Source organism: Scomber japonicus, chromosome 16 (genome assembly GCF_027409825.1).
Source record: "Scomber japonicus isolate fScoJap1 chromosome 16, fScoJap1.pri, whole genome shotgun sequence".
NCBI classification, from domain to species: Eukaryota; Metazoa; Chordata; class Actinopteri; order Scombriformes; family Scombridae; genus Scomber; species Scomber japonicus.
In genome coordinates this window covers 17,379,648-17,436,645 of record NC_070593.1, presented here as the reverse complement: position 1 = coordinate 17,436,645, position 56,998 = coordinate 17,379,648, and the positions used below count along the sequence as shown (strand labels likewise).

Here is a 56,998-nt window from a genome sequence, read left to right as displayed (position 1 = left end):
TGTGAGGTATTTGACCTTGGGCCTGGATAAAGAAAGGTGGACCCATCTTAATGCCAAATAACAGTTTAATGTATATAATTGATAAGAAATTCTCCTCAACAAATAGTGACTAACTGCACAAGACAGAAATAGTGAGGAATTAACTGCAGCGTCCAATATGTGCTATCGTGCCATGGCAGTCCAATTTGCCTGAAGATAAAGAAATCTGCCAAGTTAAAAACCAGGGAGACAAATGCGTCTTGTGTTTGCTTCCGAGGGTTGTATGTGTTGTTACTTAATTTACGCGAGGGGGAAGAGCACTATCTCTTATTTACAGATGATGATCTGCATATAATTTGCCTCAGTTGCACACTGGGTAATTGAGGTAAATATCACAGCCTTCAACTTGCCAGCTAAGGTGTCCTGCTGATAGCTTGGCGCACGGCCCGCAGCCACCTGTGGCATTTCACATCTTAGGTCTCAGGGCACATAGGATGCAAAGAAACATGAAACAAGGCTCAACCCTTTAAATGCAGCTACTTAAAGGTGTCAAGTGCTATGTGACAGCTTGTGAACATTATATTTCAGCCTTGCTTGTTGTCAAGTGAAAAACTCCAATCTAATTCAACTTCTGAGTGACTTAGTGACATTTGACAGACCATCTAAATAGTATTTGGGGGGTTTCATGCTGAATTTTCTCAGCTCATAAATCAGACTGTGATCCTCCAAATGACATTCCTTAACTTATATGTTACTCCAATATTCTCACTATATAGGTCACTGCTTATCACAATGTCCAGCTCACCTTTCTTATACTTATAATTTGTGAAAGACATATCCTTAAATAAAAAGTAACCCTAGCAAATTATTCATATCAGCAGTTTACACTATGTGACAAAATTATGTCTCAACACTAACATTGTTCTATAAGCAAATATTGAGGCCAAAGGTCAAAGGTAAGCATTTTGTCCACCCTTTTCTGTTCCCTCCCAAATTAAAAAGGTGTAGTTTTGAGAAAGATGGACAGTTTAGGATGCCCTTTTTGTTTCTGGTTGTGTTTCTCCAGTGTTGCTTTGATGCTGTAGGTAGGGTGTTGAGGTTGCCTGAGAACCGTATATCATCTCCATAAACATGAGGAATTTCATAGAGGGTACAGCCTCACCTACATGGCAATAAATCTCACACGTAAGAATCTTAGTACAATTGTAACGCAGTTGATGCAGCTGAAAATATGATCTCATAAAATTGAGTTTCATGGCTGTGAAAAGGCCTTGAAAAGCATCTGGTATAGGTTAATTGGGATCAAAAAAGGTGATGATAGGAGTGCTATTATCACCTGCGTCAATTTATTACAGAGACCAGCATCAGTACAGCTCATGAACCTCACTTTTTCATCCAGGCTGGTTCAAGAGAAGAAAATATTGTATCATTCCACTTTATTTGCATAACCCTGCCCTGCTTAAGGCAGGGGAGCCACCAAGTGATCTCAAAATTAGCATGCTGTCACCTTCAGTGTCTCTTCTGTCATTCAGAAAAACAGGCAAGTGTGCAGACATATGAACCCATCTCACATCTACTGCGGAAATGTTAATTAGGAAGCATGGCATCCCACAGCTCCATTCCTCACTAAATGCCTAACTGACATGTTATGTATTTAAATCCCTTTCATGTGCCCTTATTATAGCGGAGATGAAGTCACATGCCAATGATGGAAAATGTCATTATTATCGTGCAATATATATATATATATATAATATATATTTTATATATTATATATATTTATATTTTACTTACATACATATATATATATATATATATATATATATATATGTATGTATGTACATAATGTATATATATGTATACACACACACACACACACATATATAAATATATATACAGTACTGTGCATATTTGTCAAACCAGTTTTATTATGGTGCAGGATTTTAATCTGAAATAAATCTGAGAACCGTATAATTAATTTGAAAAAGTACAAAGGCAAACACATATTGAGGAATGTAGATTAATCAGTGTCTGTCCAACTATATAGCCTACATACATCTTTTCTGGAAGCATAATTGCACATACAGAGGATTTTCAGGCATCCATAGGCGTGCTTATTTAGTTAATTCAATTTCTGTAGTGTCATAAGTGTTTGTGATGTATTTCCACTGAGTCTTCCTCATAACAAACATCAAACTTGTATTTCTTTGCTCTGTGTTTTTGGCTACTGGAAGCTGCAGGCTCACTGGTGTGTTGGGTATATTGCCAACATCTCTATTGTTGAGGAGGTAGTGCCCTCCTGTGGCTTAAGGAGGAAACTACACACCCTACTGAACACCCTCTTACATTCATTTTCTATGGTAAATATTAAGATGTGGCTGATAGCATATAATATGAAATGTGAATAAAAGACTTCAAGAAAAATGTTGGGACCTTATCTTGAAAATGCTCTTTGATAGAGCGATCAAAATCCAGAGCCATTTTGGCTACTGAGATAGCTTGTACAGAGGAATGATGAAACACATATGTAACTGTGTGATTACTGCTATGTTGTGTGAACACAGCTGAGACATCTGGAGTTCAAAGGCAGTATCCACAATACAAGGAACAAATCTTCATCCCCTAAGCGTACCTTTTTAAAATCACTGAATCGCTCTGGGTGATGCAGTGCTTTATCTATGACAAGTAGAAAATGTTATTCGACAGTCAGGCCTACAATCTGAAACACCACCACCTCACTCTGAGTTATTTTTAAAAAATATTTTATTCTTTGCAAAGGAGGCATTGGGATCATCAGTGCGTTCTATGGCTTGTGTACAGAGTTCCTGTTGGAGACAAAATCATAGAACAAGCCCTTGGGTGAACTGAGGGCCCCACCCATGTTTACCAAGGAGGAATGTTTGAGGCAGCTACTCTGCAGCTGTTAACAGAACACGGTCTTTAGCAACGGGCACAGTGTTTGAGCTGAAAGTGTTAGAGAGGAATGCTACTGTACGGTATGTGGTTTAGTACTTGACCCCGTGCTGTTACATAAAATCTGAAGAAATAAAGAGATTCAGAAACGCTCTGACCTGTGAGCTGAGTGTAATGCTGCTGATACTTTTAAGAATGTTAAGTATGTTTCTCTTAGGAAGGAACCAAAAAGGAAACACAATTGTTGTTGAGATGATATCTTTCTTTTAGAGCCCCTCAGCAACACTTCTAAATTGCAAAATGAAAATTTGTATACTATTAATAGAAATTACTCTCAACATCTCATAAGTTTAATGCTCAGTTTTTTTGATAAACTAGTGGCAGAATTAATGCCTTTGACTACACTCTAGCTACATATGGGCACAGTCTGATGAGCGAACATCAACAGAAGAATGTACTGATTTGTCACAGATTCTTTAGTTTTCGATTCATCTGCAAGTTTTCTTCCCAACTTGACTCATCCACACACAATAGAACTTACCAAATTTGGCATTGTGTGTGATAATATCATTATTCCCATGAAGCTGGTGCGTGCAACTGAGCAGCCTTGACTGTAATCCAGAGCTGTCAACATTCCACCAGAGCAGCAGTTTGGGTTTAGGGATTGTTTAGAGAAACACTTTGGGCTGGAGAGAGTGGTCGTTACATCTTGCAAGTAGAGAGACAAACAGCTCCTCCTTATATTTGGTATAATCTCTGGATGCTGCTGAGACTGTGCCCAGGTTTGACGGCGTACAAATCATTGGATCAGACCCAGCATGGGATAAAGCTAACAACAGTGCAGATTGAATACAGTACATGTGTGTGGGACAGAGACACAGGTGTGATTGATGCAAATGGTTGTGCAGTTCCAATATTGTCTTTAACTGCGAATAGGCCTTATCTATACCTTTAAAACAGCACAGTCATTGAGAAAGTGAATGTTATAATAGAAGGGTAAAGCACCACCAGTGAGTTGATGTATTTCAGTACATTCATTGTCAAACCCTGCAAGGTTGGTTTAATTAATGTGTTCTCTCTGGTAGTGTTTTGGGGTGGTGGGTGGAGATCTTAGCATAGGGAATTGGGGGGGGGGGGTGAAATGATGCAGGGCGATTTAAACAAAAGCCCAAGGGCACCCACACAGTCCAACCCACACACACACACACACGCACACAAACACACAATCACACATACACGCACAGCCACACTCAAAACATTCTCACACACATTATTTATGCAGGAGAAAAATATATTAACATTTGCATTACAAAACAGTACAAGGGCCTCAGTGTAGTAAAATATGTCTTCTGTCAGATAAAAACGTGGAGACGAATCCATGTGGGTTGTCATTTCCTTACATCTGTATGCAAAACTATCTCTCCCTTTGCCTTCAACAAAATATCTTTCATCTATTAAAAATAATCCCAAAATTGAATGGGATTTGAGGCACTGGATTATATCTCTGTACACAAAAAAAAAAGTATTTTTCCCCCTCGATCAAGATTTGTTCAGCAAATGGAAGCCCCCCCTGGATGATCTTGATGTCATTAGGGGTTAAGGGGCCGAAAGGCCAATGGGGAGCACTTAACTAGTTTAGGCATTAGACGCCAAGTTTCTCCTGGCTTTTCTCCCAGCCAACAGTCCAGCTGTCTGGCTCTGTAAAAACTCTCAGATCCACCAGGAACTAGACTATAAACCGTCCCCCTCTCTTTCCTTCCCAAAAGACTCAACTACACCTGCTCATTGTTACCTGGTTCAGTCTGATTCATGAGAGTAAAAACAATTCATTCTTTCTACAACCTTAATCTTACAGCCCTCTGAAAACCAGCAGCTATTGTGGTTAAAACAGCTCAGCGCTGGAATCTTGTTTAAAGCGGTTGGTTGGCAGGACAGCTGAAACAGTATTTCATTCTGGAAGAGCCAGGCATCTGTGGTCCAGTGTGCTGCACATCTCTGTATCCCACTGTTGCCATCCAGACAGCTAAGGTCCTCAACAATCTGTAATGGCTCTCTGTTGTGTGGAATCCAAAGTATATGACCAGAGTTTGAGAAGACTGACTCCTTCTCACAGCTGGCGTACATGAACAAAAGAAAGCACAAAATAATCTGAACAGTTTCACAGCATATTGGCATTCTGGTCTAATCTCTCCGCCAGAGCAGGACCCTTCAGCTCAGTCTACTGGGCCCTGGAAGATTAGCTTGGAACAGCCCTGAGTGAGGCTGAGCTGGGTGGCACAGAAGGGACAGGCGGCGTGAAAGGCGTGGGTGCCATGGGGCAGAGGGATCTCCGCCCAGTATTTGACTGACTTCTCAGAGCACACGTGTCCACATGGAACAAAGGCATGCGTCGGTGCACCTGTGTCCACGTAGAAGGCCGGTTCACAGCCCAGCCAGAGTGGCACGTAGGGCCCAACCACCCGGCACATGGGACACTCTCGCTGAGCGTTATGCTCCTGCTCTGCACGATGGCCCCAGTTGTGGTAGCCGTGCACATGGCCACACGCTAAGTAAACCCAAGGTTGCTTGTCCTCCAGAGAGGAGAGGGCGCGGCTGCGCTGCATGCTGGGGAAGGCGAGTGTGTTGAGGCCTACAGGACACTGGGGCCGTGCCGCATTGATCTCCTGCCTGAGAGCCTCCAGATGCTTTTGGGTGGGAGTGTGAAAGAGGCCTTCTGCAGTGCGCCACAGCAAAGTGGCTCCACATAGATCCACCAGGGAGCCGTCCTGCAGTATATTACTCTCAATCTCCACCTGAAGAGGACGTAACAGACATTAACTTCACTCTGTGCATGTAACCATCACAACCACATTGTATTTGTGACTTGAGAAACATCTGCTTAATAATCTGCAATTCTTCAATGACATCACAGTGTCACTACAGTATGTGTAGAGCTACTGACCAGTTTGCCTGGGGTCTGTGCTGAGCGGGTCTCTCTCAGAGTATAAACATCCCCACAAACCGAGATCTCTCTCCATACGCCAGGCTTGGACTCCTCCGTGAACCCGCCCCTAGGATGCATTACCAGTACGCCATTGGTTGTCAGGCCATCCATGTGACCGTCAGGGTTCTTCCATTTTGCAGCTTTTTCCTGTAGGCGAAACAGAGCAGATGATGATGCAAACTGATGTGCTGTTTGGCTTTTTTACATACTTTCATACACTGCCAATGACAGAAATGACTTATGTTTATCTGATTACAAGTTATACATTTAAAGTAACAAACTAGAAAGAGAGCAGAATAAATAGAGATACTGTACATCTATCGTGGTAAACAAACTAGTAATTACCCCGAGGAATATGTTCTTGGAAGAGTCAAACCCGGCTGCATAGATACGAGCAGTGAAGGGCGGGTTGCGCTCACAGACAACTCGGCAGGCAAAACGGGAGATGGTGCTCTGTGTGATGGGAGTCTCCTCTCCCTCCTGACCTCCTGCTATTGTGTCGGTCACCACAAAGTCTATGGGACTCTCAGTGGAACGCCCAATCTAAAAAAGAAACACAGTAATTACATTGTTTTCGACAAATGCAACAAATAATTGATATGCTGAATCAGTGCACGGTTTCTTGTCTCCTCTTGTCAATACACAGGCGTGGATGCAGAGGTGTTTATTTTCTTCTTTGCAAGCGTATGAACTTTTCAGCTTTCTGGCCATTTTGTGGTGGTTTGACATTCGAATGATGGCACACCAGTTCTTATTTCTGTGTGTGTGTGTGTGTGTGTGTGTGTGTGTGTGTGTGTGTGTGTGTGTGTGTTTGTGTGGTAAAAAAAAAAGAAAAAGACTTAGACGTTACACATTTTGGTACACCGCATTTCAGACAGAAGCAAGTTGGATTATCTTCAACGATGCACTGATAAAACAAGTTTCTGTTTTTACAAAAAAGAATATTTCAGGCTTATTTTAAGCAGATTGCATGTACAAACAGTTATCAAGCTGAACAAACAGAGGTAAAAATAAGCGTTTCCCCCTTTTATTTCCTCTTTTTTTTCCCCGTCTCAAATGGTCCTGAAAATTCCTTTTTTTTTTGAAAGGTCTCCCCCTTCTCTGCTGTGCCTGTGTTTCTATTTATTCTGTGCTGTTCATAGACACATGGTCACAATAAAAGAGCTGAATGTGAAGCACGTGTCTGCAGTGTTAACTTCCCTCCAGTCATCATCTCCTTGCTGTACATTCAGATTAACGCTACGGGCAGAACAGTTGACAGCACACATAAAAGTAAAGTTTAGGAAGGGGGTGAAAAAACACAACTGGCTTTTACCTGAAACATGTCCGTGTCTTTGTCATGGCTGTACTCCACCACTACCGTGTGGTTCCTGGATAGTGTGTACGAGATGCTGTGCTGGCCTTTACAGTTCACAGCCTGAAATATAACAAATTAGCAACTTAATACACACACACGCTACATGTTCTATTATCATATGAAACAAACACACACATAAAAAAAACACAGACTTTTAACGGTTAAGTATAAGCCCACCAACAACAAAAGAGTGTTTTTTATCGTTTTGCGTCACGGTGAAGTCAGGAGAAAGCCTTTTGATATCGGGGGTTTGTGGCTTTAACACCGGATCTGAGAGTGCTAAAGGTTCACAAACAGGAACTCCTCAACCAAATGCCTTATGCAATCATTGCATCGGTTTGCTGAGATTAAATTACACACCAGGGTAAAAGCAACCCCACTATTAAAATGCACAGCATTCAATTCCTCAGATACAACAAGTACTGTGCTAGTTGGAAGAAAATGTTTATTTGTCCTCCTTTTCACCCTTTTATTTACAACTTATTTTTTCTCAGGCAAAATACTTCATTATACTAAGTGACAGTAAAGATCTGGGTGCAGGAGTTTCTGGAAGAGGAACAATAAAGAGGCCTCAGCTAACACAACCTCGCCTATCAGCTGATCTCCCTCAGTGCAGTGAGGGAGGGGTGGTGGGTTAAAGCCACTCAGGCCCAGCTCCCATCAATACTTTACCACATGCCACTATCATCCTGCTTTAATCTGCGAATTCTATTTCCCAAACACCCAACCCCCCTACCCCCTCGCCTTTTGTCACGTGCAGGAGGGAAAGAGGGAGAGAGAGAGAGAGAAAGTGGGTCATCAGTGCTGCCACACTGTAACATCAGAGACAGACGGGAACAAATGTCATCATCACATGCAGTCTTGTCTCGACTGCGCCGCTACAAACAAATGGTGCTCCACCTGTTCCGACGGCTAAAACAAGTTCCTACACACTCCAAAACAGAAAGATATATTTTTACAAGCACAACACCCCCTTAAAAATGTCACACACATACACGCCCTCCCCGCCATTGAAGGAGTAAAAATAAAAATGGAGCCACGGGTCATCCAACCCCCGAAAGGAAAGCCAGTGCAAACAATCAGAAATGCATAAATGCAGTAATTGAGATCAAGTAGGGAGATTAGAGAGCAGGGGCAGGATTTCAATAGGAGGCTGGCAGTGGCATCACGGGAGCTCCTCATTATCTGTCATGAACACCAGAGTGTGCACAGACACGTGAGCTTTCCCTCTCTGCATTCTCGGTTTATTTGTATGAGACTGCTACACTGTGAGGGAACAAAAACAAAGTGGGCTAGGGGACTGCTGTAGAAAATAAAAATAAATATATATATATGTAAAAGGGTAGATGACTTTGTTCACTTTACTGCTTACGCAAAAGGAAGGCCTTCCTCTAATTAAGCTCACCGCCCTCCTTGTTTCTTAAGGAATGGCTATTTTTGACCATGTGTACAGCTGGGAGTGGAGGGTCAGCCAACTGCAGCAACTTCCTCCTCAGCTCACCCTCCTTATCCTGGGGCTTGGTAACATGGTGGCAGAGAGGAACAGTGGCGAAAGGGGAAGAAGGTCAGAACGGTTCCCATCTTTGAAACGGACATGTTGTGCAAAAAAAGGCTTTGCTTTGTTGTGCTGTGCAGTGCAAAAAAACTGTGTGTGGCAGTAGAAACATTTAGCTGTAGCTTGATAGAGCCCCGCAGCTCAAACTGAAGTGATGCACAGTCGCTCCAATGAAAAAGCCTCAGTTACAGAAGAAAGAAAAACTAAAAAAAACATCTATGCTGAAATCAAGAGTCAAGTTCCACAAGGTGAGAGTAACCTGAACCAGGGGGAGGCTTTGGCCACAAGGAGCTAAACTGCTAGCAAATGTCTGGAATATTGGCCTCTAAGAGCTGCAGAGGTAAGCAGGTCCTCTGGCTTGTTTAGCAGTTTAGCTTGGGAACCACAGGCAGGAATGCAGACATGTTATACTGGATGGGGCAGTTTCTGGCAGGCACGCTGGTGCAAAGAAAAGCTATGAGGCCCGGCTAAGAACTACAGTTATTGTACTGGAAATGTCAACAATAGGGTCTGCCAACAATAATGTAAAGGGGGTTTACAGCGAGTTCCACGAGCTACTGAAATCATTGAGTAAACAGTCTGCTGCTTTGAAAAAGTTCGTTTTATGTTGGTTTTTTTCCTCTGGATTCTTCTTCCACTGAGGCACCGCTATCTTCAGTCACAATATCAACCCCGCTGACTACAGTCCAAAACGACACATTTAGAAAAATGAGTCGTCAATTCATGTGCATACGTATAATGAATATTTGAACTAAAATATACACATCAAAAGACAAGAAGGCAATTGTTTGTCCCAGCTGAGTCTGTTCAGTAATCATTCATTCATCCTCTGATCTGCTCTGTACCTTGCTGGCCTGGGGTGTGTTGAGGATGTGCACAGTGCTTGGCTTCACACCATTGGCTTTGGTCCTCTTGTATAGCGCAAATCTGCTTTTCCGTCTACCCCGATCTCCATTGGGCAGGGAGCCATTATACCTGTCACAGAGGGGGGTACAAGGGTAGGGAGGGGGGGGGGGGGGGGACAGCAAATTCACAGTTGAATTTTTTTTTTTTGGTAAAGAAAAGGCAAACGATTTTTTTGTAGAAGCAACAGGATGTGTCTAATGAGATTTACAGGCAAAATTATTGTAATCATACAACAAGTAAACATGGAGAATTAGAAACATTCATGTGTTTGAAAAGGAGCTTTGCCATGCATTACATCACTGGCAATCTAATGCACCCTATTAGCAATCTAAGCGTTACCTTGGATAATGTCTATTATTACATAATACACTCTGGTACTTGTGATTTCAGTGAGCCAGCTCTGAGTAAACTGCAGCTGTTCTTTTTTGCCCCGTGTCTCAGGCAGGAGCGGCTTTTAAGATGCACGTCAGGTTTTGCTACCTCTCTGGGAAAGCAGAGTCTGGCTGGAGAAGTGACTCGCATGACTAAAACAGATTCTCTCGTAGCTGTGTGTTTTTTACGCCGACGTGGAAAGCTTTAACCTACTCAATTTAAAAAGCCTCAGCATGACCGGAGGAGCTTCTGACAGTGTGCTCTTTTCACTTCTCAATACCAGATTTCACTTTTTGCCCTTCAGTCTGCTGCGAGGCGCCTAGCCTAGGCTGCTCCTTGTGAATGAAGAAGCTGCTTCCGGTAAGACTGCTCCTCTCCCCACCCACCAGCTGGTTCCTACAGCTGGGACACCCCATGCTCTACTCCCATCCAACACACAGACCTTCTGTCGCACACTCCCACATAACCACAGTGTGCTGAACAGACACTTTGCTCACAGGAAATATCTGTATTAAAAGCCTCAAAATTTGCATCAACTCTACCTACAACCTACAATTTCTCCTCTTTGTTTCCACACAAACAGTAGAAAACAAGAGCCTCCTTCTACTCCTTCCAACCTCCCCTCCCAAGCTAGCCCACCTGTCCCATGTCTCCACACGGCTGGCCAGGCTTGGAAACACATGGTCCCAGTCAGCATAGTGCATAAAGCTGGCCTGTAGGACAAGCCACCCACAGAGAGCTTGAAAGGCACTGTGGACCTAACTACAACCAATGCTCTGACGGCAGGAGGACAAAATGACAAAATGGATATAGATAGATTGTGCTAGTATTGTAAAAATGAGGATCCAGCTATTCAATGTTTTATATGTTACTCTCAAAAAACATCAGGTGCAGGACAGAGGGCACATCAGAATTAAAAAGCATTTGCTTTGATACTTTTGATACTGATGTAGATGTGAGATGCGTATGGGATAAATATATAATGTCACATTAATGGAGCTATTACAGTGTGCTGACTCTATACTCCAATTTCAACAAACTTGTCCTAGAAACTTTCCACCTAAATAAAGCGCAGTGAGGCCGATATATTTGCCACATTTCTACCTACTTTAGAAGGCCAATCTGCTGGATACAAGTGTATTTATGGTGCCTGTGCATGGATGTCCCACATATAGCACACAAACAGATGATACGCTCTCTGCAGCTCAGCATTTACGCCATGATGAATTCTAAATGCAGACTACAACCCTGAATCGGTGAAGAAATGACACACATGCCTTCTTTTATTCATCATTACAGAGAGAAACAATATTCTGTCACTTAGGAACCGGCACCGTCACATCGGCTTGGACAGGCTCTTTAATGCTGCGCTCCCACTAATTGTGTTAGCTTTCCCTTTTGACCTGTGCCAGGCAGACAGCGGATTTACCTTCCAATATTTAGGAGCAGGGATTAGAGACTCTGGCGTATCACCTATCCGCCAGGGTTGCACTAATGAGCCAACAGCACCTCCTACCTCTTACGCTAACATGAAAGGCTGGTGTTCACAGAATGAGGAGGAGATATGTTTAGTAGTTTTAACTCTCATCGCCGTGTCAGAGAGGCAAGGTGAGGCTTTAAAGGGTCACAGAGGTCAGATTATGCTGCACTGAAGACTGCAGCCTGTGCAAGTACATTAGAGCTGCAACCATCAGCTGATTATTCAACAGACAATTAATCAGCAGCTATATTTATAATAGATAAAAATGCTAAATATTTGTTTATTGCAGCTTCTCAAATGAAAGTATTCTAAGCATTTCTGTGTCTTAATTAAAAAAAAGTGAATTAACTGAATATCTTTGGATTTTGGATTGTTGAACAGACAAAACGAGACATTTGAAGACATCACCATAAAATTAGATTAATTTCCCACTATTATCTGACATTTTATAGGCCAAACTATTCACAGATTAATCAAGAAAATTAGGGCTGCAAACTAAAGAATATTTTCATCATCATTTAATCTGTTTGTTCCATAAAATGTCAGAGAAAGTCAGAAATAATGAAAAATGTTGAAGCCCAACATGACATCCTCAAAATGTTATGTTTTGTTCACAAATCAAAGATCAGAATCAGAAACAGATTTACTGCCACATAAAAGGAATTAGCCTTGATGCTGTGGCCCATCATAATGAAAAAATAGAAAGTAAGAGAGATTATAAATAACTCCACGAAGTAAGAGCAAATACAACTACCTCAAAAGACAACATTTATAATTACAAAATTAAGATATAGTAAACAATGTCCTCATGAGAGAAGCTGTAATGAAGGAATTTGAACTTTTTTTTTTAATGACTCAAATACATTAATCGATTTTCAAAATAGTTGGTGATTCAGTCTAAAGTTGATATTTAATTGAAAAATAGACTAATTGTTGCAGCTCAGGAGAAAATAATTGGCAGATGAATCAATAATTCAACTAACAGTAAGTGCAACCCTCAAGGACATCTCTGGGATATTATCACTACATGGGAGGCAGCCAAATGGCACGGTGAGTGAGATGAGCAACAATCAAATGACTCAGATTCAAGCTGCCATAGCTCCAAGTATCTGTCTGACTGATACGACCGCACACAATACACTGACACAGCAGCAGCTCCTCCTACACTCTGACCTTGTTGTGGAGGCCAGAAAGGCGACTCTTCACTTTCTTGGATGAATAGAGTTACCATTAAAAAAACATCTCAACAATCGGTGTCAGTCACCAAAGATGTCCCCAAGTTGATTTGTACACTTTCTATCAAGCAGTTCTTTAAGGAGAAATGTACAAAGTTCAATCAATAGGCCCAGTCTCCAAGCCACAATGAACAGAGGAAGCTGAGGAGAAGCAAAGGCCGGGTCCTGATCAATCCATCCTTTCATTTCCAGGATACCCATGCAGCCGCCACCCGCCCCTCCCCTCCCATCCCCTCCCCTCCCCTCCCTCCTAACTGACCAGCAACAAGCCAATCTGTCCAGGCAGAGATGGGGTGCAGCCATGCAAGTAATAAAAGCCACCATGGTCATGGCAGCAAACCAGTGAGGGGACTGCTGCTCCAACCAGCTTTGTTCCATGCTGTCAGCTATCTTGTCTACCATCAGTTTTATCAATGGGATGTGATGTCACAGCAGTGATTATACACCCTGTCACATGTGTCTTTTTGCCAAGACAGAGAACAAAAGTATCGACTTCAAACATGCCACATGTTCAGCTCGGGGTAATAAGCAGTCAGCATTTCTTGTCCCTTGTAATAAGCAGTATGACTGTGAGTGTATGGGTGGAGGGCAAGGGACAAAAACCACAGTCTTCCATGGCTCTGTGTGCAGCCTTCATAAGCATCTCATTTCAAGTGCTTCAAACAAATACTGTATCCTCACAGCACAAACATCTCAACATGCTCATTACAAGTTTGCTGCACTGTTGGCCAAACTCTAATCACGGATGACACAACAGGTGTTTTCCATCATCTGTTGTGGTCATTGCTCATGACTGCTTATCAGTATAAACATGATTATTTTTAAATGATAACTGGCTGCGGTTCCTGCTAAATAAATCTAGCAAAACAAACAAACAAACAAACAAAAAAAACTAGTGACTTTGAAAAAGTTCTGACTGAAACGAAGAAAAAAACTGCAGTTTTTCCTGATGTGACAGTATACTAATGTGACTAATATGTTTGTGTTAATCATGAACAGATTAAGGATGGGTATCACTTGGATTTTTGATACTACTGCCAATATCATACCACTTTCAGTATTGATACCTAAATCTAATCAATACCTTTTTAAATTTTAACAAAAACACACCTGTCTAAACACAAGCTGTTCCTAAATTAAATTAAATCTAGAACTCGCAAAAGTTAGATGAGGATCTGTCAATCAAAATATACATCATTAATCTGACCTGACAATTGCTGCCAAGATGTGGTATTCCACTGATTCTGTGTGCTACTGTTGTACGTACCAAAAAAAGAAAACTCTGGTGGTAGCATAACATAAAATATTAAAACCTGTGACAAAAAGACAAGATGTAAATGTCACCACAGGGCCTTATGGTCACTACTTTACAGGAAAAAGTACCTTGACAAAAAGTATATGAAAGAAAACTGCCCTCACAGTGCGTAAGATGATATAAAATGTGTCAAAGTTTGAGATAGTTACTTAAACTTATTGTGACCAATAAGCCAATGGACAGGTTTGTTTAATAGCAACATTTTATATGTTTTTGAACCTATGTGATGAATTGGCTAGCTGGCTGTGAAAACACAACATTTTCACAAATTAATTCTCCATATCACCATAAACACTGATATTACAAAAACACATATATGCTGTGACTAAGAATTTTATTGATATCCCCTTCATGTACTACTAGGTTGATGTTCCTCTTTGGTGGTCCCAAAGCTTGGCAGCAACAGATCATGAGTCATACTTTAAAAGACATCTGAGGAAATTGACCATATGTTTTGGGATTTGTAGGGCTGATCTACAAATTCAGCATCTTTAAATGTGCAGAGGCCCTTGTAAGACCTGTATCTCACAGATGTAAAGTTGAGCTACAGATAGCTTCTTCTTTTTTTTAAGAAAAAAAAAGGAAGAACCCTGGGGGCTCGGGGTTGAGGGCTGGGGGGAGGGGACCATCTACACTTCCGAATTCCTAAAACCCCATGAATCCAACTTTAAGGTAGGACAGGGCGCCCTAGTCAGAGCTGCTGAGTGTGAGATTCATTTTCAGCAGGGTTGCTAAAGTTATCCTGAACATGTCTATTTGGTGAGACGTCGGTATGTTCACTTGTAGCAAGCCTGCTGAGCTTTCATCAGAGGTTATCAGTGAAGGAAACATCGCCACCAACTCTGGAAACGAAAACGTACACATTTCTGATTGCGCACGTGTCCCATTGGTGGAGTAACGTGAGCGCGTGAATTTCCCCACTGGGCTTTACGTTTTTTCTTCACAAAATACAAAGTGTCGTCTATAAATGTCGTCTTCCACCTTTGAGTAACAACCAACATTTCTGAAAATGTACAAGTCATTTCGAAAACTTGTGTGCTATGCGAGTGTCCCCCCTTGTGAAACTTCCTCAAGATAAATACTCGCTTTAACCGTACGTACACACACACACACACATAGCAGCCTACAAAAGTAATATCATCCCAAAATATAGGCAAAAAAAAAAAAAAAAAGAAGCTCAACTCACCCTAGGACCACCAGCTCCCCGTATTTAACTGGGTCTTTAGACGGGGCGCAGTGCTCCTCTTGGCTTAACGAAAACATGAGGCTTCTGGCTTCACTGTGTAAACGTTAGCTATACAGTAATAACAGCAGCTGAAAAATAAATCAAGGAACTGCCTTTAAAAAACACAACAACATACGAACACGCTGTCAGTTCATATCACAGATCCAGCGGCATATATCTACGTGCCCACATAAATCCAGTTTTCTGTAGATAAACTGCTCTCAAACTTCTTTAGCGTGACATTGCAAAATGTAACTTAGTTGGCGGTTGAATCCGCTCTGATGCAGATACAAAAACAGCGAGCAGCAGGGCCGGGACGTACCACTCCGTTGTTCTTCACTTGGTACACGGGGGTGTCTCTTTACCAAGTATGTTTTTAAATAACTGTTTTTCGCTTTTTTGTGTTGCTTATAGTAATTTAAAGTTATTCAATAAACCAGGTGAACATATTTTGAGGTTAATTTCCTCTTGGGGAAACAAATAATTCAGATTTTAGATAACATTCTCCCTCTTTTACCACCTCACATGGTTCATGGATCGCACCTTGTGTTATGTAAACAAAGAGTACAATCTGGGAATTCTTAAAGGGATCATACTTTTACTGATATGTTTTTAAAGTGTCCAGTTTCCCAAACATGACGAGAATAATAACTCTTATTTCGTCCTGGTATTCCTCTGAATGTGCACACAACAGGGATCACCTCTATTTCAGCAACACTGTTTTAAAAAAAAAACACCTCATTTTCTTACATATGACTACTTTGTATAAAGTTACACAAGCTCCAGCTGAGTTTACTGAAGGTGGGGCAGTAATAGTGGGAAACACATGATGAACACAATCATCCTGATACATTTCCTGACTGAGATAACTCGCAGAGTGAAAGCAAATCGGATTGGTTTATTTTCTGGGTGACCCCAGGGGCCCTTTCAAGGACTTTATTTGATTATGCTTTATTGCAGTTGGCTAATGCATGTGATTGATTATGCAACCTAATGAGTGCACCTTTTATCTGTATGCTGGGAGGTTTTATTTTCACTTTACCATTGCTTGTTTTGATCATTTTCATTCTGTTGTCTAGTTTCTTATTCCCAACTTTGCTTTTGTTGCTTGCAGGCTCACAAGTAGATGATTATTTCTGTCTGTAATACCCTAATAGTCACGTTGCTGGTGATTAGCACAATTGCTTCTTCTGAGAATGACTCACAGAGTCTCTATTGTCAATCAAATGTCCACACCTTAAGTGAGAATGTAAGTATGCCAAGAACTTCTCAAACCTGAACTCAAAGTCTCAAATGTCACCCCTTTCAGTCTCTCACATGTCCAGTTGTTCTCACGCCTTGCTGATGAATGTGCCACTTCACTTTTGTCTGGTGGTCTCATCAACACTTTACTGCCTCTGTCTTGTTTTCACAAGAATATGTATGGCTGGAGGTGCCCTCACTGCCTTAGACCCCTTCATTGGTTCTATTGCCTCTGTAATTATGGCCTTCTGTTTGAACTGGTGTTCAGTTTCAAAGTGCAATAACATTCAACACAAAAACAAAAGGTAGTAGGGGGTCACTGGGTCCCATGAAGCTTTAACTCTTCCATGGTACAACAAGACACAACACTGATGTACTTTTTTCATTTGGAAGCAACACTGTCTCAGATTAAACCTTGGCATTTGTTGGTTCACTCATAGCTGCAAATATTTGTCCATTAATAGTACAGAGGAGTGATCTTCTTCAGCAGTTGTGCACAAGGATCAAGGTGGTTTAGGCCTTTAACTACAGGCCTAGGGGCAGGGCCTTAAAGCTGTGGGTATAATGAATGTTTACTGCTCTCTTGTGTCACTGTCTCTTTCCGCTTGCTTTCATCCACTGGGCATTGTCTGTGTAAAAGAGCACTACAGTCTTTTCTGTGTCTGTCTGACTCACCCTCCCGCACACACACACACACACACAAACACACACACAGAGGGTAGAGTTGTGGGGGTGGGGGGGATCAAAGGCTCTCTAGCACATACCACACTGATGGAGAGCAGATGCAGGGAGTGGGCTGCTTTGCTGAATTTGTGCTGGCGTAGTGTGAGTGCAAATCTATGTTTAGGAGGAGGAGTCAAATGTTACCAGGCAAGAAGCATGCATAGCAGAGGCCTACTGCAACCAGTGAAATTGCGCAATTGTGACTAACAGCACGAGCAATGATGACATAGGAAAGACAAAGCCTCTATTTCCTCACTGCTCTTTGGCAGGCCTCACACTCTATACTCCCTATGGAAGTCATGAGACTATCTGTAAGTGTCTGACACAGTGTATCCCCAAGCAAATTTATTGCTGGTTGTCTCCCACATGTCTAATCCTTTTCTTTTAAAATAACTAAGCGCCTGACATCTAAATATGTCAGTTTAAGAGATTAAACAATAAAATGTAATGTAAATAACATTTTATGCAGAGGAAACAGGACCTTTAAATACATTGCTGTGAATTGAGAATTAGCCACTTTACAGGAATGGCCTCCAGCTGCAGGATGTGAAAGGAGCTCTGTGTGATCCAGTTAACGATGAGTGATGTTATGTTGAAGATGCAGTGGCGCCTGTGTCTTCGCGTGTTTTCCATGAAGGTAAAAGCCAGTTCTCCAATCAGCTGACTGCAGCATGACAATGTGGGAGAATGTGAGGAATGTGCTGATCCCATGTTGCTTGCGCCCCTGACCTGACCCCCATACATCCAACACAACAGTACTGTTGTTGGAAAGGGACTTAAAACATGCAAAAGATGAGGGCAAGAGATTTCTGTGTAGATATGTCATGTTGGGTCCAGCCACACTGAACATTCCTTCAATAAACTAGACATCTGCAAGTGGTTAAGATACATTTAAATATTAAAGTAACACCCACAGGACATATTTCCTCCTTTCTTACATGTCCTGATGTACTACAAACTTACATTTTCACACACAGCATATACAAGTGACCACAACAGAGTGATGTTTCCAATATTACAGCTAAAGCAGCAGATGTCCTTTGTAAGCTTTAAATTATTTCAGCTACCACCAGCATACTCCATTTCACATCCTCTTAATGATGTAAATGTTTGTGTAAAACCTTATGCTGGTGCTGAGAATAGAATCTCCTGTCCCGAGAGATTATACAGTATGTTACCATCCCAGGAAAGTGGTCACACCCCAAATGTTCCATAATTGAGGCTGCAGACAGTGTCAGCCTCTCTCCAGTTATACTAAACACTTACCGACAATACCACCACTCCATGACAAACATGTTTATTGTGTACTGGGACTTCAGATAAATATTTTGCTTGGTAAAATATACCTGCTGGCAAAAGCTACATAACCAGTAGCTCTTTCTTGTGCACATTCCGGTTTTTATTCAAGGTTATGTCGCCCCACAGTGCCAAAGAGAAAGAAGTGCAGTGAAAAAAAAGAAGCAACACAGAAAGCTGGGCAGATTTATCAAGCATCCCTTTTATTAACATCACCTGTTACAAAAAGAACAAAATCTTCAGTGTTAATGAACTTAGCAACATTATAGCGAGTGTTGATTACAGATGATATGGGACACTTAATCCTAGAGTAGTTGCAGTAGGATTAAAAAACTCTACACTGCTGACCTGGCCCTCTCCTTCCACCGCCAGGGTCACAGACTCCCTTCTCTTTGGAGCTGCAGTACAGACTTAGGTACAATATGTCCACGCATCTCCATAGTTACAGTCACGTAGTGACCCATCTGATATGATGAGACCCCTTCTGATCTCCCTTCTCCCACCCTATACTGAGCCAAAGTATGCATGGAGCTATGTATTCATGAATGCACAATGATACACAGGAGGTGCTGGTTGGGAGGCAAACAGATCAACAACATGGTGTATTTCAGCAGGTCCTAACTGGTACATTTAAACAATACATATTTTTTTAAGTTAAGAAAAAAAGGATTGAAAACCCAAAAGTTTATTTAGTTGAGTTGGAAATTTGTATCACTGCCCTCTTGAGACAAGAAACAACAAAAACTACTGCAGTATTCAAAAGGATTTCATTGAAAAATACAGGTGTTCTAAACAGAGGAATGGTTGCCACGCAGTTTGAATTATGCTGAATGTCATTTTTAAGATTATAATAAAAATTAACTGGTGATGCTGCTGAAGAAGAGGAATGTGGTGGGGGTGGAGAAGTGTTTCTTTTGGTACAGTGTCTGGAGTGTTTTAGAATTAATGGTAACCTCTGCCTGCTCCCTTGTGGCCAACAGTGAGTCTGGGAGTGGTTGGCCGGTGCCTTGGCTAGAGTCAGTTTGAGGCTGCCTATGGCACAGGTGAGGTGACAGAGACTGGAAGGGAAGTGGCTGGGTGTGACAGTATGGTGTGATGGTGGTAGTGAAGAGACCGAAGGTCAAGGGTGGTCTTTGTAGTGCAGTCCAAGTGGCTGCGTGGGCGCCTGTCCTCCTCTCACTATACCTTGGGCAGATCTTTGTCAGCCTCCTGGAAGAAAGCACAAATGCAGATGGATCAGACTCCACAGTCAAATACAACAGCAGAGAAAAGGTAAACAGTACAGAAACTGATCATACCCCCTCCTGTCCCTTGGTGAGTTGCCGGCTGACACCTTGTAGCAGCTGCTGTAGTTCTCTGACTGTTTGGTTTAGTCCTGCAGTCATCTTCTCCTTTCTGTCAATCTCCTCCTGCCAGAGACAGAATAACAGGTTTACACCTCATAAATGCCACACATACTAAAACATACTGCACACATCCAACTGTTTTAACTCTCCCAACTCCCCAAGACTCTTACTCTCTGTGACGACAGACTGCTATTCTCTATCAGGCCATCTGCGTTGTCGGTCACTTGTGAGAGCTCTCCCTGGATCAGATCAAGAGACTGCTGGGCCTGGGTGGTTCAGGATTAGAAAGATCCATTTTTAACAGAGTGGCAACATAATGGACGCTTATCAGCAATACATATATGTGAGTCATTAGAGAATTCGTACCTTATACAGGTCACCAGCCACCCTTTGCCTCTCATTCTCTTCTGTCTCCAGCTTGGACAGAGTCACAGTGAGCTGGGTTTTCAGCTGGAATCAAAACACACAGTCAGCACATGTAAAACCAACAGCTTCGTAATAACACCAATGAGTCACATTTATAATTTGGTATGGCATGTTTAAAAAAAAAAAAAAAAAAAACTTTAAGTGCTCAACATTTGCACAGATTAAACTGCTTTTACTTGTCCTACTTAGCTCAAAAATAGCACAGCTACACAAAAAGAAAATAAAACAAATCAAGGGACTGTATTGTGACGAATTGAATCACTATATGGAAAGTCTATTTTGACATATTCCTGTATCCATATTTAAGCCTTATCAGATGTCCTAATACTACACTGAGGTTCGTGATGCTTTGAAACAGGATATGACAACTTTGGAACCCTCATCACCACTGCAGTCATTTTTCCCCACCTCTGTCTCAGAGATTGGAAGATAAACAGTATAATTACACTATTCACTTTACACAGCTTACATATTATGCAATATGCCGGCTGTATGCAGACTGACAACACTTGATGAAGACAACAGAAAGATCCCCAGTGTTACTAAGGCAAGGCAAGGCAAGACAAAGACAACAAGGCAGACGAACAAAAAGACAAGATTTATATTAAGCCTGAAGACAGAAAGGTGTGGCACTGACGTTAGAGAAACTGAGCATAGTTCTGCCCGCTGCCGAAGTCGACTAGTAAGCCATTGGTTAGACACCAGACCAAGAAAGAGTTAGTCTTGTAAGTATCACCGATTGTGAATGTGAGTCATCATTCGCAGCCTCTGACTCTTGATACACTTCAAAGTAACATTTATGTGTAAAATATGCTTTCCGGTACAAGTAATCATGTTTAGTGAGGTGATGAATGATGACCAACAGTTCTGCAGGAAGTAAAGAACCCCATTCTGTAGCAGTCAGTGTAGAGCCAGTGCTGAATGCAATGGGAAAAGATTTTAAAAAAGCAGCTCTAGCTAGGAGGGTGAGTAACGCTTACCAAATTCAGCTCCTCATTCTGTCTGATAGCCTCTGTATATGAGCCATCAAGTCTGGTCTGCAATTCAGTCAACAGATCTTTGAGCTGAAATTAAGTTTGAGATGCTGTGTTTAATGGGAGTCTGTGGGAGTCGATCCAGGTCAGCACGACTAAAACAGAATCTACGTAGCGATATCAGCTGATCAGACCAACACAGAGTGAATGGCCTCACTATTCCACCATCACCAAAGTCAGTCTAGTAGAAGTTAGTCCGGTGAGTGTACTTTCCGTTCAACAATATTCAAACGTTTGTGTTTTGTGGATTTTATAAGCCCCAAATAAAAAGCGTACAGGGTGTAACACAGAAAAAACAAAAAACAAAAAAAACAACCACACACACCATGAACATGAAAAGAACACACAACAGAGCTTCTCCTTTTGCCACAGAATGCTGTGAAATGACGATGAGGATCACAGGCAACTCTGGGTGAAGAAGCCCAGATTCTGCTCACCTCTCTGACCTCCGTCACATAGGTGGCACTCTCCCGCTCCGCTCTCTCCAACTCAGACTCCAAGTGCTGCTTTTCTCTTCTCAGCTACAAAAGGGTCAGAGAAACATTTGATTGAGACAAACACAAGTGAAAATGGCAGTGTGAAGTCCAAAAGAATGTAACTTTAAATGTGCTTTAAAAAGGACTGACATTTTCCAACTCTGCTCCATCAGTTAGTCTCTCAATCTCTTGCTCCAGAGCTGTGACTTTCTGGCTCATCTAAGGTAACAGAAAGAAGAATGGGTTCAATGGGTTCAATGAAAAGAACAAACTGTGCAATAATATATCTGGGTTTCATTTCTGGCTAAACCTGAACACATACCTCTTTCAGCTCTCCCTGCGATAGCTCCACCTTCACCCTCCAGCGAGACTCTTCCTGCTCCACGCTGTTCTGAAGGCGCTGCAGGATGCCCTCCTGTGGACACAACAGGAGTGACAGCTCAGTTTTTGCAAGATACATACAAGTGTGTCCAAACTTTTCAATGGCACTGTATATTCCATTGATCGTGTAACCATGACTATGAACACAAAAAAAATGTATCTCACCGTCTCTGCCAACACCTTCTTGTATGTCTCACAGTCTTTCTGTAGAATCCTTTGGGTTTCCTCTGCTTCCTTCAGCTTCTCAGCCAGTCCCTGGTAATAGAAAAGTATGTAGTGTTGGTGTTGTCTCAGTGTAAGGAATAATGTTCAACTGCAAATTCCTGATTTTTATTTACCTGTGAGTCCCCTGATGCAGGGGTGGATTGTGCAGCTGAGCTTTCAGCTACTGCTCTCTCAAAACTGTGGAGCCACTCCTGATGGTTCTAGTAGAAAGAGGAGGTGAAGAGAAAAGAGGCAGGAGTGAACATATGGGACAAGAAAGCTGTTGCCGAGTAAACACAGGGTGCATAGTTCAGTATTATTCATACCTGCTCATTGGGTAGAGGCACATGGGGCAGAAGTCTGTGCAGAACATCTCGACACTCAGCCTGATACGATGCCAGTGCCACCTGGTTCTCCTACAAGGTGATTTGAGGGAGCACATGGAGATGGAGGGGGGAAAAAAAGGGGGGGATTGAGCTCTCACTGTATAAATGATTTCATTGCAGCGAGGATGAGGTTCAGTAGTCATCTGATCAGATAAGACCACAACCTTTTTTCTTCTTCCTCACAATAGTCTCCATTATCTTGTTTTAAACCACGTCATCAAGTCATCCATCAGGCCGCTCTAGTCAATGACACAGGAGTGATTCTTTTAAGATCATCCTCAATTATACCTTAAGGGAATTAGGATAAACACTGTCTCACTCCCACTTCCAATTACCCTAAGCCTACATCATCTCCTCTCAACAGGCCACACCTACGGCAAGTCCCAGATTCAGAGCACCTCACACGCTTCATTTCAACTTATGAAATCTACAAACAAACAAAAAACAAAACAAAACACTTCAATCCGCCTTCCTGACATTTTAAAAACCATGAGTCTCTTTAATAAATAGAAAAGGTAGCTATCAGTCCTCCCACAATAGGCCAGCATTGTGCACTGTCACTCTGAGGCCTGAAGGGAGAACGTATGCCAAGCACTAGCCAGCTGGCACTCTTAACCACTATTCACATTAATGCACTTTGTCACAAGGCAGCTCTGACACAAGTGTAGAGTTGAATACAACCGGCGTGCGTTGACGGTACACAACAGCTGCCAAGGAACTCCCTGGCTGAGCCCTGAGAAGGTGCTTTCTACTGTACTCAGATGGCAGAAGAGCAGCTGCTGTGCTGATAGTTCAGCATGTACCCTTCCCTGCTGTAAGGGGGGGTGGGGAGGACGGCAAAAATATGCACACATCACTGCAACTGTTAATAGAACAGCTTAAGTCTACATGAAGGGACCTGCAGCTATATCAAATACAGGTTCTGCTTTACATGTTCTTCATATTGGGGAACAAAAACATTTCCGTAGTGATCACAGAGCATTGAGAAACAGGGACAATATTGCATGTTCAGTAACAGTTTTCAAACTTCCTTTGAGAATCAACTGTATTACAATCAAAGTGAGTTAAAATATTTTTTTGACTGATTATTTGGTGTTATTTGACAGTACGGTTGTCACAAAGCAGAATGAGGGGGGAAAAAAACATGCTAGAAATGAGTAACATGACAGAAAGACAGGAAGCTGCAAAACAATTACCATGAATCTCAATCTAATGACAACTAGTGACATAATTTCTAGATCACTGCACACTCATTTCCAAGCATCAGCCTGAGCTTTGGGCAGGAGAGAAAAAATGTCATATTTCTAATCTTCAAGGTAAAGTATATCCACTAAATAAACAAATAATTGTTGGGTTAATAAATTCTGAGATTCCCAGGAAGCGTAGCACAGTTTCACCAGCTCAACACACAGCCAATTGAAAACTTGAGGCCATACAACAGAGGGGAGGGGCGAGAGTCAGGTAAATGAGTATGCAGCTTACTTATGGATGATGGTGGAAAAAAAGAAATCTCATTGGATCAATTATGGCAAAACAACTGCATTTTGGGGGGATGCATCAGATTGGAACTAGAGTAGAGCAGACTGAGGTGGGGTGTCGAACCTTGACGGCTTTGCTGAGTTTCCCTTGAAGCATGGACTCGGTGGCTGACAGAGCTTCCATTGCACTCCAGTTTTTCTCCCGAAGCTCCTGTTTTGGTCAGTTCCAGAGAGATACTACTTTCAGTTCAGCCCCAGGGAAAATGCATTCAGTGACCCTCAAATACAGACTGATAAGAGTAACAGAACAAACCGGACAAATTTCTCATTTTAAAAATAACTGCACCCTGCTTTTCACCCATGCTCCAACCGCTAAAAATAAGTATGAACAAATAGCCTCAAGAGTCCCAGTCTCACGCCTCATGTGGGTAAAAGCAACATGCACAATACGCAAGATATATATATAGTAACAATGTTTTGTGATTACTTTCTATTCAAATTAAGGTAATGCTGTCCAGAACTGCATAGATATGAAAATGAAAAAAAATAAAATAAAAAAATAAAGTCCACATAAATATGCTTTTCAAATCAAATATGTCCCTCTAGAAAATAAAAAGGTAGGCGAGTTTCTAATGCTCTGAATCACCCACAAGCACAGACAAGCTTGCTGAAACACAATCGTGGCCAACAGCGAACATAACAAGAGTAGGCTGGAAGCCCTGTTATGCAACGCTCAGCTTAAGCAATCCAAATCAAAACAGACATCTGTACTGATGTGTATAATCATGATGCAAACAATGTTAGCTAAAGAAAGCTTTCTTTTTAGTTCAAAACAACAAATAATTGCGATTAACCAAAAAAAAAAGAAAAAAAGAAGAAGAAGAAAAGAACAAAAAAAAAAAACAAACAAGTGGAACTATGTGGTAGTGGACAACAGGAAATATGGATGTATGTAGTGTAACACCTGCACTGTGAGGGGAGTGTTTTGGGGTACCACACAAGGAGGGATGAGTTCTCGCAGGGCTAGACCAGAGCTGGTAGATGTATTTATTATATAATTCGGGTCATATCTGGAGGAAACCTACGTTGTTCTTCTTCCTATGAAGCTCCATGGAGTCCCTCAGCTCCGCCAGCTCACCCTGCAGATCTGAGACCTGCTTCTCTTTCTCTGACAACCTGATAGATGACAACAGAACCACCCAATATGAACATCATTATCTTCATCATACATAGTAAAGGCTCCTTTAAAATGAACAAAAGTATGTGACAAATATAAAGAGTGATGCTTTAGCATGCAACTTTACTCACGCTGTAAGAAGTTCTGGGCTTGGCACTGCTGTGTGGGACTGAGGAGGGGAAAATTACCTTATTACTTGATACTGAATGAGAACTTTATCCCCTATACCCCTTATGAGAGACACAAATACATAACATTTTTTTAAAAAAGAAGAAAAAAGAGAACATGAATACGTCTGATTGTCATTAACAATTCCTGAGTCAAGAGATCCACCCCCTGCAGCTTCATTTGTTCTCTCGTGGTAAAATGACCATCCTCACCTGTTGAAGTACCTGCTCCATTTTCTCACTCAGCTCCTTTGTCTTTTCCTCCAACTCAGCCTGCAGCATCTGGATCTCCTGGTCCTTCGCTGCTACCCTGCAGGTCAGATGTACCCTTATTAGCCTGGTTTGTAAAGGGCTACACAGAGAGACTGCATTGTGATAACTCGGAAGGTTAACTTACTGAGCCTGGAGGTCTTGGAGCTGGGTACCAGAACTGGTCAGGTCTTCTTGCATCTCCTTCTGTCTCAGCTGCTCCATCTCTGCCTGCAGGGCGGCCAACTGCTGCTCCAGAGCCTGGAAGACAAAAACTGCTTCAGACAAGAGCTCAAACTAGGACAATGGGACGCCATTTCCAGTCTCCTGAAACCTGTATACAAACTATTTCATTAATAAAGAGGAAACAAAGAAATTAACATCATATCATTAAAGCCCACACCTCAATTGTCTTCTCTCTGGATGTGCTGATGTCTTGTGCTGCCTGTAGACTCTCCTCCATTGATTTTAGCGTCACATCTTTCTCTTGGATCCTATAAAAGTACAATGAAATGCTCATTACACATGACAAGACATGTGTTAAGTCTATAAAACTAAAAGATCTACTGATATATGTTTATAATAATATGCATCTATAGTATATAAGACTGGCATGGCATCAGTTCTGTTCCCAAATGAGCTAGCTTTTTCTTTCACTCGTGTTGGTAGAGCTGATGGGTATTGAATCTTAGAGGGCTATGTCTATACTCAGCATATGGGGTTACAAAACATAACTAACAGTCTATAAAATATAGACCTCCATCTTCACTCTCTGGGATAAGTGAAACTGGATGTAGTCAATGTCCCACTGGACCACCAGAGTCCACAAGCATTAACACAGACCTGTTTACAAGCACCATGAGCACAGTGCACAATAAAGATACAATTACATAAGCTGTAACATGGCTCTCTCTCCTGTTCCTGGCCCTGTGTGAATGGTCAGAGTGAAAGCAAGACACATCATTCACGCAACACACCTGCTACTGTGAGAGAGCAGGGATGATAATTACTCACTATCCCATGTCCGAAATGCAAGCAGAGCAGGAACATGGAGGCAAATTAACTCGCTAATACACAATGATGCGAGTAGAGGAGGATACCACATGGCACTCACAGGAGCGCACAGCGAACACACGCAGCGAACACACACAGTAAACTTAAGTTGGGAGAGCAGGCAGGGATGGTCATTACGCACTGTGGCCACACTAGAGACTTGTACAAGTAAGTGAAAAGAGAGCTTGAGTATATGACAGCTTGCAGTGAATATAATGGCTCTCCACCAAGATGACTGTAAGTGCATAACGTGCCCAGAGCTGACAGTGTGTCGTTGGATGCCAAGGACGTTCCACACGGAGTTAGAGAAAACTATCACGCAAATAGAAGCGTATAAAAAGGACACAGTGAAGCCCGTGATGCAACTGCACAAATGTCTGCCACTGAGATTCCTCTGAGGAGAGCTGTGGAGGAGGACAAAACCCTTGTAGAGGTTGCATGAATACCCAGCGGGGGTCTTCCCCTGCTGCGACACATGCATGGTGTTACAGCTTCACAGAGCCAGTGGGCCAAGCGCTGTTTCATCAGGGGCTTACCCTGAGAATGTTCTCTGTAATGCACAAGCAGCTGCTATGACTGAGGCCTGATCTGTGTGTCACATAATGAGACAACACATGTACTGGGCAAAGGCAGTGTGATGTTTCCTCTCCCTCATTCCTACAACAATGAGGAAAGAACCCTTTTAGAGAATTAACTCTTTAACGAAAAGCGCTGGTTATGACTTTGGGCATGAATGTGGGATTCGGCCTCTGAGTGAGCTCCCATCATCTCGGATAATGAGGCAAGAAGAAGAGCACACATAGATCACTTACTTTTTTGCGCAAGTCATGGCTAAGAAGTGCCGTCTTTAAGGACTGTAGTTTGAGAGGGACTTGTGACCTAGTGGTTCAAAAGAGGGTTTTCCCAAGCGCATAACACCAGGGGTAATCTTGCTGCCGTGCCGAGGAGTGCATGACAGGTCACCGGCTTCTGACTCCTTGTAAGAAGCGCTTAACCAGCTGAGGCGCAAAGAAAAATCTCTCTCCATAGCCCTTATGGCACGAATTAAATGGCTGCAGCATATGTTTAACATTAGATAGAGCCATGGGAAATTAACACAAGATACCTTCATGTAGGGTCTGTGCCCCTCTCCATACGCCAGTGCTGAAAAAGCAGACCATTTTGCTGTGTAAGATACAAACTTAATCTTTCTAACTGCTCCCATTCAGGGGCAAAACCCAAATCCAGCTGTTAGAGCGCATCTGTACTTCATGGAGGTTGCCACGGTTCCCCCAACAGCAGCTGTATCGTTGTCAGTAAAAACATGGATTTATGCAGAACGTAAAGGAGAGCTCTGGCCCATGGCTGGGGAGAGAAGGCATCCACGCCCAGAGGAGGAACGTCTCATGCTCTCATAGAAAACTACAGCATTTTCTTATGTGGCTAACAAATCCACTCCTGCTCCCCCAAACCTGTGCCATAATGCTCAAAAGTCTGGGATTCAAGCTGCATTCGTTTTGAGATGGATGTCCCTGTGACACCAGATCTGCAGCTCTGTTCTGTCTGCCTGGGATATACTGCTCTGATGAGGAGATTTGTGTGAGCCCACAGCAGGAGGCTTCTGGTAATTTTCAGTAGCCAAACTGAGGTAACACCACACTGGTCATTTGTCTAAGTTGCTACTGTCTTGTTATCTGTCTTCATCACCATGTTTGTCTTTCAACAGTCGAGCAAGTGTTTCAGCACTGTGGACAGCTCCAGGTAGTTTACGTGGCCACATTTCTTCCACAACTTGAGACTGACACATTCCTTCTAAAGAGAGATGCGTCCGTGTACACTGATATGTGTAAACACACCTCACATCTAGTGAACTTATACTGGGAAAGGCAGCAGGGGTGCTCGTTACACACTCCGACTGTCCCAAAACTCATACATACAAATAAGTTAGAAGAGGGCTTGAGTATATAACATGCATATAGCGCCTTATACATATGACTGTGTGAGGATAATATGCCCAGAGGTGACAGTACGACACAGCTCGCCCGAGAGGAGTCCTGGTCAAAAGAACATGAGGGGTTTTCCAAATAGGTCAGGTCTCAGAGAGAAAGGGACAGTTATCATGTCCCTTTTGGATGCAGGGTTTCTTCAACTGCAAAGCTAACTTTTTCGTGAAGGGACTGTTTGCAAAAGTTTGTCTGTCACAGGCAGGCCTGCACTATAGGGGCACATGGCCCTGGAGTGAATGCCAGCCTGGCATGTCCGGTATCGAGGCATGTCTTGCAGCAAGCGTGGAGGTAATTCGTGATGTGACCAGCTTGGCAGGAAAGACAGAAACACTGACTTTGCGGGCATAATGATAAGTATGAGTCATATTTTCTTTCAGTCTTATACACTGTAGACGCTGACCTGAGGGGTAATTGTGAAGGACACAATGGCGCAAAAAAAAAAAAATTTTAAAAATCATGACTGTACGTTAATCCAATAGTGACAGCTCTTAGACAGTGAAACCTATACATAATAGAATTAAAGTTAGCCATTTCCATCTAACTATGTGTTTATGTTGACCACGAACACGATTCCTAAAAGACAAAGTCAATTAAACTGATCTTACTTGCTCTGGAGTTCTTCTACTATTGACTCTGATGATGCCTGTGATTAGGGGAGAAATTGCAACACAAATGAATACAAAATGAGGTGAAAAAAACAAACAAAACCATAACTGATATTTATTACAGATTTTAGACCAGCTCACCTGTTCTGCCATCTTTATATTCATGGTCTCCATTTCTTGCTTCAATGTCACGTTCTCTTCTCTTGCAGCCTGCATCAGGGAAAGAAATTAATGACTTTTTCCCCCCATTAGTGAAAGTGATTACAAGGCAGACAGTGAAATGCAGAGTCACTTGAGGTGTGCTGATGTCAGTCAAATGTGGATGTGTGTGTGGGTGTGTGAGGCTCTGCTACCATCAGCTATCTTTTTCTAGAACCAAAGAAAAACAGACACCTTGAGCTTCTCTTCTTTGTTGGCCACCTCGATCAGCCCCTTCTCCAGCAGGCCCTCTATGGTTTTCATGTTCTCCTCTTTCTCCTGGACACTGAATAGGAAGAAATGTTTAATAAAAAGGTAATTCACTGACTGATTATGGATTATTATTAACAGTATAGATGGAATAACAAGCCTAACTATTCACTTTTCCACACACCTTTGCTGGATCTGGTCCAAAGCAAGCTGGGAGGCAGTCTGCGTGGGGAGAATTGAAGGCACATAGAAAGAAAGGTTGTGTGTCAAACAGAAGAACACAAACTCACAGAAGCTTATTTCATTTGGAAAAACAGTCAAGTTGCAAAGCTGACCTGATCAGAAATCTGTGCCTGCAGATTCTGAATCTCTGCCTTCAGCGACATGTTCTCATTGTGCAAGGCCTGACAGAAACAGGAAAGAGAGTTGGATGAAGACCAGTTAGCATCTGAAATGTGCACCGACATGTTCTCTTTCCTACAGTGTGGTGTACATTGTCTTCAGCCGTTGGGCACAATGAGAGGCCTATAACAAATTCCTGCTGACTAATGAACCAATGCAATGTTAGCATAAGAAGAAGCTGTAGATGATGTAGTGCTTATACCTGCATGTTAGTTTCTCTAGTGGCCCCACTACTCCTCTCAGCATTCAGAGAATCCTCCAGACTCTTCCTCTGCAACTCTTTCTCAGACAGCCTGGATAGACCAGGGAAGAGTTGGGAGAACACACAAATCAGCACTGAAAATTATATCAGTAAATAAAAATCACTGTTTGAAATTTTTTTTTGTCCTTCCTTACAGCTTTTGTAGCTCCTCAATGTGAGAGACATGGGTGACCTTAATGAGAAAAACAATATCTAATTAACAAATATATTCTCACAGATATGTGGGTACATTAAACACCAACTAAGCTTAAGTTTGTGAGGTTGACCCATATACCTGTGAGGAGATCTGGACCTGTAGGCTTTCATTCTGGACTTGCAGTGTCTCATTCTGGACCTGAAGACCTTTGTTTTCATTCAGAAGTTCCTGTTAAAAGCAGAATATATTAGTGAGTACTAAGAATGTGTGCTGCACTGCATCTAGATGTGGAAATACTTAAGTGTACTATGAAACTATCAATATAACTGTATTCTGTCACAGTACAATTCAGCTCAATCTGATCCAATTCCATATAATCGCATTCAATAAAAGTACAACCTGTGTCTTTTTTCGCCATCTATAGGGTTGATGTTGTATACAACAAGACAAATAGATAGAAACAAGACAAATACGAACTGACTCATGATGCTGTGGTGCCTCACCTGAGCCCGGGCTTGCAGAGCATCGTCAGGCATACTGTGCTGGGACGCCACCTGAAGCTCCATCACTCTTTGTTCAAGCCGCTCCTTGGAGACCATGGCTTCAGTCAGGCTGTTATGTAGATTCTGGATCTCCTTGTTCTTGTTGTTCATCTCCGTCTCCGCTGCCAGCAGCTGGCTGTGGATCTCTGCACCCACACATGAACAATTCTGAATGTCACCTGAATCAACTATTTAAAAAGGATCACATTATAAGTGTCATATCATGTTTAATCACCTTGCTTAGAGGCCTGAAGTTTCTCTCTCTCAGCATTGACGTTGTGGAGGAAGTTTTGCAGTTCTTCCCAGCGTCGCTTAGCATCTTGTAGTTGGGCCTGAGAATTGAAAAATACATCCAACTTGGTTAACATCTTTCACCCTTACTTTATATTGGAATTATAAAAATGTTAGTATGGGTGGGGAATTAAGAGAAAATTGATTATCTACGCCTGGTAGCGTGGGAGGCACATTATATCTGGTGTACTTTTGTCATTTTGATCTATCCAAATGGATGGATCAAAATGATAAAACTTTTGAAACAGTTCTTTGTATTTTTTTCTCGACTATGCAATAAAAAAAAAAAAAAAAACGTTTTCTGTCATAAAAACTTGAATTTTTGATGTGGCTCTGAGGTTCTTTGCCGAGGCCTGCTTATGTCAAGCCAGCAACTGAAATTTCAATCTTTGATCATGGCCAATGCAAAAAAAAAAAAAGACAGGAAAGATTTATGTGGGTGTCTAGCAGGAGAGTGTTGTTTATACAAACAGCACAAAGCCTCCACATTCCAGCTTCCAAAGTCAACACGGTCCTCCCGACCTAGGTTCTATTTCCCCACACCCCTCCCCAGGACATCCACTATAACCTCCTCCCATTTCCCTAGTAAAGCTGCCCCACCCACCAACCAGATTTGAAGCTGTGCGGCATGCCTAGGTTTTGTACAGCTCAGTTAATTTTTGTCTCAGCTAGGGAAGCTGAAGCCCAGGCTAAACAAACACAATGTGCATCTGGATTAACGCACCTCCAGCTGGGACACGTTCTGCTTGTAGCTGACCTCCAGCGACTTCCTCTGGTGCTCCTCCTGCTGCAGCTTGCTGTTGTTGTCTGCCAGCTCTTTCATCAGACCGGCGTACTCTGAACGCAGCTTGTTCAGCTCTGCTGAATTCCTGTCGAGTAACGTACATACATAAGCACAAATTATTTTTTTTTATAGAGAGAAGCTGTTGACAAACCAAACTGCAAATAGGCTTTACAGGGATTTTCACATTGTGTAACTGCATAATGTGAGCAACACTGGATCATGTTAAGGTAGAAAGTGCAAAGACTATGACCTGAAATTCTAATATGAACTGGATGACTGTTTTACCAAGCTGAGCAGACAAGACATGTATGAAACTCTACACTGGATGATTAGTTATTCTTATCTCCTGCAGTGCTGCACTCACTTGCTTTCCATCTGGTTGGTGGCAGAGCTGACTGCGTCCCTCAGGATGCCGTTCTCCTGCTGCAGTCGAGTGATCTGGCTCTCCAGCTGCTCCCTCACCTGCTGGAACTACACATGAATTGTGGGAATTAGTCTTGATCGCCATAAAGCATTGAGATGAATGCAAATGGAAACTAAAACAGGGTTTTTAAAATATTTATGAATTGTATTTGATGAATGTTTTCTGATACAATACAACTATACTGATGATAAAGCAATGTAATTGGAAAGAAATGCATACTATTTTCACCTTTATCTGCATGCTCTGGATCTCCTGGTAGCTGCCTTGTGCTTTGGCTTGCATGCTTCCCATTTCTTTCTCCATGGCTGCAACTTGCTCTCTCATCACAGCTTCCACCCGGCCAGTCTTTTGCTTCTCAACCTGAAGTTCCTGAAGTAAAGAGGCAAAGCAAAGCATAAGAAGCCTGTCAGGAATGTATAATTATCAATATCATGTCATTCATTAGGTCAGGCATGGCAATCTGGACCTGGCCAAGCTGTTTCACTTTGTCCTTGGCAATGGAGGCCTCCTCTTGCAGAGTTACTAGGAGTCGCTCTCGTTCCTGGGTAGCTGGGTCTGGTCTGGCTGCAGACTAGTTGTGAGAGACATGAGATGATACAAATATTGTATAATCAACCTAAAATTCTGGGTCTCTTGCCAAATGCAAATTACACCTAATTGACATTTTTCACTTATTCATCTCTCACTTTGTGCCAAGCATCCAAGGCACTAGGGCTCTTCTCTCGGAGGAGAGCAATCACACTGACAGCCTCTGCCTCTGACAGAGCCAGGCTGGACAGACCAGACAGCAGCTCCTTCAGCTTCACCTCCGTGTTCTCTGTCAAAAACACACAACATTGGGAGATGCAATTAAGCAGGTTATTTTATAAATAATATTATTAAGGCTTCTAAAAACTTGGGTCTTTTCTCACCCTTGTCCGTCTCATTCTTCTGTTTCTTTCCACTCCCTTTGGATGGTATATCATCATTATTGGCTGCTTGGTGGTTGGCAGAAGCTGCTGAGTCAGCCATAACATGGGATTCATCTACTGGATTTGAGGAAAAACTGGTTAATTACAAGGTGGCAAGTTCAGGATTCAGTTTCAGCACTGTCAATAGGTTCAGATATAGTTTCACGTGTGTGATCAAAGCATCATCACTACCAGGCTCGGTCTTCTGCTTCTTGGCATGGTTCTTCTTCTTGCCGCTGGTGGCGCTTGGAGCTGCGCCATCCAGAACTTTGGTTTCAGCCACAATAGGAGCTTCCTTCTTGACTGGTGCTGGAGCTTGCTCTGCTTTAACCTCTGGCTGCTGGTCATCCACTAAATAGAGACAGCCAGGGGGAAAATATTGTCTGTGAGAGGATATTCAATCATCATTTAAGCCATTTCAACAATTTCCTAGACTCTTGGATACTCACTGGGCTCAGTTTTTTGTTTCTTCTTGTTTCTCTTCCCAGAGGTCTGGGGAGGTGTCTGAGCCTGAGCAGGAGCCGAGGCAGCCTGGACCTGGATCTGGACTTCAAGCTGGGGAGGGGGTGGGCTGGACTGTTTGCTAGCAGCTAGAGGGACTTCTGTCTTACGGCTGACTGGCTTTGAGCCGTTCACTTCTGGCTCCTCAGAAGGGGAAGTTATAGCTGCAGCAGTGGCAGCAGTGGCAGCGGCGGCCGCCGCAGCAGCAGCGGCAGCCTTGGCTGCCTTCTTCTCCTTCTTCTTTCTCTCCCTCAGACCAGCAGGAGCCTCCGTTGACACTGAAACAGGCACATAGGGAGTTGGTGTTGGTGGAGCAGGAGCTGGTGAAGCCACTGGTTCGGGTTCCTCCTCAATCTCCAAAGCGGAACTGTTGGCACCATCAGCTAAATCGAAGTCCCTCAGGTCCTCTTCAGACTCTCCTCCACCTCCGCCGCCACCACCTCCTCCACTAGCACTCTCCTTCTTCTTGCTCTTCTTTTTGTCATTCTTCTTACGGGTGTCTGGCTTGGACGGCGGTAGCTTGAGGTCGCGTTTCTGCCGGGCCAGCACCTCATCATAGGAGGTTTCTTTCATGAAGAGCCAGAAGAAGAGGAACATGAGGGCGATGACCAGGGAAGGGGCCAGGATGAGCAAATACTGAGAGTCGTAGATATCCACCGCCATTCTGCAGAAAAGGAGGAAGACATGAGGGGAAGAAAAAAAGGTGTTTAGTTATGATTATGATAACAGATTTCTACCAACAAAGACAACAAAATTGTCAAAACCCACTCAATTCCAGTGATCTCAAGAATATAACAGCCTTGGTTGAGTTCCTCAGAGAATATTAATGGGCAACCACTGCTACAAGCCAGGAGAGCTAGTCTGTGATGTGTGAAGTGGTATGAGTATGATATATGGGGGAGTGGAGGTGTTAGTACATCAATAGTGCTGAGAGGGTATGTGTGAGAGGGCTGTCACACCATGTCCTCTCTTAGTGATATTATCCAATTAGACAACACTAAACCAGCAACACTTCTTAGCATTTTCCTTACCTTTACTTATGTTCCTGGCGAGGATTATGAAAGCCAGATAAGAAAACAATAGAAGAGAATAATGACTTCACTCACATTGGCTTATAAAGGAGACAAACTAGGTTAAGAACATCAGAGAGACAACTAGGCTAAAGAGAAGATGGCTCACTGGCTCATTTAGTCGGTTTCCTCCTTCAGCCCTCACAGGGACAACATGGTGATATTCTTAACTCATATCAGGGTGGATTTGCAGGAGGCAAAAATACACCCATGTGCAAGTGTCACCCAGTGAGGTCTGCTGCAGCTGCAGTTTGGCCCCTGCTTGCTTATAGCAAAAAAGGCATTACAGGGAAGGTTTACAGAGTCAAGAGGTCCTGAGAGTAAATCGGTTTTATATCTGCCAAAGATATTCTCATGAACTATTGGTTGTCTCCTCAAGCCTATGTAGTGAGAATGAATTGGGGTGGAATAAATGTGAATAAAGCTGTAATAATTTGAATCTTATAGCTTTTAAAGCCATTATAAAACAGGTTTAAACACTAGTGCTGTCTGGGGATTTGTCATTTCTCAGGATAAACAATATTGAGGAAATGCCTGCATGATGGCTATTAAGACATAGGCTCATATGTGACATAGCAACAGTTACTCACATATTTTATACATATGTGCATCATCAATGAATGCAGATTTTTCAGCCAAGCAATGTTCCAACAATGCCAACAATTTCAAACAAACACCATGCTGCTCGGTGAAAAATATTTCATCTTCATGCCAGCTGTTGGGGTACGCAGGGAGTGTGCAGTGCCAACGTTTCTGATCAAAAAAATGGAAAACCTTCTCAAACATTATCGCATCTGGGCTGCATCACTTTTTGGACTCAGGATCTCACTCAGGAAAATGTGTCTTGCAAACTAACACACAACAAGGCCTTGTGCAAACTTGTGTGCTTATTACAAAAATAAAAAAAACAGTGTTTCGAAAATGGAGACAAGTTGACCTGAGGTGACGACAGCAGAATCATGATGTCAACAATGCGGTACAGACCTGAGGTGCTGCACAATCCATCCTATACCAAAGATCTGTGGCGGTAATGTAGCGTGGGAGTCAGTGTCGTAGGCCAGGCCTCTTTAGACTTTGGATTAAGCAGATTAATGATAATACATTTAAGAATAACTTCCACTGCAGACCTTCCTGAGGACTGACAAGCTTAGGCCTATAGTGTAATGTTGACTCTGTTTCACACCCACCTCAAAAACCTTCATTATGTCACACACACACACACGTCTCATATTTGACTTCTTAATCTAAACAAATAATTTACTGTTGAACCGCCAAGTGTTTACTTTAAACATAAATTACAACAAACCTCTAATTATATAATAAAGAACTTTTAAAAACTGTTTTCAACATTGTTTTTCGATCTTTGACTCTGACTAAACACATCTGACAGGTTTTTCCTCACAGTGGATTGGTACATTCAGTACCTATCCACTTCAATTCCTTGCATGTGTATGTATGGCATGTGTGTCAAAGAGCACACATTCCTCCACACTCGATAGGCTACAGCTGGAGGCAAATTCATAACAATATATGTTAACTGTGAGCAGAGAAATGGCTGTTGGTTTAGAACACACTGTGCAACCAACAGGGTTAACAATCCATACCATAATTTAAAAATAACCCCAAAACATTAGCCTGTACTTGAGATTTTTTTCATTCCCTGCTCACCTGTGTAGATAAATATAGTCTCTCTATAATCTCTGACCTCATTAGCAGATGAGTCATTCATTTTGGACAGCATGATGTTAGCACAGAATCCATGAACTCAGGCTACTGGGTAGCATCTAATGGTCAAAGCCTTTCTGTGGCCTGGAGGATATTATTGTCAAAAACTTCAACATGAACTGTATAAGCACAGTACTGTACATACACAGCATGGGTGAAGTAAGGAACAAGGTTTAGATTGAGATACAACTCACTTTCAATAGCTACCAAATCAGGAAATGTTTTTTTTTTTTTTAAATGTCACATCAATTGTATGTTCCAGGAAACTCCCATGTCCAGAACCAATTGAAGCTGCAAAATAACTCTTAAAGCAACATTGCCTCTTGGCATGTAAAGTGAGGGTGGAGTAAGTGGTGTGAAAGTTTGAGGCCTGCTTGTTTTCTTTCAGTCCAACACTTCAGAGTTGAAGGTGCATGAGTCTCCTTGCGCAGCCTGAGCCTTGTCCCAGCATCAAAATGAGCCCAGAGGACAAAGCCCTCTCGGGCCGTTGGCTCCCCGGAATCTAGCCTCTTGGCTGGCCGGCCCTCCTGATTTGGCAGGCGTTGAGACAGAGGAACTCCTGATGACTATCGGGCCCAAAAAGCGATGCAGATAGTTCTTGAAAACCAGGCCAAGCGGCACACACTACACATAATATCTTTAAGATGGTAACCATTTACTGAACAGCATATTTGTGGTCCAGGAGAGCACAGAAACATCAAGGTACTTAAGTGCACAATTCCTCTCAGAGGTATTATGCACAGACCACAAGTGCAATTTACAACATGAAAATCGAACACAAATCAAACTGCTACTATTTATTACATATTATATACTATTTTTTTGGCATATTTGCGATCATTTTACAACCCTTATCCACTAATGACTAATCTTTTATTTGTTAAGTTTCAATAATCACAGGTAATTAAAACACTAGTTTAGAGTGATAGGTGGGACAACTGAGCAGTAAGGAAGACAAACTGATATATCACCGTTATCAGTATTCTGGTAATAAACTAAACTACAAGTGGCAAAGTACAAAGTGAGTTTGTAGTGGAAAACATTAACACATGAGTGACGGTAATAGTCAGAAATAGTCTTCCTGGTAAAGATGCAACAAGGAACTTAAGGGCAGTACTATTGAATTGTGTGGAACTGAAGACACCCATGATAAGCAGATACACCTTAAGTTAATAAGCCGGAGGTGTCAGATAGGAGATGTCTACAAGATGGTTATGCTAACGACATAAGGGTAGAGAGGAGAAGTGGACTCTGCGCCGAAGTTTCACAAAGTGGAGACAAGTAGTCCGTGAAGGATTTCCAGTAATCTCCAGAAAAGTACTTAAATTAAGAGTTTATTTTGGATTAAAATCAATTTAACAGACTATACAGATCTGGGCGTAACTAGTACATAGTGTAACAGCCATTCATAGCCATGTCTTAAGCTCAATCATCCCCTTAATGTACATGTAAGTTTAACACCCATGCCGTTAATTTCAATACCAGAAATAAGTCTCAACATCTCGACTTGTCCTTAAGACAGGATGATGTCCACAAAGCCACCTGACCGTTCAACAAGGGCAGATCACAAAGGCAGAGTACCAAATGTCCCAGCATGCTAAGTCATGTGTAATCGCCGGCCTTGTAACATTACAGACTAGTGAATCAAGACACGTAATGGCAGCTGTTCTTAAAGCAATACCAATGCCGGTTACGGATGCATAAAAAGACCAGAACTGATCTCATCTTGTAAGCTAAGATGTCCTAGTGTGCTCCTGAATCACACGTTATAATCAAACGAGCTGTGAAAGCGATAGAGGAGGCACACATGTGCACGGCAGGCACGACAGGCTCCCTCCTCCTCCACCATGACTAACAGTGGAGGCTCATCCCTTCTGGCCTGGACATTGCTACAAGTAGTTGCTGTAATAGTTGAGTCCTTGTAGGAAAAGGAGCTCGTCGCACCTCGATGAATGAGCTAGCTAACATCACGTTAAACGATAGTCAACTAACGTGAGCCGGCCAATCCAATTATTAGTACAGAGGAAGTCTTTAACGACAGAAGTGACCAGGAAAAACGCGTTCAGCGACACCCAAGTTTGTTTCTCCTTTCAAAGACAGGAGGAGGCGTGGATACTGCCCCCACGGGCCTCGTCTGGCTGGTGTCCCAGCCCCCGTCTCTCCTGAAATATCTGACCCGGTCTGCTGCTCCTTTCTTCCGTTTCAGTCCTGAGGGCCGTTCCCAGGCCCCGAGTAAAGAGCTTAGCAGCGCTAACACCGGGATAAGCGCCTATTAAACACGAAATTCACGTTATATCGAAAGAAACGTGTGTAAAACACTTACATGTAGCTTCAAATTCAGTTCCCTTAGATCGTATTGAAATGGCGTTGCTCTGCGTTGACTCAGGCAGACTCCTGACTTCCCAGGTTAGCTCCAGCCTGGCTTTCTTCTGCGCTATCCGGACCGTCACACTATCTGCCGTTTCTGGTTCGCGGGGGCGGGTCATAGTGAGGCTGCTGGGGGATGCTTGATTTGTGACTCGGAGCACACCAAGCGGTGTCGCTGTTACATTAAGGCGCAATCATTTAACCCCGTCCTTTCGAGACGTCCCGCGTTCTTAAATCATAAGGACGATAAAAGCAAAGAGGGGAGTGGTCTTATAATTTTCTCAAAGTCCATAAACCACATGAGTACAAGAAAAGCGCTTGGATATCAGCTTAAGTATTTCAGTATTTTATAAGGAGGCCTATATATGTTTTTAAAATGTATATGTTGTCCAAAAATATATGAATTTATATATTTTACTGCCTTTTATGTTTTGTTTTATTATATTTATATATCAGCCAATTTCACACAATTGTACTTGAATAACTGGAGTCACAATAAACACCTTGATCTGTTGTATTTAGTTATCAGACCGCACTTTGCATTTTTAAATCTCCTAAGGTATAGGAATTCAAATCTATATTTTCCATTTCTTACAAGTGTTACAAAGTAACACAGTTTCATATTATTTTAAATAGCTAATATGGCCAAAAAAGAACCCACAACCACCGGAATTCAAAGGGCATTTAATATGAAAAATAAGCAAATCCATGGACACAAAATGCATACTAATGATTATCAGACCCTAATGATCATCGTCACTTTCATTTTCTGCCAGTGTTTCACTGCCCCTCCCTACAAGGCTGAGTCAGTCATTCTTCCTCAGTGTTTATGGATGCTGGCAGTGCCACGGCCTGCAGCTCTGCCTCATACTGCTTCCTCAGGCCCTTCAGATACATACGCAGACTGTCAGGGTCTAGTCTGGAGTTTCTGGCAGTCTGCAGGAGACGGGTGGCCAGGTGGTATACAGCTCTCTGCCTCTTTGTTTCCGGATCACTGTGATGTTTAGCCTAGAGAACAATAACAAAACACCTTGAGTCTTGTGTTTTTTTTTATCCAGCACTCATCTGATATAAAATATTATGTAAGGAACACAAAAATATTTGTGATATTTGTCATCAGATGCCACAGCATGACATTTTTCTCTGGCAAACTCTAACACTGGTTCTTCTGCTGTTGCACACAATGTTGAACATGTTATAAAAGCTGAGTCACTAAAAACTGTAGCATAAAAAGAAGCTAAATCAGATCTTCATGAGCCATACCAAAAGCTGCTGGCTGACTTTGGAGGCAATTGTCTTTGCCTCTTGAATTATGCTCGAGGGAAGTGACGTCATTCCTGCTGCTGTCAGACCTAGAAAAGCAAAAATAAGCTCTGTAACCATTTTTCATGACCAATTTCACCAAGATTTCACTGTCTCTGTACCATAATGTCTTTCTTCAGAGCATCCCCGACTCAGAAGGTGTGTATACACCACACATTCAGCACCGCTGTCATCACTACGTGTGTGCTGAACCTCCATGTGCTGGTTCTCCACGTTGGGATAAAGAGACTCTAGTTGGCATAGCTCAAGATAGTGTGTGGCAAACAGGGTGAACGCCTGTGAACAACAGAGACACAGCACACACCTTAGAGATTATAACAATGGATAGCACACATTATTCCAGTATTTATTTTACTGCTTTAGTGTTGATTTAAGAGGTGTACTGGAAAAGACAACAGTAAGTACAATGTTTAATATAGCCGGTAGTAATCTGATAGATGTGGTTTTCATTATAGACAAAGGTGTGGCAGTGCAGGATTGTATTGGTGCACACTCTACCTTGAGGCTAAGGAGGAACTCACAAACTGCATGACAGATACCAATGCCTTCCTCAGCACTGGTACCACGCCCCAACTCATCTATGATGATGAGGGATCTGTCACTTACATTGTGGATTATATAAGAGATCTTCGGGGAAGAAAGAGACAGTCAATCATAATTCAATGATTTCTTTTAAACCCAAATGTTATTAAAAATAGAAATGAAAACAGCTGTAGCATGAATGAAACATACCTCCTTCATTTCTAACATGAAGGTGGAAGAGTTAGTTTCAAAATCGTCATCCACACCAATTCTGGTGAAAATTTGATCGGCAACACGGAAAGAGGCATACTCGGCAGGGACAAAAGAGCCTGGAATGATAATGGGATTTACTCAAAATTCAAATCAATGCACAGCACTGTGCAGCTTTACATTCCAAAATTGCGGTTGAAAGTTTCTTGCTGCTGACCTATCTGGGCCATGATCTGACACAGTGCCACCTGTTTGAGATAGGTGGATTTTCCACTCATGTTGGGCCCAGTGATAATGACAAAGTTGCTGCCCTCGGAGATGTAGCTATTGTTCGACACAGGCTGCTGTCCAGCCAGTCGCTCCAGAATGGGGTGACGACCCTGCTTGATAGCCAGTGTGTCTGTGAACTCTGGACGCACTGGCAGACACAGCAGAAAAGAAGCAACAACAATCAAAAATACCTTGATTTGTTAGTATTTTGCTTATATGAATTCATACATCTATATTATATGAGGCAGTGTTTTAGAAAATCTATACAGCCAGTTAACTGTGACTCAGTGATTTATGTACTATATTTCAAATTAAAATTATATTGTTTCATGTATAAACTACATTTCTTATATAATAGATTGTTTGCTGGGGAACGGAGGGTGTATCACATATAATCAAAACTGACTTCTAAGAGAGTTGTGTGCAGTGGTTAGTCATCTAGCTCCTCTGGTGGGGAGAATTGTCTTGGTAGATACAGCACACCAGTACACACTTATGTAACATGGAACATGGGTAATCTGAGTACAAGCTGGCTGGGATAGATGGGGGCAGGCAGTCAGCACGTGTCTATGGAGCGATGCTTTCAGACAGCTGAGGGCCAGCGCTCACCACCCACGTGGCTGATTGGGCTGGTGATGCCCATGACCCAAACAAAAAATAACTGAGGCTAGCAGAGCTGCCAGCTCAGGGGAGCACTTTCTGGCTTTCATGTGTGACGCTGGCTGGGTGCTGCCTTAAGTGCTCACAGCACTGCCTCAGATGACAGATCAAATCAGAGATTCAAGGTTGATTTGACAGCCTGACTGACTTGTGGATGTAAATCAAAAGTGATTCATACTAACTTACCATAGTCTGAGAGGGTGCATGCATTTGCCAGTGACAGCAACATGTCCAGCATAGACACAGCATCAGAGAGTTTGTAAAGGCAGTGAATGTGCTCATGGACAGTGCTCAGAAGTTGACATATCACCCTGTATAGAGACAGGTTAGATGTTGCAAGGACAAAACAGGAGGAAATCTATATGTAACGAACAGCACCCTCTAGTGGACAAACAAAAGTAAATAAATAGCTGAAAATAAGCAGGTAATAAGATTAAAACTTGCTTAGAAAGAGTCTATACAATAAAAAATATTTAACTCATTGGTTGTTAAGGTCCACTACTAAGGTCTAGATTTTTGATTTTAGTTAAAGGATAATCATGACAATAGTATGACAAGTCGCATATCTGTCAATAAATGATAACATGCTTCAAACTGAACAAAATTGTCTATGGGAGAAAAATAAAATAAGATAAACAATTTTATAGATTAAATCAACTAATTAGTCATAGAAATACTATGATTGTAGTAAGAAATAATGAAATTTGTATAGTATATTAATGTGCGGGTTTTATGCCATAGGATCATGATGTACTCACACATAGGACATGTGAAAGATCTCCCTCAGGGCCTCATCACAGCGGTCATTCATCTTCATCACATCTGCTGTAGTGAAGCCGTAGTTGTCCTTGTGCTTGGTTACCTGAGGTGACAACGCCCACACATATGCACAATAACACAGAAAAACAACAACAAAAGGTGTCATGTGAATAAATGCTGTTGCATGTAACCAGACAAACACAGGTGGCTACACCATTTTATTCTGATTACAGATGATCATGATGATAATAATGATGGCCATTCATTTCAGCCTTTTTTCAAATATCAAAATGGTGTTCTTAAGAAATCAACTATCTCCTTTCCGTAATGTCGCTGGCCTTTATTATTACATCTTTTAGATTTCAAGACTCAACAAATTATTTCATGTTTGCGCAAAATCAGTTTAATAAAACATTAGAACAAAATAATTGAAGTACATTAAAATATTTGAAATGGTTTCCTTAGTTCAAGCCTGGCACTGAGTTATCTTGTGTCCCTTTCTATTCTTTATCCGTCTGTTAGTTCCTGTCTTTAGTGGACTATACCTTGATGAACTCTACGGGGAGTTTTCCTTCAGGCAAGACCACTCCTTCAAGCTTCATCTGAATAAAGAAACCTCGAGCTGTGCTGAAGCTGGTACGCAGCGGCAAACCATATTTCTCCCCCATCTGGTTCACTAGTCCTGTGCAGCACAGCAACATTCACTAAACCTTTAATAAGAACACTTCATACAAACATTATAAACTGAAGATATGAACTGAACAGGCAGAACAAACACCTGCAATGTCGTCCACAATCTCAGTGTAAGCTCTCCGAGCAATGTCGAGGAACTCATTGATGTTGGGGCGTACGGCATAACACTTCTGGGTGCGCATGTTCAGACTCCCCTTCAGGTAAGTAGCGTCCTCATTAATTACTGACTTGATCTGCTCTAAGATCATGTCGAATCTGAGAGTGCACACAAACAAATATAGCGGATTAAGTCTGTAAAAAGCAAACTGTGGTACATTTATTTCCACAAAAGAGAATACATTTGGTTTGGCACAAGGTTTAATACCTGTTGTCTTCCAGTGAGGTGCTGTATGCCTTGAGCAGAGCTGTGTTGCAGTTTTTCAGCACCATCTGCTCATAGAGAGTAATGCTTAAATGTGTATCAATCGCATTTTAATGAACTATTAGTATTAGCATCATTATTAATATATAATATGTTTTTGAGGAGAAAAAAAATCAGTTTTTGCTCATTTATCTCTGACTGTAGGATAATTTGAACAAGTTTCATATACACCAAAAGACATGCACCCTTAACCGTGGTACCAGATCCAATGTGTGTTTGAGCTGGATGACGTGTGTAATCTTTGCTTCGGCAACCTGAACCTAAAGAAATAAAGCAACTGTATTGAAAAGTGCAAAAAGACAGAAGGAACTAATATTTCACAGGGCAGTTTTAGGCATTTGAAAATACACACAAATGATACTAACATAAGGCCTCTCCAAAGCAATACAATCATATCCTGTATCATGATCATGAGTCATAAAAATACTTTCAATACCGTTTCCTGTTTTGGGATTTGGACAAGAACAGAGAGCAGCTGGTCGATGTCAAGGAAATGACCTATGGCTAAATGGGTCAAAAGAACAAATACTGTCATGTTATGTCTCGCTTTTAACATCAGTATACACAATATCCAGTCTGATTTGCTCCTCACCATTCTTCAAGCCAAAGAAGAGCTCCTCGTCCTGTAGCAGCTCTTGTATTGTGTCCAAACGTATGTTGATGGTGTCCACATCAACCAATGGCTCCAGAATATTAGAGCGCAACCTTCTCACACCGCCAGGTGTTTTAGTGTGGTTGAGTACTCCTAAAAGAGTATGCTCGCTCCTGTGCGAAAAGACCGAACACATCCATGATGATGCAAGTGCCACATATAAAGATGGTGCTTTCGATTACTTACCTGTGATCTCTATTATTGACCACCAGCTCCATGTTAGTGGCAGATGCTGAGTCAATCATTGCTGTCTGTTCACTGCCTTTAAAGCTGACTTTGAGAGACTTGGCAGCGTAGACAGAGCTCTGAATGAACTCTAAGTACTTCAGCAAAGCAGCCGCAGCTGCTAGGCAATAATACCTAAACAGATTATGACATTTTATGATAAAAACCTGTACAGTGTTGCAGCATATCTATTTATATATATCATTGTACTCAGAAGCATACTTAGATTGAACTTCCATGAGGACGGTGCCAAATTCTGGAGCACACAGCTGCTGAATGTACTCCAGTCCTTTCCTCTCATTAAAATACTTCCTTTGGATTGCAGTGAATGTTACACCCTAAAAGAATTATGAAAGATGCAAATATTATCTCACACTATCAGTTGACAAGGACCCCTATCAATTGCTAACAAAGAGAAGGGGGAATAAGTGAGGGAGTTTTCTGCCTTTAAAATGTCTGTTTGAAGGATAAGTGTTTTACAGCTATTTCTGAATTAGTACCGGGAAGTTCTCAGTTATGAGGTTGAACAGCTTTGTCCCTTTCCCCTTCTCACTGGCTGTGTCTGGCATCAGTATTTCCATTGGCACCAAGATATGAACCTTAGTAATGACCTTCAGAAGTGTAAAACATGACTTAGACATGAGTTTCCATTATATCAGTCTTGTATAAGTGTAACAAGTATTAAGAGCCATTTATAGCTTTTGACAATCCCTTGGTTACCTTGGCGTAAGTCCCAGTGTCTGCAAACTGAGAGAGTACAAGCTCTGGGTATTTCAAGTTGAGACTGGCCATGCCAATCTCTCCCCTGGCCAAACCACGCCCTTCGACCACTGCCACAATCACTGATGCACCAGAAGTTGAAGTTACTGAGGAGCAAGTTGTTGCTGCAAAAACAGACGAATCAGAATGAAAGAATCTGCCTCAGCTGTTTTCCCATCTTACTTGAAACATCATCTTAGGCTGAAATACCGGTGTGATCAGTCAGTGGTGTCCGTGCAGGATGTGTGCCTGTGGCTCCTGCAGACCCTGGGGTCCTTCTGAGTCTCGGTGTTCCTCCACGGGCGCGGGAGCTGAAGCTGTCTGAAGAGGCGAGGAGTGATGCATTTGTCTTGCTTGACCTGAAGCTGTGGTGGAACTGGCCTACAGTAAGTCAACACAAAATATGAGGAGAGTATCTTTGCCATTATATGATATTAATTAAAGCCTGTTATGCTGGTATGGGGCATTTTGCTGGTATGGTTTAGGTCTCCTTGTCAACTTAGAAGGAAGGGTCACTGCAAATCAACAGAAAGTTGTTCTGAGTGATCACCTTTATTCTATGATTAAACGTGTCTATCCTGATGGGAGTGGTCTCTTCCAGGATGATAATAGTCAATCCATAGGGTTCCAGGTGTTACTGAATGGTATGATGAGTATTAGAAAATTCCAGGGAAATTTTGAGTGCCACGGGGGTCTGCTGCCGGGATGAGTACATGATTTATTTCCAGTGTTCAAAAGTCACACTGATCATATTCTGGTTTCAAGAAATGTCTTGTTATGAAATATTAATATTAATATTAAAAATATTAAGTAAATGTCAATCATATTTAAGCATAAATAATATTTATTGAAACTAATTATTTTTTAGTAAATAAGTAAATCTTATCATTAAGAGAGTTGATTTCATTATACTTTTTTATTTTAAATTACCTGAAATTGTATTACTCATTATATTGATAAATGTTGATTTTTTTAATACACCACAAATCATACAACTACAATACAAAACAATACAAAACAATAAAACTATTTATTTTGTCCACAGTAAACATTAACTAATTACTCCATTCAAATGAATTAGCTCAGTTAACTGGCAAAACAGACAGACAGGAATTAGCCAATCGTAAAAAAGTAGCTCAGTTTCTGCCCAGCGACAGCTTGCTAAGGGTTGCTATGGCGCTGTGAGAATCTGCTTGGAAATTCTTAAAATGCCCCAGAATTTGGCTTCTGAAAAGGTCCCGAACAATTGCAAACTGTGAGAAAACCGTAACTTCTGACCAAAAACACTGTGAGAGACACAGAAGCCGGCAGATTCTGACAGTGTTTATTTTATTCAGATATTATTACTCATATTAAAATGAATGAGAACGCTTGGTGCAAGACAGAGTGACATTCTTTTGAAAAAAACAACACCACACAATTACATTAGGTTCAATGGGGAGCGAGACAGGTACTGCTGTCGGTCTCTACATTTTGACAAAAAATGATTTGTCTCCTTTTTACAGTTTGGCCGTGAGCTCGAGTTAAAAATAAACATCAAGGTTATTTTTTACTGCTTTTCGTACTCAAGCTAATTGACGCTTCCACTCTAACTTTGACGAAAAGGTGATTTCCACTCCGCGTTTGACTGAGTTTGAAAAGTTTACGTTATGTAAAAACAGTTTGGTGTTTTGGAGAGAGCAGAAGTTTTAAAGTTTGAATCACATTTCTACGTGCAGGTATGAGAGAGCTAGGTGACTCCGAAAAAAGGTGAAATTTTGTGGGTTTAAAAAAAAATTCCCATTCATTTCCAATGGAAAATTATTCCCATTTTTTTAGGAATAACTTTAGGAAAAAATTGGAATTCCAACACCAAAAGTCATAGCACCTCTTTCCCGATCAAGTCGCATATTTGATGTATATATTGTCGGGGGGTTCTCAAAGCTGTGGGACTAGTTACGTGCCGAAATTTGGCGGATGAATAAGTATGGAGAATATTTAGAGATCCTCTGCAGCATATCTGCTCTGCACACCCGTGGCACTAATGGAAATAATGTGAATCATGTGCTATGTCCTTCACAGTCACCAGATCTCAACCCAATTAAACACACATGAGAGATTCTGGACTGATATGGTAGATAATGCTTTCCACTACCATCATTAAAAATACCAAATGAGGGAATATTTTATGGACGAATAGTGTTAATCCCTCTAGTGGAGTGTAGTATCGATGCCAAGGCACTAACTTCATCATGTGGCTCCACTCAGCTGGAGACAGTAAAAGGCAGCTGAGGTTATCTTAAAGTGCCAATCATTCCTTTCATACTTCCAAACAAAAAGAGAAGACACCAAAAAGACACCATCTACAGTAACCTCAACATCTCTGGAATGCCTCCCATCTCACCACCTGCCACCATCCAGCCCCTGTTAAAGTTCTCTCCAATATCTCCAGCACAGTTAACAACTCTCATAACGGGATAAAAACCTCCACCTGCACCCTGGACCCCATCCCATCCAAACTCATTAAGGACTTCCTCCCTGTCATCTCCCCACTCATCACCGACATCATTAACACCTCCCTCAGCTCTTGTTCTGTTCCCCAAACCCTCAAACTGGCTGCTATTACACCCATCATCAAAAAATCTGGTCTCAACACTGATAATCCAAGTAACTTCCGCCCAATCTCCAATCTCCCCTTCCTGTCAAAAACGCTGGAACGTGCTGTAGCCTCTCAACTCAGAACCCACCTCACCTCTAATAATCTCTCTGAATGCTTCCAATGCTCACCATCCTCATCCTCCTTGACCTCACAGCAGCCTTTGATACCATCAACCACTCCATCCTGCTCTCCCGACTGAAATCTTCAGCCCACATCACTGGCACAGCACTCACCTGGATCCACTCCAACCTCACCAACCATCACCAGTTCATCAGCATTAACAACTGCACCTCCACCACCGCTCCTCTGTCACAAGGTGTCCCCCAGGGATCGGTGCTTGGTCCCCTCCTCTTCATCCTCTACACGTTCCCTTGGCAAAATCATCCATCATCACGGACTCCAATTTCACTCTTATGTCGACGACATCCAACTATACATCTCCACCAAAGCCATCACCAACACCACCCACTCCACACTCAGCAACTGTCTCACTGATATTAAAAAATGGATGCAAAGAAACTATCTCCAACTGAACAGTGACAAATTGGACATCATGATCATTGGTCCCACATCCCACACCAGAACCAGACAAAACTTCAGCCTCACCTTCAACAACTGTACTCTGTGACTGTCCTTCTCCCCTCACATCCGGAAACCTTGGAGTCATCTTTGACAGCCAACTCAAGTTCGACCACCACATTGACCACATCACCAGGACCGCCTTCTTTCACCTCAAGAACATCGCCCGTCTCCGCCCCTCACTCACCTTCTCTGCTGCCAAAACCCTGATTCATGCTTTTATAACATCCAGACTAGATTACTGCAACAGCATCCTATACGGCTCATCATCCAAACTCCTCAATAAACTCCAATACATTCAGAACACTGCTGCCCGCCTGCTCACCTCTGTCCTCCAAAAACTACACTGGCTCCCCATTTCACACCGTATACAGTTCAAAATCCTCCTGCTCACCCATAATCACTTAACAACCACTACCCCCCCCCCCCCCCCCCCCCGCGATCCTCAGAGGGAAATCTCCTTGTCCTACCCCCTCGGACCAAGCACCGAACTTGGGGGAACAGAGCCTTCTCCGCCCCCACCCTCTGGAATTCACTCCCCAAACCCATCAGAGACTGTACAAACCCCCATACCTTCAAATCACTCCTAAAAACACATCTTTTTAAACTGGCTTTTAACCTGTAAACTGTTCTTTTATCCTCTTTCCATTTTATGTCTTTTTAACCTTCTACATTGTTTGTTCTTTTAATTTTATGTCTTTTTTCTTTAACCTTCTACATTGTTTACTCCACATTGTTCTATATTTTTTGTGTCATGTTGTAAAGCCTCTTTGAGCACTTGTAAAAGCGCGTTATAAATAAAATGTACTACTACAACTACTTTGTATATCCATAAAATCACCTGAGGCTGCCTGGGGTAGTGTTAGACATGTCGTGCCATGGCTGGAGCTTGTGCTGCCTTCATCTAAACTTTGGCGGGATGAGTTTGAGGAAGCTGACGCTGGACCGTACGAGGTGGTGTCGTTGAGTCCGCTTCTGTCAACTGGCGTCCAGCGTTGTCCACACTGAGAGGTACTGTCGGTGGTCACCTCCTCTGTGCTGCTACGAAACATTTTTAAAACCTCGCACCTATCACCCAGCCCATGTAACCAGCTTTAAAACCCCTTAATATGCTAATAACGACAGCGGTATGACCCCTAGCTGCTGACTCATTTATTTAAGTACTGCTAGCTCCAGCAGATCGCAACTGCGCATGTCAGAGCCATGGTCAGAGCGCCAAACGTCATCGACTGATGCACATTTTACATATATTTATTACTGACCTGTTAATTGATTGGCCTCAAAAATGGAAGTAATTGTGGTACTAATAAAAAACGGAGCTAATAGAGCTGCTTTAAGTAGATAGATTCAGGGTGGGTTGATCGAGTTTGTGTTTGTAGGCTAAAGGCAGGGTTGCGAGGGTTAGGGGAGACCAGGGTAGGTTGTCACAGTGCTTCCAGTTTAACTAGAGGGCGATGTGACATGATGTTGATATTTTGCACTTGTCGTTTTGTGGAACAAAATTAGTAATTTTTCATGTTGTGTTGTTTTTGTATTAGGTTATTAGTCATTTAAAAATCAAACACTTATTATAAAGCCAAAGGTAATAGCTTTGATTTTAGCTAGTAAGCTAAAGCCATGTGGTAGCTAGCTTAAAATGTTTGTCAAGTAGTCACTGAGGGATGGTTGTCCCATTTCTCTGGGGGTTGTTTGTCACACATGTGTGCGAAGGAAGGATAGCGATATATCCAAAGAAGAGCTGACTATGATTTGCACTTTTATTAGTATTTTCATCTCAGAGTTTGCAATTGTAACTTCCGATCTGCAAAACTGCAAAAAAACCAAATTGCAAGCTTAATACACAACTTATGAAAATACGTCTAAAGCCTGATTTATGCTTCGGTGTCGGACCGACGGCGTAGCTACGTGTAGCGCTCTGCGTCGACGTGGACCCCTATGCAGTAGCCTGACGTGCACCTCCAAAAAATCCTAACTATGTGTCACGGCAACGCGGACCGCAAGGGCTGTGATTGATCCGGTCAAAACGTCAGTTCTTCCGGCAGTTCCTTTATTTATTAATAATGAACTGTTATTAGCGCACAGAGCGCAATGCTACATGCTACTGTGACCGGGAGACTCCTCTGAAACCACACACACAGTCACACCCCCTAGCAACACGTTCCCTTGACGCAGAACTTCGAAAGGACAACGACGGCAGAAGCATAAATCAGGCTTTAGAGTTTGCAGTTGTAACTTCTGATCTGCAAAACAGGATTTGCATTTTAACCTTCCTATTTGCCCACTTAGTTCTGTCATCCCTCTCATGTGATTTTTGGCACGATTCTCCCAAATGGAGTGTGCCAAAACAATTTGTATTCAAGAGACCGTAAGCTGTGCCTGTTCTACCACAATTTTCCAGTAGGTGGCAGTGAGGCATTGGCCCATGTTGAAGCACGATGTGTAAAAGTGCACTTTTTTTTTTTTTTTTCGTTTTTTCAAATTATAATGTAGAACAAAATTCTAGCATCTTTTTTTATAATAGACTGGCCTTTTGATAGAATGCAGCTCTAAGTTACTTCCACGTTGGACTCATTTCAGAGGACCGGAACTCCCCGCCTGGTATTTTGTTAGTTTTACTTCCTGTGTTTCCCCTGTCTTAGTTGATTGCCTCATGTGTTTCACCTGTCTTGTTTCACTCACCTGTGTCCTGTTTAGTCATTACCCCATGTCTATATAGGTTTTGGTTTTCAGTTCAGTCTTTGTCTGAATCTCTGTTTTCCCTGTTTGGTCTCTGAGTTAGTTCCTGTTTTCCCTGTTCGGTCTTTGAGTTAGTTCCTGTTTTCTCTGTGTCAGTGCCTGTGAGTTAGTACCTATTGTGTGTTCTTTGCTGCCCATGCGGCCTGAGTTATTTTGTTGTTTTCTCCTGAGTTGGCCAATAAAGTGCCCTTTTTCCGAGACTGTCTGCTTCAAGACGGTCCACCGCTACACAACCATGAAGCGAACCTCTCCAAGAAAATAACCTCTGGGTGTCATTCTGCTACAGATTACAGCACGTCAGTCTGTGGTGATTGTCCAGTGAACCGGCGGGAACATCTCAACTGGAAAGTATGCTAACTCCAAGGCAACAGCCTACAGTTCAATAGGAAATGACCAGGTTGGACCTTAAAAAATATATTGACTAAAAGAGACAACATCCTGTTGTGCCCATGCCCCTGTCCCTCTCTTGTGATATTTATTGCATTAGGAATTGCTAACTGATGATGGGTGACTTTGGTTTTCTGAGACTCAGCTGACGAAATTTGAATATGTTCTCTTGTTATTGCATCAGGCAAAGTGCAAGTTCAATCACATTTTGAGTAAATTGGGAGCTGCAGTGCTTCAACACTTAAGGTGTTTGGCTTATCATTAGATTCAATAGAAATATTAATGACTAGACTACACTTGCAACATACGTTTCCTAAGTCAAGACATTGGTTCATTTCTTTCCCCTCAGTGTAGTATGGTGATAATGCATGTGTTATTGGGTTTTGTTTTTTTGTTTAGGGTTTTTTCAGGTAATTTCCTGGATTATTCCAACGTGGGCAAAGGGATAGGAAGATGCCATGTTCTCGAACAAGGCCAAACATGTCAGTCTCCAAGACATGTGTTTTCAGTTTCTATCTACTCCCAAAATCTATGACCTAGACACCACAGCCATCTGAAGTCTCTTACTTGATGGCAGGGCTTAGCCGGAGGCATCTCAGTATGCCGGAAGACAGTGACCATACTCAACTCAACTAATTGACAGCTGATCTAGTATTAGCATTACAGCCTGTACCACATCTGTCTTGGGCTTAAGTTGTATCTCTTGCTACATCCATCACTGCTAATTAAGAAGTTCCCCAAAATGAAGAGAAGAGATTGACACCACTCCCCCTCCCAAAAGATGACTTTTCTTTCTCAAAAATGCCCAAAGGTGACTATAAAAAATGTGGGTCAAGCATGCCAGTAACAGCCTACAGGGACACAACAGGATCACTAATTTACTGACAAACCTATAATAACAACAAAATATTATTACTTAGTTAGTTTAGTAGCCTATATAGTTATTTACAAGATCAATAATACATCAACACTTATGAAGTTTTTAAAGTAGTTTTCTTTCCAGTGTAGGTTGTCTTTCAATGATGATGGCAAGATATTTGTGAAGACTTGTATTTATAAAGCTAGAATGGTGCTACTGCCCTTCTAAAAGTGATCATTCTGTCTTTGGTTGTGTTTCTCAACTTTCTGGAATTTTGTAATTAATATAAAGTGTACGTGGTTATTTTGTTCGCAATTTCTTTCCAAATTCAGGCCTCTGAAGCATGTGATGAAATGCCAGAAGACAATGTAATATGTCCAGTGTGTTTCGGGGTATTATCTCTATTCTATTCAGACATGATTGAATGACACTTCATTTGACTGCAAAATTTCAGTATTAATGCTGATGTTTTCTCTGAGTGAACATTATTTGAGAAAAAGTTTTTAAAATGAGGTGTTTGTGTATTTAATTGTTGTGGTGATAACTGTGTTAGGCCAACTTACTTTCAGAGAAAATCAATGAGTAGGAACAATAAATGTAAATGATTGAGCTAATTTAATAATGTGACTAGAAGAAAAAATGGACAAACTTGACCTGAGAGAGAAATAATTATTTGACCCAACAACATAATGGGTTGATGATAGGTTGAGCTAACTTAATATTTTAGTTTGTACAGAAGTTGGGCCAACTTGCTCTAAGAGAAGGCTTTTTTTAAACAGTGTACAGGTCCATGGCTTCTTTTTTTTTGTAGTTGCTGATACACATTATAAAAGAAGCACCAAAGGCCTCAATAATCTAATTAGAAATGCAGTAGCCTTACCTTATATAATCAGAATCTGTTTTATTAGCAAAGTATGCAGACAGAGAATGTGTCTTGGTGTTTTCTCCCACAACATAGAAGAATACACCAAGACTAAGGAAACACTAAGGAAGAAAAAATCACGAATTTTCATTGTCAGAGCTCTTGGTTTAATAAAAAAAACAAACATCAAAAAGCATGCAAGATATAGCCTACTGTGACATTATAACGTTTTAAAAAGAAACTGATAAATCTAGAGGGTGTTTTCCCTTCCCGTCCAGTTGGTGGCGGTAGTGCGCCTCTAAGCTGGTTTGCAGCCATTAAACACTAAAGAAGATGTAGAAGCAGCAGGAACATGGCGGCGGATGGTGACCAGAGTGATTATTTTGTGAGAGAAATTGAGAAAAATGACGGTTTTACCTTGAAAGTGAATCAGTGCTACATGGGAGATGTTGGCTGTGTGGTTTGGGACGCAGCCATCGTTCTTGCAAAGTATTTAGAGACAAAACAGTTTTATGAGCCATCCACAGGAGTGAACCTGTGGGCTGACAGGAGAGTGGTGGAGTTAGGAGCTGGGACAGGAGCAGCTGGTTTAATGGCAGCGACACTAGGGTGAGTTGACTGTACCTGCTACTTCAGTATTAATAAGACCTAAGTTTTCCAGCTGACCTGAATTGATGTAGTAAAAACAAATTTCCATTGCTGTGGATTCAATCTCTCAGAGCTCAAGTTACTGTGACAGATCTGGAAGACTTGCAGACCCTTCTGAGAGTGAACATCAAAGACAACCAAAAACTCATCAGCAGTGGATCCATAACTGCCAAGGTACTAAAATGGTTTGTACTTATATTTTCTATTAAATGTTTGATGGTGTATATACATATACACACACATACACACACACACACACACAGACACAGACACAGACAGACACACACACACACACACACAGTGGGGTCCAAAAGTATGAGACCACATTGAAGATCTCTAACATTTTCAAACAAACATGGAAATAATCAGAAAGAAAGAGGATGCAGAAACATTTAGTAACACAAAAAGTTACAACGTTAAATGATGAAGAAATATTTAAGATTTTGCACCATTTATAGGTAAGCAATCATATTTAAGCAAATTTATGGTATTGACCAACATAACTTTTTTGTACAAAAAAAAATCAGATTTCCTTGAGTTGCATCCCTTTCATTGAAATAGATGACACTCAAGTAGATGATGTTAGAGTGACTAGATATACATGTAAAATCCTGTAATCTTTGCACATCTGTGATCTTTGATCTAACATGGCGCATTACATTAACGCAACTTGTATTATTATTAGTAGTAATGGTAATTGTAGACTGCATATACTGTTTAATCCTTACCAATATGTTGTATTTTTATCTTCATTCTCTTCCATTTGAAATTAAAACCTTTAGCAGCTCCTCCTAAGTACAATATATTCAATGCATTATTTTAAATGTTTCTTTTATTTTTTTGCATGACTTAAGACTAGTTAATATTGTGTATATTTTTTAATGTTATGCACCACAACAACAAGGCAGGTTCCTTGTATGTGCAAACCTACTTGGCAATAAACCTGAATCTGATTCTGTTAGATGCTTAGCACATTATAAAACTCATAGTAACTATATGGTTTCGTCTTGTTTTGTAAAGGGGTGAAGATGTGTCTGACTTCCTGCCACCTCCACACTACGTCCTTATGGCAGACTGTATCTATTATGAGCAGGTATTGTACTAACACTCTATTTAGAGGTTTCAGTCTGAATTGACCATTTGCAACATTGTCAATGTGGTAAAACGGCTCAAACCCGGAGTTCAATACTGTATTTATCATTGAGACTTATTACTTACTTCCACACAGTCTATTGCTCCACTGGTGGAGACTTTGAAACTCCTCGCAGGACCAGAGACCTGCATTATTTGCTGCTATGAGCAACGCACGGAGGGTGTCAACCCAGAAGTGGAAAGAAAGTTTTTTAAGGTGAGAAGTTAACAATGGGTTCTGTAAATGCTAACAATTTAATAAGTAAAGAGGGTTGTGAAGAAGCTGAGGTACCCCGTGTCCCCTCTCCGTGAGTCAATGTGGCTTTTATGTTATCTTTCAGTTGCTGGAGCAAAACTTCAGCAGTGAAGAGATCCCTTCAAGCAAACAAGACCCAGAGTTTAACAGTCCAGACATCCACATCCTGCACATCAGAAGAAAAGTTTGAGTTTGTGTGATGAACTATGTGCCAACCTAATACCACACAAACATGAGAATGTGGAATAGAAATGTTCAAAGTCTGTACTGGCATTTGTAGAATATCGAATACATTGTATTGCTGTCTTTTAAAAAAAACAAAAAAAAACAAACATTTTTTCACTTAACATTGTTTTGATGTGTGATCAGAATAAATTTATTTATAAAAGGTTAAACTACTGTGAAATGTGTTTTTTCATACACTATTCCAAGTTTAGGTGTTCTCAGTAGTGTTGGTTATGACGAGGTATTAGGGCCATATATGTAATAAAAAAAAACTGACCTGGAGGGTTTTTTTTCTAAAATTAAAGTCTCAAATTTGCGAGAAATTGCTTCACTTTGTAACACTGGAGAAAAGTCATAAATAAATAAATTAACTCTAACCATGTGTTTATCTTATCCCATAATCACCATATCATCTTAAGCATCCGGACTTTGAAAGGACATTGCAAGAAACTGGGTCTGTTTGAGAGAAAAACCCATACAATGTCAGAATATACAAGTTTATGTCTCATAAATTTGAAGGCGTATAATGGAAGTGAGTGGATGTGGATGTGCAGCAATAGACGTGTGATCAGAAAAGGGAAGTAATAAATGTGTGGCTGTCCTGTTCTAGCAGCGGAGCCTCTGTGTTTTAATTTCATAACTTATTTAAGTATAATGCTCGGTTACACAAGTATCTCCTTATTGCTAAACCCATAATGCACAAGCAACTTCTCCAGTGTTGCAAAATGAGTTGATTGCTTGGCCCCTCCCCCTCCAGGTCAGTATTTTTAAAA

The 56,998-nt window shown here is 41.7% G+C and overlaps 4 protein-coding genes across 7 annotated transcripts; 1 reads left to right on the top strand and 3 right to left on the bottom strand.

The window, feature by feature from the left end:
* Window positions 1-2,724: 2,724 nt before the first annotated feature.
* peli2 (pellino E3 ubiquitin protein ligase family member 2) lies at window positions 2,725-15,570 on the bottom strand. Its single transcript, XM_053335777.1, has 6 exons — window positions 15,282-15,570; window positions 9,633-9,762; window positions 7,191-7,292; window positions 6,221-6,418; window positions 5,834-6,022; window positions 2,725-5,684 (listed from the first exon to the last, which is right to left on the bottom strand). The coding sequence occupies exons 1-6, from the start codon at window positions 15,356-15,358 to the stop codon at window positions 5,106-5,108; spliced, it is 1,275 nt and encodes a 424-aa protein (XP_053191752.1). The 5' UTR covers window positions 15,359-15,570; the 3' UTR covers window positions 2,725-5,105.
* Window positions 15,571-18,763: 3,193 nt separating this feature from the next.
* Window positions 18,764-39,504, bottom strand: ktn1 (kinectin 1). Of its 4 annotated transcripts, none has more exons than XM_053336295.1 (36): window positions 39,367-39,504; window positions 34,197-34,912; window positions 33,940-34,098; window positions 33,709-33,825; window positions 33,484-33,614; window positions 33,264-33,368; window positions 33,026-33,166; window positions 32,738-32,844; window positions 32,314-32,458; window positions 31,534-31,630; window positions 31,260-31,444; window positions 30,895-30,984; window positions 30,755-30,792; window positions 30,561-30,651; window positions 30,292-30,360; window positions 30,141-30,178; window positions 29,942-30,032; window positions 29,690-29,758; window positions 29,549-29,586; window positions 26,309-26,399; window positions 26,054-26,166; window positions 25,870-25,966; window positions 25,621-25,658; window positions 25,398-25,488; window positions 24,437-24,523; window positions 22,775-22,864; window positions 22,583-22,669; window positions 22,410-22,499; window positions 22,186-22,278; window positions 22,014-22,082; window positions 21,825-21,908; window positions 21,334-21,417; window positions 20,294-20,377; window positions 20,098-20,193; window positions 19,880-19,990; window positions 18,764-19,790 (listed from the first exon to the last, which is right to left on the bottom strand). In XM_053336295.1, the coding sequence occupies exons 2-36, from the start codon at window positions 34,909-34,911 to the stop codon at window positions 19,761-19,763; spliced, it is 3,861 nt and encodes a 1,286-aa protein (XP_053192270.1). In that variant the 5' UTR covers window position 34,912; window positions 39,367-39,504; the 3' UTR covers window positions 18,764-19,760. The 4 variants fall into 4 exon arrangements, with proteins under 4 accessions (XP_053192270.1, XP_053192271.1, XP_053192272.1 ...); XM_053336296.1 differs by having other exon boundaries at window positions 33,709-33,822; XM_053336297.1 differs by lacking the exon at window positions 21,334-21,417.
* Window positions 39,505-40,205: 701 nt separating this feature from the next.
* Window positions 40,206-50,173, bottom strand: msh4 (mutS homolog 4). Its single transcript, XM_053335158.1, has 20 exons — window positions 49,963-50,173; window positions 46,115-46,285; window positions 45,866-46,029; window positions 45,646-45,756; window positions 45,368-45,483; window positions 45,107-45,280; window positions 44,861-45,033; window positions 44,705-44,772; window positions 44,454-44,528; window positions 44,212-44,276; window positions 43,933-44,102; window positions 43,700-43,836; window positions 43,154-43,257; window positions 42,582-42,706; window positions 41,683-41,883; window positions 41,466-41,584; window positions 41,232-41,360; window positions 40,835-41,009; window positions 40,674-40,762; window positions 40,206-40,418 (listed from the first exon to the last, which is right to left on the bottom strand). Exons 1-20 carry the CDS (start codon window positions 50,171-50,173, stop codon window positions 40,221-40,223), a joined length of 2,775 nt encoding a protein of 924 aa, XP_053191133.1. The 3' UTR covers window positions 40,206-40,220.
* A 4,144-nt stretch (window positions 50,174-54,317) lies between these two features.
* vcpkmt (valosin containing protein lysine (K) methyltransferase) lies at window positions 54,318-56,341 on the top strand. Its single transcript, XM_053336300.1, has 5 exons — window positions 54,318-54,574; window positions 54,685-54,798; window positions 55,634-55,706; window positions 55,842-55,961; window positions 56,086-56,341. Exons 1-5 carry the CDS (start codon window positions 54,318-54,320, stop codon window positions 56,188-56,190), a joined length of 669 nt encoding a protein of 222 aa, XP_053192275.1. The 3' UTR covers window positions 56,191-56,341.
* Window positions 56,342-56,998: the final 657 nt, after the last annotated feature.

What these genes read in the sequence shown, in the direction of transcription:
- peli2 (XM_053335777.1), bottom strand. Translation starts at nt 15,358, where the DNA reads ATGTTTTCGTTAAGCCAAGAGGAGCACTGCGCCCCGTCTAAAGACCCA. An exon ending in GGGGAGCTGGTGGTCCTAGG is followed by an intron (nt 9,763 to 15,281) that starts GTGAGTTGAGCT and finishes CCTCTGTGACAG; the next exon opens with GTATAATGGCTCCCTGCCCA. An exon ending in CACAGACCCCAGGCAAACTG is followed by an intron (nt 5,685 to 5,833) that starts GTCAGTAGCTCT and finishes CGTCCTCTTCAG; the next exon opens with GTGGAGATTGAGAGTAATAT.
- ktn1 (XM_053336295.1), bottom strand. Translation starts at nt 34,911, where the DNA reads ATGGCGGTGGATATCTACGACTCTCAGTATTTGCTCATCCTGGCCCCT. An exon ending in CGCAGGGAGAGCTGAAAGAG is followed by an intron (nt 22,083 to 22,185) that starts GTATGTGTTCAG and finishes CTGTTACCTTAG; the next exon opens with ATGAGCCAGAAAGTCACAGC. An exon ending in GCAGTCTGTCGTCACAGAGA is followed by an intron (nt 19,991 to 20,097) that starts GTAAGAGTCTTG and finishes TGTCTCTGGCAG; the next exon opens with GAGGAGATTGACAGAAAGGA.
- msh4 (XM_053335158.1), bottom strand. Translation starts at nt 50,173, where the DNA reads ATGTTTCGTAGCAGCACAGAGGAGGTGACCACCGACAGTACCTCTCAG. An exon ending in CTCATGGAAGTTCAATCTAA is followed by an intron (nt 45,281 to 45,367) that starts GTATGCTTCTGA and finishes TAATCTGTTTAG; the next exon opens with GTATTATTGCCTAGCAGCTG. An exon ending in AAATCCCAAAACAGGAAACG is followed by an intron (nt 44,529 to 44,704) that starts GTATTGAAAGTA and finishes TTATTTCTTTAG; the next exon opens with GTTCAGGTTGCCGAAGCAAA.
- vcpkmt (XM_053336300.1), top strand. Translation starts at nt 54,318, where the DNA reads ATGGCGGCGGATGGTGACCAGAGTGATTATTTTGTGAGAGAAATTGAG. An exon ending in ACTGCCAAGGTACTAAAATG is followed by an intron (nt 54,799 to 55,633) that starts GTTTGTACTTAT and finishes TGTTTTGTAAAG; the next exon opens with GGGTGAAGATGTGTCTGACT. An exon ending in ACTGTATCTATTATGAGCAG is followed by an intron (nt 55,707 to 55,841) that starts GTATTGTACTAA and finishes ACTTCCACACAG; the next exon opens with TCTATTGCTCCACTGGTGGA.